Below are 72,089 nucleotides of genomic sequence, written 5' to 3' on the forward strand. Positions count from 1 at the left end.
ACCGCCCGCCCCGATACCGTTCCACCGGGCTCTGTTCCAGACTCCTCAGAAATCGCGTAGGCGAATTAAGAGCGGAGATCCTCTTCAGATGAAGCGCCCGTTCGGGATGCTCGAAAGAGCAAGGCACCTCGAAGCGACGCATCTCCCGAACAGATCAATCGTCAGTTCTCTGAAGCGATTCTGCAGGACCCTCTGCCGAGACACTATGACCCACTAGCTATTGGAGAGTACAACGGGTCGACCGATCCAAACGACCATTTGGATAAGTTTGACAACGCGGCCACGCTTCACCAATACACAAATGGAGTGAAGTGTCGGGTCTTCCTTACCACGCTCTCCGGCTCGGCACAATGATGGTTCAGGAGAATGCTTGACGGATCGATACAAAGCTTCAAAGATTTTCGAACGGCCTTTCTACATCATTTTGCAAGCAGCAGGCGCTACCAGAAGACGAGCGTCGGCTTGTTTTCTTTGAAGCAAGGGCCGAGAGAAACCTTTCGAGCGTACATACAATGTTTTAACCAGGTAGCAATGGACATACCCTCGGTCTCGTCCGAGACCATGATGAATGCCTTCACACGGGGGCTTGTCGAAGGGGATTTCTTCCGATCGCTCATCAGGAAGCTGCCCCGCGACTACGACCATATGCTCAGGAAGGCTAATGAGTATATAAACGTGGAGGAGACCTAGACAGCAAGAAGGAAGAAGGCACCAACCGAACCCTCAGTGCCAATCGAATGACGACCGTCGAGCGGCCACCAGTCGCCGAAAGGGCCAAGGTCCGAGGGTCGACTTCACCAGGAAACGAGGGTGCATGCCGTGCAGCATGTGGCTTCTAACCGGCCAAAGGCATCAAAAGGCAAGGTATGAACACTCATGTTTTGCTCTTTCCATCAGTCGGCGTCACACAATACACGCGACTGCCGTGGTCTGACGCTAATCACCAGACTGGCCCCAAGGGGCTTGTTGGTTGGTCCTAGGAAAATCGTACCGATTTCATTGTACAAAAATTTTGTACAAGTGTCCAACCTTTCCTAACAACCTATTGTATTCTTTAGAAATTAATTTCGGAATCACAAACGGAACTTAACATTATTGATTCCAAATTTAACTTATCTGTTCTTAATGGTTTAAACTTAGATCGCAAGTGGAACTTAACACTATTGATTTAAGTCCGACCTATGCTACAAAGTTGATTAAATATTTATTTCTAAAATCGACTCCCAGGTCAAACATAGTGAGACACTAGGCCTTCTTGGGTATGAGATCATCCACCATTGTTACAAAGTCTTTAATAGAAATTCAATATTTAATTTCCTAAAATAACATTAGGTTTAACCGAAAAGAACAATCGAATCACAAATTCGAAAAACAAAACAAAAGAAACACAACTTCAAAACAAATCCGAAACTCTAGAATCATATGTCTCTTGTGTTTGGAATTCATACAAAGAAAAACTAGTATGATGCGAAAAATAATTACTAGTTATACCTTTCTTTGTAAGCAAATAACCTCTTGATTTTCTACCGTATTACTCTTCTAATCTCGGACGTTGTGTGGGCAACGATCTTCCGAGACGAAAACCACCAAACTCCTTCTTCTCCAAGCTAGATTCGGCCACCACCAATTCTCCAAGAGATGTAGAGGTCTGGTCACCACCACCAAGCTCTAAGGGATGCTAGAAACAAAGGCTCATTTCTCTCTTTCTTCTCCTAGCTAGAATCGGCCACCAAGGACTCCTCTTGTGTTGATGTCGTCGGCCACAAAAGAGGAAGAGAAAAGGAGAAGAGCTAGAAGCAATAGGGTCGGCCACCACCAAGGAAGAGAGGGAGGGAAATAGAATAGAGTTGTTAGCCATGAAAGACCCCTACCATCTCTTTTATAATCCTTGGTCTTGGAAAATAAGGAAATTTAAATAAAAACTTCCTTAATTCCTTTTGCCATGAAAAGGAAAATTTAATTGATTAAAAATCAATTTCCTTTTCTTTATCTACATGGCCGGCCACCTACAAGCTCCAAACAAGGAAAGTTTTAATACAAGAATTAAAACTTCCTAATTTGTTTCCGGAAATTTTTAATAAAAATTTTTCTAATAATTTATCCCTTCATGGTTGGTTATAAAAGGAAATTTCTTTAAATTAAAATCTCTCTTTTAAAACACATGGATGATTTTCAAAAAGGAAAGTTATCTCTAAAATTAAAATCGTCTTTCAATCTACAAATAAGAAAAGATATATAATCTTTTCTTAATTTTTGTAGAAACTTATAAAAGGAAATATTTAATTTTAAAACTCTCTTTTTAAATCATGAACATGATTACAAAAAAAGAAAGTTTTATCAAAATTAAAATCTTCTTATCAATCTACAAATAAGGAAAGATATCGAATCTCTTCTTAATATTTTGTAGAAAGCTATAAAAGGAAAATTTTAAATTTTAAACTTTCTTTTAAAATCATGGAATCCACATAAGAAAAATTTTAAAATAAAAATCCTTTTAATATGATGTGGTCAGCCACACCAAGCTTGGGTTCAAGCTAGGGCCGACCACACCATCTTACTCATCCTAATTACTTTGGCCGACCCAAACTTGGGTTCTAAGCTTGCTTGACCGACCCCATTAGGATGGGTATAAGGTGGGTAAGAAGTGGGTACGTGGTGGGTATAATTCTCTATATACAAGAGGCTACGATAGGGACTGAGAGCAAGAATTGATTTTGGTCTCCCGATGAAATTAAGCTTCCCGTGTTCGCCCCGAACACTCAACTTAATTTTATCAATAATAATTCATTCCACTAAAGAATTATTATTGAACTACCGCACCAATCCCAAATTACATTTTGGGCTTCTTCTTATTATGAGTGTGTTAGTCTCCCTATATTTAAGATGTCGAATGCCACTAATTAAATGAGTCACTGACAACTCACTTAATATCTCAATCCAAGAGTAGTACCACTCAACCTTATCGTCATGTTGGACTAAGTCCACCTGCAAGTTTTAACATGACAATCCTTATGAGCTCCCCTTAGGGATATTATCAACCTAGATTACTAGGACACAGTTTCCTTCTATAATCTGTTAGGATCTTAGATGGCTAGAGGGGGGTGAATAGCCTCTTAAAAACTTAAACAAAAACTTTCTACAAAAACTTGTTAGCACAGTGGAATTAGAAAACTAAAACAAGAAGGAAACAAGCACACTAACACACTGATTTACGAGGTTCGGGGATAACTTGCCCCTACTCCTCGGCGTGTCCGTAAGGTGGACGACTCCTCGATCTTAGGTAGATCATACCCCGGATAAATTCCGGCTAAAGATCCTCCTTCTCGGTGGAGTAACCTCTCCACAAAGTCTCAAGGAATATATATGTTAAAGTACAAGACTTACAGATCTCGGTGGCACAGAAGAATGAAATGAAGCTTACAACCACGCGAGGATCAGTGGAAACAGAGAACTCACAGATCGCAGTTTTTCACCGAGAGCTCCAGAACACCACAACGATCAACAGAACTTTCTTACTTTCTTGTTGTTTCCTCTCGCTTTTTATTGCTTCTTAAGCCTCTGTCCCCGCTGTCACGGATCGTGGTCAATCTGCACAGAATCATCGCTGCAGCCAATCCCTCTTCCTCCTTACCTGGTTCTCTGAACTCACACCAATGAAATCACAGTCTTCACTGGTGTCTTCTGAGCTCGAACCAATCACCAGGAGTCAAGCGGATCGCAGCCAGATCACACCAGTAGCCGTTGTTGCTTCAAATACACCATGCGTCGCGAATCACAGCAGAAAGGTCATTTGTCGTATTCCTCTTATGGACTTAATTTGAAATTAAGCTCTGAATGATACCTGTGATCCTGCAAACTCAAAAGCTAACAGCACAGAGGGTTATATCACATATATCAGGTAAATCAAATGCAGTGGAGGAATCGCAGAAGCAATAACAAGTCTGATTGTGTGTGTGGATCGGTCTCCAGACCGATCCATGGACCGATCAGGACATATCCTGATCGGTCCACCGCTTGTCTGATCGGTCGTGGAGACCGATCAGGCTTCAGGTGGATCGGTCTCCACGACCGATCCATGCCTTCTCCTGATCGGTCCGCAGACTGATCAGATTACACTCAGTGTGCTACTGAGTGTTTCCTGATCGGTCCGCAGACCGATCAGATTACACTCAGTGTGCTCCTGAGTGTTTCCTGATCGGTCACCAAACCGATCCATGAAAACTCAGTTTCACAGTTTCACTGGATCGGTCTGCCGATCGATCCACTGTCTCATGTATCACTGGATCGGTCTGCCGACCGATCCAATGTACCATGGAATGCCCACTTAGGTCCCTCTCTGACCTAATTCGATCTAGAGAACGAGCTCCCGAGCCCTCTCTGACCTAGTTCAGAGAACGAGTTGCCGAGCCCTCTCCGACTCCATCTGGTCCAGAGAACGAGCTACCGAACCCTCTCTGACTTAGTCTGGAGAACGAGCTACCGAGCCCTCTCCGACTTCGTCCGGTCCAGAGAACGAGCTACCGAGCCCTCTCTGACCTAGTCCGGAGAACGAGCTACCGAGCCCTCTCCGACTTCGTCCGGTCTAGAGAACGAGCTACCGAGCCCTCTCTGACTTCGCGTGCCAAGTTTCCAACTTGGACTTTTCCCTTCCACTTGATCAACCTTGATCATTAATCAAAACGAGTTTAATTAACATCTGATACAAACTTAAATCCGTGTCAACATCAAAACAACAGCCAGGTCAGACTGTATCAACAATCTCCCCCTTTTTGTTGTTTGACAACACTATTTAAGTTTAGATCAGAAATGTTCTTATTTTCATAATTTTAGGGGAATCAAGATCCTCCCCCTAAGATGAATATACCAAGATGTAAGGCAGTCAATAACAGGAATCAAGATCCTCCCCGTTATCTTCTCCCCTAAAATCAAATCTTCATACATCTCTAAACTTAGATATCTTCTCCCCCTTTGTCAAACACCGAAAAGGTGCAAATGAGGTAACAAAACTCAAAAGACTCCCCCTTAACCCATACTGTCGTTTTCTTAATGCACCTAGAATTCCCTCTAAGTGTATTATGAGACGATAATAAAAATAAGAGGCAGTCAAGACAAAGCGTATGAACAGCATAGCAATAGTCAATAGAAAATGACACATAAAGAAAACAGGAAAGAGAGCAGCATAAATAGATGAGAAAAGCAAAAATCCAGGTCATACAAAAATATCCAACAGAATAGCATCCAAAATACAGACAGTCAATCAGAATGTATCAATCAATGTCCTCAACATGAGGAGCATCATCATCATCTGCGGGAGGCACGTAATCCTGCGGTGGCATGCTGGAGCTCGAAGGTGGATGGCCCGAGAAACGCTGCGGAGGTGGGTAGTTGGCCATCCAGCCCAGAAGCAGCTGCGTCAGTCCATGGAGCTCAGCAGCCAGTAGCTCATCGTGTCGATCAAAGCGACTCTCCAGCTCGGCGATCTGCCAGCGCAGATCAGGATCGGCCTCTCCATCGTCAGCAGGAGGAGGAGCAGCAACAAGAGCAACCTGTCGTGGAGGTCCCCGTGGCAACTCACCTAGAGCTCTCCCATCCTTCCACCGAACGCCCCCATTTTGTCTTATGATTCCAGACTTGGAAAATGCCCGCTTCCCAAGTCTGCAATCCTGTCTGACCATCTTGACTGTTCTACCCTTAGAGACATCAATCTGATGGGTCTCGAGCCAATCTGTAATTATATGCCCATAAGGCATATAAACAGTGGAGCTGCTAGGCTGAGAATATGAAATGATCGAAGAGTAGATGCTCGACATGATATCAAAATCGAGACGCCGACGTAAACCATAAAGCATAAGACAATGATATGATCGGATCTCATATAATGGTTTAGATGTGACAGGTAGAAGGCAGTTCGTGACAATCTTGAAAAGAATGTAGTCTTGAGGAGATAATCTCAAGGCTGCAAAAGTAGGGAAGTCAACATCTAGCTCATCTAGTCCATCAGGTCTAGGGTGTCCAAAGAAATACTCATAGATAGAGTCAGGTGATACATCAAGTGGAGGAGGTAATGACTCTGGTAAATCAGGATAAATAGGAAAAGGATCTCCTGAACACATACGACAACCTAGATACCCAAAAACTTCTCTGATGGAGAAATCGATAGTTCTTTTAGCGACTCGGGTTTTATAAACACCATCACTGTTCTGATGAAGATTGTTATAGAACTCAGAAACTAGGTCAAGGTTGATGTCCCTTTCTAAGTAGACTACCGAGTCAAGTTTATAATAGGCTAGGGTTTCGGACACAGAAGGACAAAATTCATCCATGTATTTTCGATCCACAGATCGACATGGAAGCAGCTTGAATGTCCTCTGTTGAAATGCTTGCTCAAACTGGCGGTTCGGGAATCTTGAAGAAGAGGAAGGTTGAGGTCGGGAAGGTGCCTGGGACTTGGATTTCTCAGGTGACTTAGATTTAGAGGTCCCTTCACTCCCTACTTTCTTTCTAAGGGTTAACAAAGTGGTAAAATGAGGCAATGAGTGAGCACCGGAGCCACCAGCACAAAAAAAACATATATGGTGAGAAAAGAAACTGAACTGCCAAAGTTCTAGAGAGGTAGAAAGTTACCTTGGTGCCATTGAACTTTTGGCTAGAGCTTCGGAGGGCTAGAGCTTCAGCTAGGGTTCGGCTAGAGATCCGCGTGCAACGAGAAGAGAAGGAGTGAGGTGAGGGAAGAAGTCGGCTAGGGTTCCACGTGAAAAAGGAAAAGAAGAGATCGGGATGTTTTTAATGGTTTACTGATGGGTAAACAGTGATGAAATGATCGGACGGCTGTCCGATCAGGAGAAATCCTGACCGATCAGGGAACGTCCTGATCGGTCAGGGATCGTCCTGATCGGTCGTGGGGACCGATCAGGGAGCTTCCTGATCGGTCCCTGGACCGATCAGATGTGGATCAGTAGGGTCGATGTGTGCCGGTGTCTCCTGATCGATCCCTGGATCGATCAGTGAACCTTCTGTGGTCAGGAATGTCCTGATCGGTCGTGGAGACCGATCAGGTATCGTCAAATCTCCTGATCGGTCGTGGAGACCGATCAGGCATCATCCTGATCGGTCCCTGGACCGATCAGTGTCTGATATAATTTTCAGTAACTGAAATTATGAGCCGTTATCTATCGAGAATTCTGAAAAGTTCAGAACTCAAGAATTCAGAATCTCCCAAATTCATAACCTAGAATCTAAGAATCAACACCCACAAGTATATTAAAAAAATGAGCTCTTATGGTCTGAGCTTGTTTAGAGCCCGAAAGTTTCAGACTTTAAATCCAAAAACTCAGACATTTGGAATCTTAGAATTCCAATCTCAGAAAACCTTATAAAACTATATAGTGAACCAAGGTATTAATTAAGACTTAGGATTGCTATGATCAGTTTCAAGTTTGTCAAAATATATCCAAGTTGCTATTATTTCCTTTAACAACCTATCGTATTATCAATCAAAGTCATAAAATGAATCAAACAACAATATCAATCAACACATCAACCATCAACCATAATTAGATAATTTCTAGGCAAAAGTCCAACCAAGATTCCTTGATTGGAATATATGAGTAAGATCTAGGAGCCAAATACACATGAATTATGTAATGGCCTTCCCCATACTCAATTTATGTCTCTTCAACCTAATTATTCAAGGGATGCATGATACATTTTGAATAATTTGATTGATCCTAGCATCTCACCCCATTTCTAGCAAACAAAAATATTTTGTTAAACCTTATAGTTTGTGTGAGATGTTCCCAAGCTGCCCAAATTAATTTCCCAATTTCTCTTGTCATTTTAATGGTCCTTATTGATCATGATGTGGTCAAAATGACTTATTGAGCCAAACACATTCCCAATTCCCTCCTTAAATGACTAAATTCATTTTCCGGAAGGGTTTTGTGAAAATGTCGGCTAAGTTTGACTTTGACTCAACATATGTGAGTGCAATGTCTCCCCTAGCTAAGTGATCTCTAATGAAGTGATGACGCACTTCAATGTGTTTGGTCCTTGAATGATGGACTGGATTTTTCGTTAGGTTTATTGTGCTAATGTTGTCACACAACACTTGCACTCCCTTATACGAAAGTCCATAATCTTCTAGAGTGTGAATCATCCACAACAATTGTGATACACTCTCTCCCATGGCAATGTATTCAGCCTCGGTCGTGGAGAGAGCAACACAATGTTGCTTCCGACTTGACCAACTAACTAATGATGAACCTAAAAATTGGCAACTCCCACTAGTGCTTTTCCGATCCAATTTGCATCCAGCATAATCGGAATCGGTATAGCCTATCAAGTCAAAAGACTCAGTACGAGGGTACCAAAGACCTACTCTAATTGTGCCTTTAAGGTATCTCAGAATTCTCTTAACTGCAATTAAATGAGATTCCTTGGCACAGACTTGATATCTAGCGCACATGCCCACAGCAAAGAGTATGTCCGGTCGACTAGCTGTGAGATATAGAAGACTACCGATCATTCTTCTATATTGCGTTAGATCAACTGATTTTCCACTCTCATCATTGTCCAGATGAGTGTTTGTCGCCATTGGAGTGGACACTTCCTTAGAGTCACTCATGCTGAATTTCTTGAGCATCTCTTGAGTGTATTTTGTCTGATGAACATAAATGCCATCTCGAGTTTGTTTGATTTCAAGTCCAAGGAAGAATGCCAATTCTCCTACTAGACTCATCTCAAACTCACTTTCCATGTGAGTGATAAATTCATTCAAATAGCCCTTATTGTTTGAGCCACAAATTATGTCATCGACATACACTTGGGCTACAAAAATGTTTTCACCATCTCTACGTAAAAATAGTGTTGGGTCTATTTGGACTCTCACAAAACCCTTTTCTAGTAAGTATGTTGACAACCTTTCGTACCAAGCTCGTGGTGCTTGTTTAAGCCCATAAAGTGCTTTCTTGAGCTTGTACACATGGTTTGAAACTTCGGTATTCACAAACCCTGGTGGTTGTTCAACATAGACCTCTTCTTTAATAAAGTCATTTAAGAAGGCAGATTTAACATCCATTTGATAGAGCTTGAAACCTCTATGTGCAGCAAAAGCTAGCATCAAACGAATAAACTCTAATCGGGCCACGGGAGCATAAGTCTCATCATAATCGAGACCTTCGACTTGACTATAGCCCTTGGCTACAAGTCTCGCCTTGTTCCTTACGACTTCTCCCTTTTGGTTTAACTTATTTTTGAAGACCCATTTAGTTCCAATAATGGTGGTCTTCTTAGGTCTAGGAACTAAGTCCCACACTTGGCTCCTTTCAAATTGACCTAACTCATCTTGCATAGCTATGATCCAATCAGGATCGTGCAATGCCTCATCAACTAATTTTGGTTCAGTCTCTGAAATCAATGCGACTTCATTAGACTCATTTTTAAAGAATGACCTAGTCCTAACTCCTTGTTGGATGTCTCTCACAATTTGGTCTTGGGGATGACTAGTGGCTATCCTAGATTGTCTTGGTGTTGATGGTGCCTCATGAATGGTCTCACCAGGCACAGGCAAGGACTCAATATCAGGCAAAGGATCAGATTGAGTTCTTTGTTGCCTTTGCTCATCGTCATCAGAGTCAACCTCGACTCTTTCTTCATTTTGATCATTCAAACTTAGATTTCTAAGTTCGAGTTGAATTTCTCCTACATCCCTTGATTGATCATTTAAGTTAGGGATTTCTTCAAAAGCTACATCAGAGGACTCTTCAATCAATTTAGTCCTATTGTTGTAGACTCGATAGACTTTGCTGGTGAACGAGTACCCGACCAGTATCCCTTCATCAGCTTTGGCCGAAAATTTTCCAAGATGATCCTTGGTGTTCAAAATAAACACCTTACAACCAAACACCCTAAGATGTTTAATTGTAGGGGGTTTACCAAACCAAAGTTCATGAGGAGTCTTTCCTAAAAACCTATGTATCAGGATTCGGTTTTGCACATAGCAAGCTGTATTTACAGCTTCAGCCCATAAGTAACTCGGTAGTGAGTACTCATTGAGCATACTTCAAGCAGCCTCTTGTAAGACTCGGTTCTTTCTCTCCACAACCCCATTTTGCTGTGGGGTCCTTGGAGTAGAGAACTCATGCCTATATCCCTTTTCTTGACAGAATTCTAAAAACCTATGATTTTGAAATTCCCCACCATGATCACTTCTAATGGTTTTAATTGTTGTTGATTTTTCATTTTCAGTTCTTCTACAAAAGGAAATAAAAATATCTATGGTTTGATCCTTAGTTTTCAAAAAGAAGGTCCATGTATACCTAGTAAAGTCATCAATAATCACTAAACAGTATCTACTTCCATTTAATGAAATAACACTACTGCAATCAAACAAATCCATATGTAATAAGTCTAAGGCAGTAGTTGTACTTACAGCGCTTTTACCTTTATGAGGCGCTTTAGTTTGCTTACCCTTCTGACATGCATCACACAATTTGGTCTTTTGGTACTTGATGCTTGGTAAGCCTCGCACTAAACCTTTGTTGACCAGCTTCCGGATATTCTTCATGTTCACATGAGCCAACCTCCTATGCCAAAGCCACGATTCTTCTTCTTTTGACATGAAACACTTAGCAAGAGCATTAGTAGCACTTTTTAAAAGAAACTTGATAAATGTTATCTACCCTTGTGCCAACTAGTACCGTGTCAAGTGTGTCAATGTTCTTGACTAGACATTGACTCGAATGAAACTCAATTGTGTAACCCGTATCACACAATTGACTGACACTTAGGAGATTAAAAGTCATCCCCTTGACTAGAAGGACATTCTTGATTTGGAGGCATTCGGATATATGAATGTCTCCAACTCCTATAACCTTAAGACTACCATTGTTACCAAATGACACATTACCTCTATTTTTGTTTTGAATGGTAGAAAATAGTGACTTGTCCCCGGTCATGTGCTTGGAGCATCCACTATCAACAAACCAAGTTGATAGACGCTCCCCCTTTACCAATGCCTACAAGACACGAAAGATAGATGTTTTAGGTACCCAAATCTTGGGACCTAATGCATCTACAATGAAAGACTTAGGCACCCATGCCTTTGTTACCTTCTTCCTAGTCTCATGAACCCTAGAAACATGCGATCTATGAAATTGAGTTCTTGACACTAAAGAAATAAAGCTAGACTCCTTAGGTTGGTATCCTAATCCAGCCTTGTTGTAGACCGCCCTTTGGGCATTTAGAATCATGTCTAGGGTCTTAGAGCTAGTTGAGAATTTCTCAAGCATTTTCTTGAGTTTCTCAACCTCACCCTTCAAGGCCTTGTTCTCATCCTCAAGGAGCTCTAGATGTAGGTCATCAACCTCATCTTCCCTAAGAGCTCTCAAGTTTTCTACTTCTTCTTTTAATGATTTATTTTCTGTTTTTGATTTTTTAAGCAAGGTAGACAAATGTGTAATAGTCTTATAACATTTTTCTAAGTGAGAAGAGGTTACCTCTTCATCATCCGAAGATGATGAAGCCGCGGCTGAAGTGCTTGAGTCATCACTCTCGGACTCGGACTCCTCCCTTGCCATGAGTGCCAATTGCCGAGTACTCTTCTCCTTCTTCTCTTCCTCCTCCGATGAGCTTGAGGAAGATTCATCCCATGTGGCTTTGAGGGCTTTCTTTTTCTTGGCCCTTTCCTCCTTCTTCTTGGCCCGTTCCTCCTTCTTGAGTTTTGGACACTCACTCCGGTAGTGGCCTTTCTTGCTACACTCATAGCAAGTAATGTTAGACTTATCAATATTTTGATCTACAGTTTTACCTTTGTATCTCCTGCTTCTTCTCATGATCCTCCTCACAAAATTTGCCATCTCGCTTGATGATGATCCACCTTTATCATCGGACTCGGAGGAAGATGAAGATAAAGGAATCTCTTTCTCCTTCTTCTTTTCTTTCTTTCTTCTCCCATCCTTGCTCTTTTCTCCTGCAACCAAAGCTATACCTTTCTCCTTTTGACCTTTGTTAGCAAGTTCATGAAGTTCCATTTCACAAAAGAATTCGTCTAATTTAACAATGGAAAGATCCTTGGAAACCTTGTAGGCATCTACCATAGATGACCACAAGGCATTCCTTGGAAAGGATTTAAGAGCGTACCTTACTAGATCACGATTCTCCACGCGTTCATCCACGGAATGGAGACCATTGATGATCTCTTTGAACCTCCCATGTAGTTCACTTACCGTTTCGTTCTCCTTCATGGTTAGATTTTGTAGCTGATTCAAGAATAGGTCCCTCTTGGCTATCCGAGAATCTCGAGTTCCTTCTTGGAGCTCGATAAGCTTGTTCCATAAATATTTTGCACTCGAGAATGGACCTACCTTGACGAGTTGGTCCTTGGCAATCCCACATTGTAAGGTGACTACTGCCTTGGCATCGGCTTGCCCTTTACGAGTTTGTTCAGTAGACTACCTTGATGAATCGAGTTCCTTACCTTCTTCGTCCTTCGGTGGTGTGAATCCTTCCTTGACCGAGAACCACATGGAGATATCAGTTTTGAGGTAGTACTCCATGCGGCTCTTCCAATACTGGAAATCTGCTCCATCGAAGAAGGGTGGTCTGTTGGTGCTGAATTCTTCCTTCATGGCCATCTTGTTGCTCCTTGGAATGTTAGTCCAGATGAAGAGCACCAGGCTCTGATACCACTTGTTAGGATCTTAGATGGCTAGAGGGGGGGGGTGAATAGCCTCTTAAAAACTTAAACAAAAACTTTCTACAAAAACTTGTTAGCACAGCGGAATTAGAAAACTAAAACAAGAAGGAAACAAGCACACTAACACACTGATTTACGAGGTTCGGGGATAACTTGCCCCTACTCCTCGGCGTGTCCGTAAGGTGGACGACTCCTTGATCTTCGGTAGATCGCACCCCGGATAAATTCCGGCTAAAGATCCTCCTTCTCGGTGGAGTAACCTCTCCACAAAGTCTCAAGGAATATATATGTTAAAGCACAAGACTTACAGATCTCGGTGGCACAGAAGAATGAAATGAAGCTTACAACCACGCGAGGATCAGTGGAAACAGAGAACTCACAGATCGCAGTTTTTCACCGAGAGCTCCAGAACACCACAACGATCAACAGAACTTTCTTACTTTCTTGTTGTTTCCTCTCGCTTTTTACTGCTTCTTAAGCCTCTGTCCCCGCTGTCACGGATCGTGGCCAATCTGCACAGAATCATCGCTGCAGCCAATCCCTCTTCCTCCTTACCTGGTTCTCTGAACTCACACCAATGAAATCACAGTCTTCACTGGTGTCTTCTGAGCTCGAACCAATCACCAGGAGTCAAGCGGATCGCAGCCAGATCACACCAGTAGCCGTTGTTGCTTCAAAGGCACCATACGCCGCGAATCACAGCAGAAAGGCCATTTGTCGTATTCCTCTTATGGACTTAATTTGAAATTAAGCTCGGAATGATACCTGTGATCCTGCAAACTCAAAAGCTAACAGCACAGAGGGTTATATCACATATATCAGGTAAATCAAATGCAGTGGAGGAATCGCAGAAACAATAACAAGTCTGATTGTGTGTGGATCGGTCTCCAGACCGATCCATGGACCGATCAGGGCATATCCTGATCGGTCCACCTCTTGTCTGATCGGTCGTGGAGACCGATCAGGCTTCAGGTGGATCGGTCTCCACGACCGATCCATGCCTTCTCCTCTTCGCAGTACCATCTCTGATCGGTCCGCAGACCGATCAGGAAACACTCAGGAGCACACTGAGTGTAATCTGATCGGTCCGCATCAGTTACTCGATGTGCTCTCGAGTTCCTGATCGGTCACCAGACCGATCCATGAAAACTCAGTTTCACAGTTTCACTGGATCGGTCTGCCGACCGATCCACTGTCTCATGTATCACTGGATCGGTCTGCCGACCGATCCAATGTACCATGGAATGTCCACTTAGGTCCCTCTCTGACCTAATTCGATCTAGAGAACGAGCTCCCGAGCCCTCTCTGACCTAGTCCGGAGAACGAGCTGCCGAGCCCTCTCCGACTCCATCTGGTCCAGAGAACGAGCTACCGAGCCCTCTCTGACCTAGTCCGGAGAACGAGCTACCGAGCCCTCTCCGACTCCATCTGGTCCAGAGAACGAGCTACCGAGCCCTCTCTGACCTAGTCCGGAGAACGAGCTACCGAGCCCTCTCCGACTTCGTCCGGTCCAGAGAACGAGCTACCGAGCCCTCTCTGACCTAGTCCGGAGAACGAGCTACCGAGCCCTCTCCGACTTCGTCCGGTCCAGAGAACAAGCTACCGAGCCCTCTCTGACCTAGTCCGGAGAACGAGCTACCGAGCCCTCTCCGACTTCGTCCGGTCCAGAGAACGAGCTACCGAGCCCTCTCTGACTTCGCGTGCCAAGTTTCCAACTTGGACTTTTCCCTTCCACTTGATCAACCTTGATCATTAATCAAAACGAGTTTAATTAACATCTGATACAAACTTAAATCCGTGTCAACATCAAAACAACAGCCAGGTCAGACTGTATCAACATAATCAACAACACACACTATAAGTAATATCATTTCCCAACTTATCGGGCCTATTGATTTATCGAGCTAAATCTCATCCTTTGATAAGTCAAAGAAATAAATACTAAATATATGTGCTTGTTATTATATTAGGATTAAGAGCATACACTTCCATAATAACTAAGGTCTTGTTCTTTTATTAAGTCAGTATAAAAAAACTGACCTTAAATGATCCTGCTTAATACACTCAGAGTGTATTAGTGTAATTTATCAGTCAAGATAAACTAATACCTAATTACACTATGACTATTCCAATGGGTTGTTCCTTTCCATCTCAGTCGTGAGCTACTATTTATAATTTATAAAGAACTGTTAACATGATCTTCTGTGTGTGTCATCACACACTATGCTATCTACAATATAAATTAATTGAACAACTACACTTAGTATAAATGTAGACATTTGACCAATGTGATTCTTAAATGTTTATACAAAAAGCTAGACTTTTAGTATATACTCTAACAGAACTATCATCACCGATCGCCCTCTCCCGATTGGCGGCACAGGCATCAATCTGCCGGACGACGAGAGGGTACAAGAAGGTCACCCGAGCGATAACACCATCATCAGCAGTCTGCCATTGACCATCCCCTAGCCTCCCGCGAACAAAACAGGTCGTCCGCTCGGGAAGAGGAAAATAGAAGCAATATCGCTCGCGGGGAAATAAGCATCATCACCGGCGGGCCGACCAACGGTGACTCCAACCGAGCCAGGAAGTCATACGCACGCCGGTTGGAGATACATGCAGTGGGATGCAGCCGAGAAAAGGCAAGTGGGGTTGAGATCAGCTTCGGGCCCTGAGACCTCGAGGGAGTGGAAGTCCCGCACCAGGACACCCTCATCATCCGAGCGGTAATCGCTAACTATACTATCCACCTAGTTTTTGTTGACGTAGAGATCTCGGTAAATATAATCTTCAAGAAGGCTTTCGATTAGCTCCAGATCGACCAATGTGAGTTATTACCAATGACGACCCCCACTATATGGGTTCACTGGCAACGATGTACAACCGATCGACCAAACTAAGTTGGCCATATCGCTCAGAGAGGAGCCACTCAGGAGGACCAAAACCATAAATTTCATCATGGTAGATGCCCCCTTAGCCTACAACGTCATCCTGGCCGACCGCCCCTCAATGAGTTCCGAGCAGTAGTTTCAACCTACTGCTAAAAGATCAAGTTCCTGGGAGAGGATCGGTGGGAGAAGTTAGAGGCGACTAGCTAGCCGCTCGGTGCTGCTACATTGAGATGGTCAAGACCGAGGCCAGATCCACTCAAAAGGCTCCCAGACTAGAGGTAAGCGTCATCGCTAAAAAACCGCCTACTCTAGTTTATGAGGAAAAGGAGGAAGTGCAAATCCATCTTCGCTGAGCAGAAGAAACAACTTTCATAGCGCCCGACCTGGAAGCTGAACAGAAGGCGGAGCTGATCGCCTGTCTCCAGCAAAACCACAACGTGTTCACGTGGTCAATGCACTAGCTCCCCGTGATTTCCCAGAGCGTCACGCGACACCAACTCCACGTCCGACCAGACGCTCGTCCGGTGAAACAAAGGAAGAGAGACTTTAGCGTCGAGCAAAATTTGATTATCCGGGCGGAAGTAGAGAAGCTGCTGGAGGCCGGCCAAGTGTGGGAAGTTTAATTCCCGAGTTGGCTCGTGAATGTCGTGCTGGTCTCGAAGCTGGGCAACAAGTGGCGAGTCTGCATCGACTTACGGGACCTCAACAAGGCATGCCCAAAGGACTTCTACCCGCTACCTCCGATTGATCAGATGGTAGACTCCACTATTGGGTGCAAGCTGATATGCATGCTGGACGCGTATCAAGGGTACCATCAAGTGCCGCTCGCCCGGGAAGATCAAGAAAAGGTCAACTTTATTACGGCTGATGGCACGTATTGTTATAATGTCATGCTGTTCGGATTGAAGAATGCAGGAACCACCTATCAGAGGCTGATGAACAAAGTATTTCAACGGCAGATCGGTCGTAACTTGAAAGTATACGTCGACGACATATTAATCAAATCCCTTTGAGCAGCTGACTTATGTGCAGATATCAAGGAGACCTGCCAAACACTTAGGGTGTACGGTATCAATCTGAATCTAAACAAGTGTCTATTCGGCGTGAAAAGTGGACAATTTCTAGGCTACATTGTCATCGAACGGGGCATCGAGGCCAACCCCAGCAAAGTGAAGGCACTATAGGACATGTCGCCTGCTAGAAATCTGAAGGAAGTCTAGTGTCTCACCAGTCGGATAACTGCACTGTCTCGGTTCATCTCTGTTGATACAGTCTGACCTGGCTGTTGTTTTGATGTTGACACTGATTTAAGTTTGTATCAGATAGTGATTAAACTAAGAATGACTACTGATCGAGGTTGATCAGTTGGGAGGGAAAGTCTTGGTGAGTAAAGCCAGGCAAGGGAAATCCAGATGGGTCAAGACATCTGGTGAAAAGTCCAAGCAGGGAGCTTGGCACGGGAAAAGTCCAAGTATGGTGACTTGGCACGGAATGGTTAGAGAGGGCTCAGAGCTCGTTCTGGACCGCATTAAGGGAGAGGGCTCGTAGCTCGCTCTCCTGACTAGGCCGAGAGGGCTCAGCTCGCCTGAGGGCCTCAGAGCTCGCTCGTTCTCCGGACTAGGTCGAAAGAGGACTTTCATGGCACATTGGATCGGTCGTTAGACCGATCCGCACACAAGAATGGATCGATCGGCAGACCGATCCAGTGAAACTAAGTTCCACGGATCGGTCGATCGACGATGAGCACATCGGTGAAATCGTCGGTCGCATCGATCGAAAACACCGAGCACATCGAGGTAACTGATCGGCCGAGAGACCGATCGGAGAAGAGCCCTGCGAAGAAGAAGAGGTGGATCGGTGCGTGGACCGATCCACTCAATCTGATCGGTCGACCGATCGAGAACACCCGAGCACATCGAGGTAATCTGATCGATCGGGGAGACCGATCGGAGAAGAGACCGCAAAGAAAGAAAGAGGTGGATCGGTCCGTGGACCGATCCACACTCAATCTGATCGGTCACTACGACCGATCAGAATGGCCTCAGATTGCCTGTCCAAGGCAGTGTGATCGGTCTGGTGACCGATCCACACACTCTGATTTGTTCGTTGTATCAACGATTCCTTCACTGCTTTTGATATATCTCATTCATTTATGTGATGTAATCCTCTGTGCTGTTAGCTTTTGAGTTTGCAGGTTAACAGGTATCATTCCAAGCCTAATTTCAAATTAAGTTCGTAAGAGGAATGCGACAAATGGTCTTTCTGTTGGTTTCAGCGGCGCATGGTGCATTTCAGGCATCAACGGATACTGCTGTGATCTGGCTGCGATCTGCTTGACTCCTGGGGATTGGTTCGAGCTCAGAAGACGCTAGTGTTGACTATGATATCATTGGTGTGAGTTCAGAGAATCAGAGAAGGAGGAAAAGGGATTGGCTGCAGCGCTGATTTGCGCAGTTTGGACCAGATTTGTGACAGCAGAGATCAGGTTTTGAGAAGCAGTAAAAACAGCGAGAGGAGAACAAGAACATAACACGAAAGAAAGCTTGAAAGAAAAGTGTGTGCTGTTGTGCGAAGTTCTTGAGCTCTCGGGTGAACTGCGATCTCGGTTTTCTGCTACTAATTCTCGCGTGGTTGTAAGCATTTCCATTCTCCTTTGCCACCGAGTTTCTGTAAGTCTCGTGCTTTAAATTAGATATTTCTTGAGACTTTGTGGGAAGGTTACTCCACCTAGAAGGAGGATCTTTAGCCGGAATTCTTCCGGGGTGCGATCTACCGAAGATCAAGGAGTCGTCCACCTTACGGACACGCCGAGGAGTAGGGGCAAGTTATCCCCGAACCTCGTAAATCTGTGTATCAGTGTTTGTGTGTTTGTTTTTGTTTTGTTTTAGTTTGTTTATTCCGCTGCGCTAACTAGTGTCTGTGTAGAACTCTTTGCTTAAGTTTTTAAAGAGGCTATTCACCCCCCTCTAGCCATCTAAGATCCCAACAAGTGGTATCAGAGCCTGGTGCTCTTCATTTCGGCTTAACAACCCAAAGAGCAAACAAGGATGGCTATGAAGGAAGGCTTCAGCACAAATCGACCACCCTACTTCGAAGGAGCAGATTTTCAATATTGGAAGGGCCGCATGGAGTATTACCTCAAGACCGACATTGCCATGTGGTTTTCCGTCAAGGAGGGTTTTACACCACCAAAAGATGAAGAAGGTAAGGAACTTGATTCGTCTAGGTGGTCTACCGAACAACTACGCAAAGCACAAGCCGATGCCAAGGCCATGGTCACCTTGCAATGTGGAATCGCCAAGGACCAACTCGTCAAGGTAGGTCCGTTCTCGAGTGCAAGAGACCTATGGAACAAACTCATCGAGCTCCAAGAGGGAACTCGAGATTCTCGGATTGCCAAGAGGGACCTATTCTTGAATCAACTCCAAAATCTAACTATGAAGGACAATGAAACGGTAAGTGAGCTTCACGGGAGATTCAAGGAGATCATCAACGGTCTACACTCGGTGGACGAACGAGTGGAGAATCGTGATCTCGTAAGGTATGCTCTAAAAGCTTTTCCTAGGAATGCCTTGTGGTCATCTATGGTAGATGCCTACAAGGTATCCAAGGATCTTTCCATTGTTAAATTAGATGAATTTTTCTGTGAGATGGAACTTCATGAGCTTGCTAACAAAGGTCAAAAAGAGAAGGGTATTGCTTTGTTTGCAGGACCAAAGAGCAAGGATGGAAGAAGGAAGAAGGAAAAGAAGAAAGAAAAGGAGATTTCCTCATCCACCTCTTCCTCAGAATCCGATGATGAAAGTGGATCATCATCAAGTGAGATGGCGAATTTCGTAAGAAGAATCATGAGAAGGAGCAGGAGATACAAAGGAAAAGGTAAACCTAGTGAACAAAATATTGACAAAACTAATGTTACGTGTTATGAGTGCAGCAAAAAGGGACACTATCGAAGTGAGTGTCCAAAACTTAAGAAGAAGGAGGAACGAGCCAAAAAGAAGGAGGAAAGAGCCAAGAAGAAGAAGGCTCTCAAGGCCACTTGGGATGAGTCCTCATCAAGCTCATCGGAGGAAGAAGAGAAGATGGAAAAGAGCACACGACAATTAGCACTTATGGCAAGGGAAGTTTCGGACTCCGGAAGTGAGGGAGATTCGAGCGACGCTTCAACCGCGGCTTCATCATCGTCGGATGATGAAGAGGTAACCTCTTCTCATATAGAAAAGTGTTATAAGACTATTACTCATTTATCTACATTGCTTAAAAAGTCAAAAATAGAAAATAAATTGTTAAAAGAAGAAGTAAAAACCTTAAGGACCCTTAGGGAAGATGAGGTCGATGACCTACATCTAGAAGTCCTTGAGGATGAGAACAAGGCGTTAAAGGGTGAGGTTGAGAAACTCAAGAAAATGCTTGAGAAATTCTCAACTAGCTCTAAGACTCTAGACATGATTCTAAATGCCCAAAGGGCAGTCTACAACAAGGCCGGGCTAGGGTATCAACCCAAGGAGTCAAGTTTCATTTCTCTAATGTCTAGAACTCAACATAGTAGATCACATGTTTCTAGGGCTCATGGAACTAGGAAAGGTATGACCAAGGCATGGATTCCTAGGTCTTTCGTTGTAGAAGCATTAGGTCCCAAGATTTGGGTACCTAAAACCTCTATCTTCCGTGTCTTGTAGGCATTGGTCGAGGGGGAGCATCTATCAACTTGGTTTGTTGATAGTGGATGCTCCAAGCACATGACCGGGAACAAATCACTGTTTACAACCATTCAAAACAAAAGTAGAGGTAATGTGTCTTTTGGTAATAATGGTAGTCTTAAGGTTGTAGGAGTTGGAGACATTCATATATCCGAATGTCTCCATATCAAGAATGTCCTTCTAGTCAAGGGGATGACTTTTAATCTCCTAAGTGTCAGTCAATTGTGTGATACGGGTTACACAATTGAATTTCATTCAAGTCAATGTTTGGTTAAACACATTGACACACTTGACACGGTACTAGTAGGCACAAGGGTTGATAATATTTATCAAGTATCGTTTAAAAGTGCTACTAATGCTTTGATTAAGTGTTTCATGTCAAAAGAAGAAGAGTCTTGGCTTTGGCATAGAAGGTTGGCACATGTAAACATGAAGAACATTCGGAAGTTGGCCAACAAAGGACTTGTACGAGGCTTACCAAGCATCAAGTACCAAAAGACCAAACTATGTGATGCATGTCAAAAGGGTAAGCAAACAAAAGGTGTTCATAAAGGTAAAAGCACTGTAAGTACATCTACTGCTTTAGATTTATTGCACATGGACCTATTTGATTGCAGTAGTGTAATATCATTGAATGGAAGTAGATATTGCTTGGTAATCATTGATGATTTTACCAGATACACATGGACCTTCTTTTTGAAACAAAAGGACCAAACTATAGATATTTTTATTTCCTTTTGTAGAAGAACTGAAAATGAAAAATCTACAACAATTAAAACCATTAGAAGTGATCATGGTGGGGAATTTCAAAATCATAGGTTTCTAGAGTTTTGTCAAGAAAAGGGATATAGGCATGAGTTCTCTACCCCAAGGACCCCACAGCAAAATGGGGTTGTGGAGAGAAAGAACCGAGTACTACAAGAGGCTGCATGAAGCATGCTCAATGAGTACTCACTACCGAGCTACTTATGGGCTGAAGCTGTGAATACAGCTTGCTATGTGCAAAATCGAGTTTTAATACATAGGTTTTTAGGAAAGACTCCCCATGAACTTTGGTTTGGGAAACCGCCTACAATTAAACATCTTAGGGTGTTTGGTTGTAAGGTGTTTATCTTGAACACCAAGGATCATCTTGGGAAGTTCACGGCTAAGACTGATCAAGAGATATTGGTCGGGTACTCTCTTACCAGCAAAGCCTATCGAGTCTACAACAATAGGACTAAATTGATTGAAGAGTCCTCTGATGTAGCTTTTGAAGAAATCCCTAACTTAAATGATCAACCAAGGGATATAGGAGAAATTCAATTTGAACTTAGAAATCTAAGTTTGAATGATCAAAATGAAGAACGAGTCGAAGTTGACTCTGATGTTGATGAGCAAAGGCAACAAAGAACTCAATCTGATCCTTTGCCTGATATTGAGTCCTTGCCTGTGCCGAGTGAGACCACTCATGAGGCACCGCCAACACCAAGACAGTCTAGGTTAGCCACTAGTCATCCCCAAGATCAAATTGTGGGAGACATCCAACAAGGGGTTAGGACTAGGTCATTCTTTAGAAATGAATCTAATGAAGTCGCATTGATTTCAGAGATTGAACCAAAAATAGTTGATGAGGCATTGCACGATCCTGATTGGATCTTAGCTATGCAAGATGAGTTAGGTCAATTTGAAAGGAGCCAAGTGTGGGACTTAGTTCCTAGACCTAAGAAGACCACCATTATTGGAACTAAATGGGTCTTCAAAAACAAGTTAAATCAAAAGGGAGAAGTTGTAAGAAACAAGGCAAGACTTGTAGCCAAGGGCTATAGTCAAGTCGAAGGTCTCGATTATGATGAGACTTATGCTCCCGTGGCCCGATTAGAGTCCATTCGTTTGATGCTAGCTTTTGCTGCTCATAGAGGTTTCAAACTCTATCAAATGGATGTTAAATCTGCCTTCTTAAATGGTTTTATTAAAGAAGAAGTCTATGTTGAACAACCACCGGGGTTTGTGAATACCGAAGCTCCAAACCACGTGTACAAGCTCAAGAAAGCACTTTATGGGCTTAAACAAGCACCACGAGCTTGGTACGAAAGGTTATCAACTTACCTATTAGAAAAGGGATTTGTAAGAGGCCAAATAGACCCAACACTATTTCTAGAAAGAGATGGTGAAAACATTTTTGTAGCCCAAGTATATGTCGATGACATAATTTGTGGCTCAAATAACAAGGGCTATTTGAATGAATTTATTTCTCACATGGAAAGTGAGTTTGAGATGAGTCTAGTAGGAGAGTTGACATTTTTCCTCGGACTTGAAATCAAACAAACTCGAGATGGAATTTATGTCCATCAGACAAAATACACTCACGAGATGCTTAGAAAATTCAATATGAGTGATGTTAGAGTGTATACTAAAAGCCTAGCTTTTGGTATAAACATTTATCTAGAAATAAGAATCACATTGGTCAAATATCTACATTTATGATAAATGTAGTTGTTCAATTAATTTATATTGTAGATAACATGGTGTGTGGTGTCACACACAGAGGATCATGTTATCAGTACCTTATAAATTATAAACAGTAGCTCACGACCATAATGGAAAGGAACAAACCATTGGAAGGTCGTAGTGTAATTAGGTATTAGTTTATCTTAACTATATAATTACACTAGTACACTTAGAGTGTATTGAGTAGGACCATTAGAGGTCGTTTCTTTTATACTGACTTTATAAAGAAACAAAGACCTCAGTTATTATGGAAGTGTGTGCTTTTAATCCTAAAATAATAACGAGCACATATATTTGATATTTATTTCTTTAATTTATCAATGGGTGAGATTTAGTTCGATGAATCAATAAGCCCGATAAGTTGGGAAATGATATCACTTATAGTGTGTGTTGTTGATTATAGAAGGAAACCGTGTCCTAGTGATCTAGGTTGAGAATGCCCCAAGAGGAGCTCATAAGGATTGTCATGTTAAACCCTGCGGTGGACTTAGTCCGACATGACGATGAAGTTGAGTGGTACTACTCTTGAGCTAGATATTAATTAAGTGAGTTGTCAAGAACTTACTTAATTAGTGGACATTTGTTATCTTAAACACAGGGAGACTAACACACTCATAATAAGAAGGAGCCAAAATGTAATTTGGGATTGGTGCGTAGTTCAATAATAGTTCTTTAGTGGAATGAATTATTATTGATGAAATTAAGTTGTGTGTTCGGGCGAACACGGATGCTTAATTTCATCGGAGACCAAAACCAATTCCTCCTCTCGGTCCCTATCGTAGCCTCTAGTATATAGAGATTTATACTCACCGCATACCCACCTTCTTACCCATCCAATGGGGCCAGCCAAGCTAGCTTGGAACCCAAGCTAGGGCCGGCCAAGACCAAGTGGATGAGTCAAGTAGGTGGCCGGCCAAAGCTTGGGTCCCAAGCTTAGGTGGTCGACCACTAGAATATTAAAAGGATTTTATTAAAATTATTTCTTATGTGGATATCATGATTTTAAAGAGAGTTTAAAATTAAAAATTTCCTTTTATAACTTTCTACAAAAGATTAAGAGAAGAGATTAATCTCTTTCCTTATTTGTAGATTAAAAGGATGGTTTTAATTTTGGTAAAACTTTCCTTATTTGTAAATCATCTACATGTTTAAAGAGAGTTTAAAATTTGAAATCTTTCCTTATTTGTTGATTAAAGGAGGATTTTAAATTTTAAGAAAACTTTCCTTTTGACCATGTTCATGATTTAAAAGAAAGTTTAAAAATTAATAATTCTCTTTTATTAGTTTCTACAAAAGATTGAGAAAAGATTTGATATCTTTCCTTATTTGTAGATTAAAAGAGATTTTAATTTTTAGAGATAACTTTCTTTTTATCCACATGTTTAAAAGAAAGATTTTAATTTATTAAATTTCCTTTTTATTAACCAATCATGAAGGGATAAAATTATTGGAGAAATTTTTATAAATTTCTAGAAATAAATTAGGAAGTTTTAATTTTTGTTTTAATTAAAACTTTCCTTGATTTGTGGATTGTAGGTGGCCGGCCAAATAAGTTGGAAAAAGGAAATTAATTTTTAATTTTTCTTTTTCATGGCAAAAGAATTAAGGAAAGTTTTATTAATTTTTCCTTATTTGCCAAGACCAAGGATTATAAAAGAGGGGGTAGAGAAGGCTTCAAGGGAACAACCTCTATTATTTCTCTCCCTCTTTTCCTTAGTGTTGTGGCCGGCCAACCTCTCTTCCTCTCTTCCTCTTGGTGGTGGCCGAACCTTCTCTATTTGCTTGGAGCTCTTGTGGTGGCCGGATACTACTTGGAGAAGAAGAAGAAGAAGGAGAGAAAGCTTGTATCCCTTGGAGCTTGGTTGGTGGAAAAAGATCTTCATCTTTTGGAAGCTTTGTGCTTGGCGAAACTTAGAGAAGGAGAAGAAGGTGCTTTGGTGGATTCTCATCTCGGAAGATCGTTGCCCACACAACGTCCGAGGTTAGAAGAGGAATACGGTAGAAGATCAAGAGGTCTTTCTAAAAGGTATAACTAGTATTTTTTCTTTCTGCATCATACTAGTTATTTTTGGAAATAATACCAAATACAAGAGGCTTACGATTCTAGTATTTCGAATATGTTTTTCGAAGTTGTGTTCTTTTGTTTTATTTTTTCCTTGTGATTTGATTGTTCTTTTCGGTTAACCTAAAGTTATTTTAGGAAATTAAATATTAGATTTCTATAAAAGGTTTTGTCTAGTCGGTGGTGGTTGCTCCCATATCCAAGAAGGTCATGTGCCTCGCCACGTCAGTACTGGGAACCAATTATGGAAATTAATATTTAATGGAATTAATAACTTAAGGTGATTTGGGTCGAACGTGTTAAGTTCCGCAGGAGATCCAAGTCAAAACCTAAAAGAACAAATAGATTAAGTTTTGGATCAAACGTGTTAAGTTCCGCAGGCGATCCAAAATTTAATTTAAAAGAACACATGGTAGCTAGGAAAAGGTTCAGACCTTTGTACAAAATTTTTTGTACAGTGGAACCTCTAGGCTTTCCGAGTAGCAACCAACAATTGGTATCAGAGCTAGGGTTTTGCCTCTGTGTATTTGGTATTAGTTTAATTATGCACATGTCATACATAATTTAGGCAGGATAATAGTAGGATGTGCTAACTTTGTGGATGCAGGATCCAACTATTATGGCTTTTAGTTATTATGTGTGTGATTGGACCCTTGGACATGTCAAGGGCATTTATATGTGTGTGCATGATTGTATTATAAAATACAGCAGGAGCTGTATTTAGTTTTATTAGAATTTTATTTTTGATCTAGATACATGTACATTCCTTTTATGGAATATAGGATCAAAATGTAAAATTCTATTTATGTCGCGGATCGAATCTTGCAAAGCGTGGAACCTTCTAAGGACCAGAGGCGCAGCGGAACTAGGAGCAAGATGGATGCGACAGCTAGACCCGGTGGCAGTGGCCAAATATGGCAGCAGCTTGGGATGACAACACACGGAGGACAACTAGAGATAAAAGCCATAATAGTTGAAAATTAGATTTTCTATTTATTGCTTTTATATTGTGCTGTGTGTGCATGTTAGTATACATAACTAGTAGGCTAGCATAGTTAAAATTCCTCGTTTATAAATAACTAAGTGGGAGAGGGATTTTTAAATAAATCCCATGGTCTCCATTACTGGTTTGTAAGTGATGCAAACAAGCTTGCGCGTTGGCTCTGAGTGCTTTCCTCCATAACGGATGAGCTTGTTTGTGGATCACTAGAACAGACTTCCATTTTTGGATGACTATAGGAAGTTAATTAAGAGCGTGTGATCTTCCCCAACGGAAGGGGCATAATCTTATTAATGGACTTAGTGTCAAGTAATGGTATACACTTAGACACATCTAATAGTATCCTCCCATCGGAGTCACTGCTATTATTTGTGTGACCAAATGAAACCAACTATTAATTTGTCATAAAACTAGGTTGACAAGATAATAAAATTAAAGGGTTAAAACCCCTCTTACAAATGATTGATTTTGTATACGTCCACACTAACGTGGCATACAAAATTAACGGTGTTTGAGATAATTTTATTTGTCATAAAGATACGTTGACAAGATAGTTAATGGGTAAAACCTTGCTTTTACAAATGTTGAATTTGTATACGTCCACACTAACGTGGCATGCAAAATTCACGGTGTTTGAGGTGTTGGTAAATTTAAATAATATTGTTTGAGGAATCAATGTTATTTTAAATTCAAAGAGTTTTGACCAAATATTTGATCAAAGACAGATCAACTATTAATTTTATTCGTCATAAAGTAAAGTTGACGAGATAATAAAATTAATGAATAAAATCTCCTCTTCGATTTTGTATACACAAAATTCATGGAGATTTTAAGGAGTTGATCTTGACCAAATATTTTTGTGATTCTTAGGATGTTTGTCAATCCCTAGTAGTCATACTATAGAAAAAGACTTAGTAGTCCCAATTGTAATGATTGGAAATAGGACTTGGACATTAAGGTAGACTGTCTTCTTAGAACTAAGAACAATTTAGGTGTATTTAATTCATTAGTTGAAACATATCTAGTGGTGTTATCTACCAGAACCTGGAGTGTAGATACAAGATGCCATTAATCATGTCTGCAATTCATTGCAGGGTTCCAGGAAACCCGACAACTAAATGAAAGGTAAATCACCGTCCACATGGGCACTACTGTAAAAGTGGTAACTGTTGCAGTGGGAGATGTTTATCATTTGATAAGAATAAAATATGGATTTTAAGTAATTTTCTTTACGTACCAAGTTTAGAAAGAACCTGATTTCAGTTTCTAAACTATTATAGATATTATGTCTATTTTGATAACAAAGTTGTTATCAAGAAAAATAGGAAAGTTATCTATTCTGGTATGTTGGTTGACAATTTATAATCCAATAAACTCCCACGATGCAACAAATGGAAATTAGTAACACATCTTCTAATTTTAAGAGAAAGCAACCTTCAGAAATGAACCAATTATATCTTTGGCATCTAAAGCTAGGTTATACTTGAGTAGGATTCATTGGTAGCTGATGAACTTTTGGGTTCATTGGTAGTGGAAATCTTTCCAACCTACGAGTCTTACTTGGAAGGAAAATAACCAAGAAGCTTTTAAGTCCAAGGGGCATGGAATCAAAGATATGTTGAAAACGGTTCATTCTGATTTGTGTGATCCTATGACTATCCAGACAAGAGGTAGTATTGAATATTTTGTCTATTTAATAGACAACTATTCAAGATACAAATAAATTTACTTAATGTACCGCAAGACTAAGTACTTTGATTAGTTCAAAGAGTACAAGGTTGATGCGGAGAAATGTTAAAGTAAAAAGTCACTATGGAAGATCGTAGTGGCAAGTACCTCTTGAGAGATTTTAGGAGTCACTTATCAGAAGTTGGATTTCAATCCCAACTAACTGCATCTGGTACACCCCAACAGAATGGTGTAGTAGAAAGAAGGTAAAGGACTCTTATGGAATAATTAGATAGATGATGAGTTATTCAGAAAATTACCAAATTTGTTTTAAGGATAAACTCTGAAACGAAAGTGAACATAGTACCTTCCAAGTTAGAACTCTCTACTCATATAGAATTGCTGAATAGGTGAAAACCTATTTTGAAGCATATTCGGATTCGGGTAATCCATCACATATGTTAAAGAGAGACAATGATAAGTTGGATAGGAGTTCACTTGTTTGTAAGTTATCCTAGATAAACAAAAGTAGGTTTATAGTCTTAAAAATCAGAAGGTCATTGTTAGCATCAATGACTGATTTTTAGAAAAGGACTATATAATGAACCACGTGCTCATAAGTAAATTTGTTCTTAAGGAAATAATAAAGGACATGTCTAACCTAGTACCAACTGTACAAGATGAGATACCACAAGAAAATCGCAACACGTATCACAAATGATACACAATTGCATAAAGTGTCTTGTCATAGTGGGAGGGTTGTTAGGCAACCTAAATAGGTTCATGTTTTGGGAGAGTTTTGGACTCGATCCCTGAAGGACATAAACCTGATCTCCGGACATATGACGAAGCACTCCAAGATAAATATGCAACATCTTGGCAAAGAGTAATGAATAATAGAATTAGAATATATGTATTCTAATAAAATCTGAAGCTTATAGAACCACCAAGTGGTGTAAAAGCCTTTGGGTGTAAAAGGTCTATAATAGGAAAAGAGGATGGCAGGAAGGTTGAAACCTTCAAAGCAAGGCTTGATGAAAAGGAAACTTTTTCACCGGTAGCCATGCTTAAGTCTATCCGATTCTTTTATCTATTTGGCAAGTGGATGTCAAGACAGATTCCTTAATGGAAGTCTTGAAGAAAGCATCCATATAAAGCAACCGAAGGGTTCATTGCAAAGGGCTAAGAGCATCTTGTGTAAAGCTCAATCGGTCGATGGACTGAGGCAAAGCTTCAAGGTCTTGGAACATCCGGTTTATCAAAGTAATTCAGACCTATGGATTTATTTAGTAACCGGATAAGTCTTGTGTATACAAAAGGTGTGATGGAAGCGTGGTGGTATTTCTTGTACTATACGTAGATAACATTTTTGGTAGTTGGAAACAATATCAAAATGTTGTCAGAAGTAAGGGTATGGTTGTCCAAACAATTAGATATAAAGGACTTGGGAGAATGTATATATTCTTGAGATCAAAGTAATAAGGGATCGCAAGAAAAGAATATTTTACTTATCCCAAGCTTCATACATCGAAAAAATCCTTGCTCGTTTTAAAGCATGCAAAACTCCAAGAAAGGTTTCTTACCTTTTCAGGATGGAGTAACTTTATCTAAAGATATGTCTCTGTAGACATTAAAGGAGATAAAGGAAATAAAAGCAGTTCTTTATGCTTCGGCTGTCGGAAAACTAATGAATGCTATGCACGAGATAAGAAATCTGTTTTGCCAAGGGCATACTTAGCAGATATCAAAGTAACTCTGGACAAGGACTGCAGTAAAGCATATATTGAAGTACCTTAGATGCACTAGAGATTATATGCTAGCTTACAAGGCAGTTAATTTGGTCCTTGTGGGTTGCATGGATTTTGACTTCCAATCGGATAGGGACAATAATAAGTCAACCTCGGGGTTTTGTGTTTACTTTAGGAGGTAAAGTCATAACTATGGAAGAGTGATAAGCATAGGTGTTTTTCTGGACTCCACCATAGAAGTTTAGTATATGGCAAGCCTCTGAGGTAGCCATAAAAGCTGAATGACTCAATAACCTCAAGATAGACTTAGATATGATTTCTGGTTTGTCCAAAGATTATTACAATTTATTGTAATAATATTGGTGCAGTAGCAAACTTGAAGAAACCATAAGTCTATAAAGGCAAGTAAACACAATAGAGCGCAAGTACCACCCAATACGAGAAATCGTATAAACGAGGAGAAGTTGTTGCTGCCTAGAATGCATCAGATGATGACCTATAGATCTTTTCACTAAGGTCCTTAAGGCGAGAGCTTTTTATGGACATGTTGAAGGGTTGGGAATCAGATGTATGGCAGCAGATATGGCAGCTTAGTCTTTTAGTATAAGTGGGAGATTGTTAGAGTGTATACTAAAAGCCTAGCTTTTGGTATAAACATTTATCTAGAAATAAGAATCACATTGGTCAAATATCTACATTTATGATAAATGTAGTTGTTCAATTAATTTATATTGTAGATAACATGGTGTGTGGTGTCACACACAGAGGATCATGTTATCGATTATATATTATAAACAGTAGCTCACGACCATAATGGAAAGGAACAAACCATTGGAAGGTCGTAGTGTAATTAGGTATTAGTTTATCTTAACTATATAATTACACTAGTACACTTAGAGTGTATTGAGTAGGACCATTAGAGGTCGTTTCTTTTATACTGACTTTATAAAGAAACAAAGACCTCAGTTATTATGGAAGTGTGTGCTCTTAATCCTAAAATAATAACGAGCACATATATTTGATATTTATTTCTTTAATTTATCAATGGGTGAGATTTAGTTCGATGAATCAATAAGCCCGATAAGTTGGGAAATGATATCACTTATAGTGTGTGTTGTTGATTATAGAAGGAAACTGTGTCCTAGTGATCTAGGTTGAGAATGTCCCCAAGAGGAGCTCATAAGGATTGTCATGTTAAACCCTCGCAGTGGACTTAGTCCGACATGATGATGAAGTTGAGTGGTACTACTCTTGGAGCTAGATATTAATTAAGTGAGTTGTCAGTAACTTACTTAATTAGTGGACATTTGTTATCTTAAACACAGGGAGACTAACACACTCATAATAAGAAGGAGCCCAAAATGTAATTTGGGATTGGTGCGGTAGTTCAATAATAGTTCTTTAGTGGAATGAATTATTATTGATGAAATTAAGTTGTGTGTTCGGGCGAACACGGATGCTTATTTTCATCGGGAGACCAAAACCAATTCCTCCTCTCGGTCCCTATCGTAGCCTCTAGTATATAGAGATTTATACCCACCGCATACCCACCTTCTTACCCATCCAATGGGGCCGGCCAAGCTAGCTTGGAACCCAAGCTAGGGTCGGCCAAGACCAAGTGGATGAGTCATGTAGGTGGCCGGCCAAAGCTTGGGTCCCAAGCTTAGGTGGTCGGCCACTAGAATATTAAAAGGATTTTTATTAAAATTATTTCTTATGTGGATATCATGATTTTAAAAGAGAGTTTAAAAATTAAAAATTTCCTTTTATAACTTTCTACAAAAGATTAAGAGAAGAGATTAATCTCTTTCCTTATTTGTAGATTAAAAGGATGGTTTTAATTTTTGGTAAAAACTTTCCTTATTTGTAAATCATCTACATGTTTAAAAGAGAGTTTAAAATTTGAAATCTTTCCTTATTTGTTGATTAAAGGAGGATTTTAAATTTTAAGAAAACTTTCCTTTTTAACCATGTTCATGATTTAAAAGAAAGTTTAAAAATTAATAATTCTCTTTTATTAGTTTCTACAAAAGATTGAGAAAAGATTTGATATCTTTCCTTATTTGTAGATTAAAAGAGATTTTAATTTTTAGAGATAACTTTCTTTTTATCCACATGTTTAAAAGAAAGATTTTAATTTATTAAATTTCCTTTTTATTAACCAATCATGAAGGGATAAAATTATTGGAGAAATTTTTATAAATTTCTAGAAACAAATTAGGAAGTTTTAATTTTTGTTTTAATTAAAACTTTCCTTGATTTGTGGATTGTAGGTGGCCGGCCAAATAAGTTGGAAAAAGGAAATTAATTTTTAATTTTTCTTTTTCATGGCAAAAGAATTAAGGAAGGTTTTATTAATTTTTCCTTATTTGCCAAGACCAAGGATTATAAAAGAGGGGGTAGAGAAGGCTTCAAGGGAACAACCTCTATTATTTCTCTCCCTCTTTTCCTTGGTGTTGTGGCCGGCCAACCTCTCTTCCTCTCTTCCTCTTGGTGGTGGCCGAACCTTCTCTATTTGCTTGGAGCTCTTGTGGTGGCCGGATACTACTTGGAGAAGAAGAAGAAGAAGGAGAGAAAGCTTGTATCCCTTGGAGCTTGGTTGGTGGAAAAAGATCTTCATCTTTTGGAAGCTTTGTGCTTGGCCGAAACTTGAAGAAAGGAGAAGAAGGTGCTTTGGTGGATTCTCATCTCGGAAGATCGTTGCCCACACAACGTCCGAGGTTAGAAGAGGAATACGGTAGAAGATCAAGAGGTCTTTCTAAAAGGTATAACTAGTATTTTTTCTTTCCGCATCATACTAGTTATTTTTGGAAATAATACCAAATACAAGAGGCTTACGATTCTAGTATTTCGAATATGTTTTTCGAAGTTGTGTTCTTTTGTTTTATTTTTCCTTGTGATTTGATTGTTCTTTTCGGTTAACCTAAAGTTATTTTAGGAAATTAAATATTAGATTTCTATAAAAGGTTTTGTCTAGTCGGTGGTGGTTGCTCCCATATCCAAGAAGGCCATGTGCCTCGCCACGTCAGTACTGGGAACCAATTATGGAAATTAATATTTAATGGAATTAATAACTTAAGGTGATTTGGGTCGAACGTGTTAAGTTCCGCAGGAGATCCAAGTCAAAACCTAAAAGAACAAATAGATTAAGTTTTGGATCAAACGTGTTAAGTTCCGCAGGCGATCCAAAATTTAATTTAAAAGACACATGGTAGCTAGGAAAAGGTTCAGACCTTTGTACAAAATTTTTGTACAGTGGAACCTCTAAGCTTTCCGAGTAGCAACCAACAAGTGACTCTAAGGAAGTGTCCACTCCAATGGCGACAAACACTCGCCTTGACAATGATGAGAGTGGAAAACCAATTGATCTAACGCAATATAGAAGCATGATTGGTAGTCTTCTATATCTCACAGCTAGTCGACCGGACATACTCTTTGCTGTGGGCATGTGCGCTAGATATCAAGTCTGTGCCAAGGAATCTCACTTAATTGCAGTTAAGAGAATTCTGAGATATCTCAAAGGCACAATGAGAGTAGGACTGTGGTACCCTCGTACGGAGTCTTTTGATTTGATAGGCTATACCGATTCCGATTATGCTGGATGCAAATTGGATCGGAAAAGTACTAGTGGGGGCTGCCAATTTTTAGGTTCATCTTTAGTTAGTTGGTCGAGTCGGAAGCAACATTGTGTTGCTCTCTCCACGACCGAGGCCGAATATATTGCCATGGGAGAGAGTGTATCATAGTTGTTGTGGATGATACACACCCTAGAGGATTATGGACTTTCTTATAAGGGTGTACAAGTGCTATGTGACAACATTAGCACGATCAACCTAACTAAAAATCCAGTCCATCATTCGAGGACCAAACACATTGAAGTGCGTCATCACTTCATAAGAGATCACGTAACTAGGGGAGACATTGCACTCACATATGTTGAGTCAAAGTAAAATATAGCTGATATTTTCACCAAACCCCTTCCAGAGAATGAATTTAGTCATTTAAGGAGGGAGTTGGGAATGTGTTTGGCTCCTTAGGTCCTTAGGACCTCATCATGATCAATAAGGAAAAATTAAAAATGACAAGAGAAATTGGGAATGATTTTGGGCAACTTGGGAACATCTCACACAAACTATAAGGTTTAACAAAATATTTTTATTTGCTAGAAATGGGGTGAGATGCTAGGAACAACCAAATTATTCAAAATGTATCATGCATCCCTTGAATAATTAGGTTGAAGAGACATTAATTGAGTATGGGGAACACCATTACATAATTCATGTGTAATTGGTTCCTTGATCTTACTCATATATTCCAATCAAGGAATCTTGGTTGGACTTTTGCCTAGAAATTATCCAATTATAGTTGATGGTTGATTTGTTGATTGATATTTTTGATTGATACTTAACATGCCTTGATTGAAAATTAGGACAAGTTGTTTATATTTTGACAAACTTGAAACTGATCATAGCAATCCTAGGTCTTAACTAATACCTTGGTTCACTATAGGTAATAGTTTTATAAGGTTCTCTAAGATTGGAACTCTAAGATTCCAAATGTCTGAGTTTTTGGGTTTTGAAGTCTGAAACTTTCGGGCTCTAAACAAGCTCAGACCATAAGAGTTCATTTTTTGAACACAATTGTGGGTGTTGATCCTTAGGTTCTAGGTTATGAATTTGGGAGGTTCTGAATTCTTGGTTGTTGAACTTCTCAGAATTCTCGATCAACAACGGCTCAAAAATTTCAGTTACTGAAATCAGAATTTCAGGATTATCAGACACTGATCGGTCCAGGGACCGATCAGGCCGATATCTGATCGGTCTCTACGACCGATCAGTAGAGTTCATTCGATATCTGATCGGTCTGCAGACCGATCAGGGGTTCTGAAACGTATCGCTAGCTACTGATCGACCTCTGATCGGTCCGGGGACCGATCAGGAGGTTCCCTGATCGGTCTCCATGACCGATTAGGAGGCTCTGGCACGCATCCACCTCTGATCGGTCCGAGGACCGATCAGGAGATACTGGGTCGGTCTGTCGACCGATCCAGAACGAATCCATAACTCTCTGTTCACTAACTGATCGGTCCAAGGATCGATCAGCTCTCTATGTTCGCAGGAAGGCTACCTGATCGGTCTCCACGACCGATCAGAGGGGTTCCTGATCGGTCCCCCGGACCGATCAGACCTCTTTGGGCGTTAAAATCGATATTGATCGGACAACCGTCCGATCAGATCCCACTGTGCTCTATCCCCTCATTAACACCTCCCGACCCACTCTCTTCCCGATCTTCTTCCTTTTCAAAACCCTAGCCGACGCCCCTCTTTTCCTCCCGTCTTCTCGACCCATCATCTTCTAAAAGCCGAAGGTTACAATGGCGCCCAGGTAACTCTTCTTCCTCCCGAGATTTGTTCATTCTTAGCGTTTTAGCTTCTTTTCACATTTTCTCTATGTGTGTTGTCTCGGTTCTCTCTGTGTGGCTCCCGTGGACTCCCATTTGCCCCGACCGTGTCCAAATCTTTATCTATTTAGGAAGAAAGCAGCCGGTGAGAGTTCTTCTAAGTCCCCAGCTGAGAAAACCAAGTCTCCTGCTCCCTCTCGACCCCAACCAGCTGGTTCTAGTAGATTCCCAAACCGCCATTTTGAGCAAGCATTTCAACAGAGGACATTCAAGCTGCTTCCATGTCGATCTGTGGATCGCAAGTATATGGATGAATTTTGTCCTTCTGTGTCCGAAACCCTAGCCTATTTTAAACTTGACTCGGTAGTCTACTTAGAGAGGGACATCAACCTTGACCTAGTTTCTGAGTTCTATAACAATCTTCATCAGAACAGTGATGGTGTTTATAAAACCCGAGTCGCTAAAAGATCTATCGATTTCTCCATCAGAGAATTTTTTGGGTATCTAGGCTGCCGGATGTGTACGGGGGATCTTTTCTCAATTTATCCTGATTTACCAGAATCATTACGTCCTCCACTTGATGTCTCACCTGACTCCATCTATGAGTACTTCTTCGGTCATCCTAGACCAGATGACCTAGATGAGTTGGATGTTGACTTTCCCACTTTTGCTGCCCTACGACTATCTGCTCTGACTATATTCTTTTTAAGATAGTCACAAACTGTATTCTTCCAATTACATCCAAACCTCTTGCTGAGATCCGACCCTATCATTGTTTGATGCTTTATGGGTTACGTCGGCGTCTCGACTTTGACATTATGTCCAGCATCTACTCTTCGATCATTTCATATTCTCGGCCCAGCGGCTCCACTGTTTATATGCCTTATGGGCATATAATTACTGATTGGCTCGAGACCCTTCAGGTTGATGTGTCTAAGGGTAGGGTAGTCAAAATGGTCAGGCAGGATTGCCGACTTGGGAAACGGGCATTTTCCAAGTCTGGCATCATTGGACAAAATGGGGGTGTTCAGTGGAAGGATGGGAGAGTTTTGGGTGAGTTACCACGGGGACCTCCACGACAGGTTGCTCCTGTTGCTGCTCCTCCTGCTGCTGCTGACGATGGAGAGGACGATCCTGATCTGCGCTGGCAGATCGCCGAGCTGGAGAGCCGTTTTGATCGGCATGATGAGATGATATCCGCTGAGCTGGATGGCTTGCGTATTCGGATAGACCAGCGCTATGATGACCTGCGCGGGCATATCGACCAGCGTTTCGATGATGTGCGCAGTCATCAGGTGGTGACACAGCAGTTGCTACTCGGATGGATGGCACGCTACCCGCCTCCGCAGTCTTACCCAGGCTATCCATCCTCCAGCGTGCCGCCTCAGGATTTCACCCCTCCTGCCGATGATGGTGATGTTCCTCAGTGTGAGGATGTTGATTGATACAGTTTGTTTGTTGACTGTCTGTATTTTGGATGTTATTTGTTAGTCTTTATGACTGACCTGGATGTTTGCACTTCTGATGCTACTCATGTATTTATGGTACTCAGTTTTATATTTACTTGCTCTTTATTATATTTCATTTTCTATCTGTTATTAATATGCTGTTCACTTACATGTCTTGTTTGTCTTTTATTTCCTTATTACTTTCTTATAATACACTTAGAGGGAATTCTCAGTGATTTAAGAACCAGACAGTAAGGGTTAAGGGGGAGTTCTTTAAGTTATCTTACCTTATTCGCACCTTTTCGGTGTTTGACAAAGGGGGAGAAGATAACTAAATTTAGATGAATGCAAATGTGAAGACCCTCACATAGTGTTGTATCCGTCTTAGGGGGAGGGTCTTGATTCCCCTAAAATTATGAAAATTTGAACAATTCTGATCTAAACTTAAATCGTGTTGTCAAACAACAAAAAGGGGGAGATTGTTGATACAGTCTGACCTGGCTGTTGTTTTGATGTTGACACTGATTTAAGTTTGTATCAGATAGTGTTTAAACTCAGAATGACTACTGATCGAGGTTGATCAGTTGGGAGGGAAAGTCCTGGTGAGTGAAGCCAGGCAAGGGGAATCCAGATGGGTCAAGACATCTGGTGAAAAGTCCAAGCAGGGAGCTTGGCACGGGAAAAGTCCAAGTATGGTGACTTGGCACGGAATGGTCAGAGAGGGCTCGGTAGCTCGTTCTCTGGACCGGACGAAGTCGGAGAGGGCTCGGTAGCTCGTTCTCCGGACTAGGTCAGAGAGGGCTCGGTAGCTCGTTCTCTGGACCGGACGAAGTCGGAGAGGGCTCGGTAGCTCGTTCTCCGGATTAAGTCAGAAAGAGGACTTTCAATGGCACATTGGATCGGTCGTTAGACCGATCCAGACACAAGAATCAGTGGATCGGTCGGCAGACCGATCCAGTGAAACTAAGTTCCACGGATCGGTCTGATGACCGATCAGATGACACTCAGTAGCACACTGAGTGAAATCTGATCGGTCTGCAGACCGATAACACTCAGTAGCACACTGAGTGCAATCTGATCGGTCAGAGAGACCGATCAGGAGAAGAGCCTGCAGAAGAAAGAAAGAGGTGGATCGGTCTGTGGACCGATCCACCCTCAATCTGATCGGTCTACCGACCGGTCAGAGAACACTCAGTAGCACACTGAGTGCAATCTGATCGGTCAGGGAGACCGATCAGGAGAAGAGACTGCAAAGAAAGAAAAGAGGTGGATCGGTCTGTGGACCGATCCACACTCAATCTGATCGGTCACTATGACCGATCAGAATGGCCTCAGACCGATCAGGCTATTGCCTGATCGGTCCAAGGCACTGTGATCGGTCTGGTGACCGATCCACACACTCTGATTTGTTCGTTGTATCAACGATTCCTTCACTGCTTTTGATATATCTCATTCATTTATGTGATGTAATCCTCTGTGCTGTTAGCTTTTGAGTTTACAGATTAACAGGTATCATTCCAAGCCTAATTTCAAATTAAGTTCGTAAGAGGAATGCGACAAATGGTCTTTCTGTTGGTTTCAGCGGCGCATGGTGCATTTCAGGCATCAACGGATACTGCTGTGATCTGGCTGCGATCTGCTTGACTCCTGGGGATTGGTTCGAGCTCAGAAGACGCTAGTGTTGACTGTGATATCATTGGTGTGAGTTCAGAGAATCAGAGAAGGAGGAAAAGGGATTGGCTGCAGCGCTGATTTACGCAGTTTGGACCAGATTTGTGACAGCAGAGATCAGGTTTTGAGAAGCAGTAAAAACAGCGAGAGGGGAACAAGAACACAACAACGAAAGAAAGCTTGAAAGAAAAGTGTGTGCTGTTGTGCGAAGTTCTTGAGCTCTCGGGTGAACTGCGATCTCGATTTTCTGCTACTAATTCTCGCGTGGTTGTAAGCATTTCCATTCTCCTTTGCCACCGAGTTTCTGTAAGTCTCGTGCTTTAAATTAGATATTTCTTGAGACTTTGTGGGAAGGTTACTCCACCTAGAAGGAGGATCTTTAGCCGGAATTCTTCCGGGGTGCGATCTACCGAAGATCAAGGAGTCGTCCACCTTACGGACACGCCGAGGAGTAGGGGCAAGTTATCCCCGAACCTCGTAAATCTGTGTATCAGTGTTTGTGTGTTTGTTTTTGTTTCGTTTTAGTTTGTTTATTCCGCTGCGCTAACTAGTGTCTGTGTAGAACTCTTTGCTTAAGTTTTTAAAGAGGCTATTCACTCCCCTCTAGCCATCTAAAATCCCAACAATCTCCAAGTCATCCGACCGGAGCTTGCCGTTCTTCAAGATACTACGTCGAACCACCAAATTTGAATGGGACGAGGAGTCCAACCGGGCGTTCGAAGAACTGAAGGAGCACCTCGATTCATTGCCTGTGTTGGCTAAGCTAACTGTCGGCGAGCCACTCAGAATTTATTTATCCTTGACTGAGCATGCGGTCGGCTCAGCACTAGTTAGGTTGAACGGCGAGGAGCAGCCGGTGCATGCACTTCTTGAGTCATATATTGAAAGACGCTGAATCCCACTACACAGATCTTGAGAAGTTGGCTTACGCATTGGTACTCACCGTTCGGAGGCTTTGCCCGTACTTTCTCGGCCACTCCATCATCGTAATGACCAATAGTCCCTTGGGGAGGGTGCTGCTGAATCCAGAAGCATCTAGTCGACTAATCAAATGGACTACGGAGCTCAGAGAGTTCAACATCTAATACCAGCCCCGAACGGCCATCAAGGCGCAGTCTTTGGCGGATTTTGTCACTGAGGTACACAATCCTGAGTCTGAAGTCATTTGGAAAATATATGTGGATGGTTCATCTACTCGGCAAGGGAGTGGGGTCGGTATATTGCTCATCTCCCCCAGGAAAAGTGGGCGATTAATTTGAGTGTCTCAATCGATCGGGCGATCAATTGAGACGGGTATTATCGCAAGTAGAAGCTCGCTGAATCGATCATCCGATCGATTCACCTAGACTTGGATCGATTAGTGGATCGATTCAAAGGCTTTTTCTGTGAGCAGAAGCTCATGGAATCGATCAGGTGATCGATTGAGTAAGTGTCAATCGATTGAGCCCCAACCCAATCGATTGAAAAGACTGATTTTGGCTGAAAAAGTTCAATTTCAGCACTTTAAGTCATTTTTAGCTTCTTTAACCACTCCTAACCCCTTGAAACACATTTGTATACATTTAGGGAGAGTTTTCATGATCAAAACAAGGATGGTTTGGTTAAGGAAGACTAAGTTGAAGTTTAGGTTGAGGTTTAGTTTCAATATTAGATTTTTGAACCTTAAAACTTTAATTTTTGGGTATCCTAAAGGTTTAGGGATTCCAAGTCATTATTGATGCAATCACATAAATTTGAAGCATGTTTTTAAGGGGAGCTACTCTTTAAAAACATGGAAATATTTTTCCGAAACCATTGAAGGTGGTAAATTTTTCGTTTGGAAAAATGCTCAAGGTTGAGTATTGGGGAACAATAGAAGATTGAATTTCTTCATTGTAGAAAAGGAGTATGCTCAAGCTTGAGCATTGAATATAATGAAGGGTATGAGACCTTCATTGTAAGTGTACAGTTGGTTAATGCTCAAGGGTTAGCATTGACGACAATGAAGGGTATGAGACCTTCATTGTGGTGTTATGAACAATGAATGAGGTTGTGAACAACGTTGAGTAACTCTTCAGGGGGAGAGTTTTTTATATGTACCAATAGGGGGAGAATGGAGTTTAAGTTAGGCCTTCATTATCCAATGGGGGAGTTTGCCCTCTTGGAAAGGGAGAGAATGAAGGGACCTTCATTTGCATGAAGAAAGAGTTGATTAGCCTAACTTAAAGGTATTTTCAAACATCAAAAAAGGAGAGATTGTTGATGCAATATCCCTAGGTCAAGGTTGATCTGGTTGACTAAGCTTGAGTTGGCTCAAGTTTGAGTCTTGATGTTTGGGTTTTGATGTTTGACAAAACATGGAGATTGCAGATGTAATCGTCCAATTGGAGAGATTGCTGGTACAATTCCCCTCTGGTCAAGAACTGACCAGTTAGATGTGAAGAAGAGTCAAGTAGATCAAAGGGTTGACCGGATACTTGACTAGAAAAGTCCTAACTGGAGGTTAGGTAGGTAAAAGTCATGGTGAGTGAAGTCAAACAGTTGGGAAATCTTGGTGAGTGAAGTTATTTGAAAGACCTAGTGAGTGAAGCTAAGCAGTTGGAAAATCCTGATAAGTGAAGCCAAGTGAAAGACCTAGTGAGTTAAGCTAGGCAGGTGAAAGTTCTAATGAGTGAAGTCGGGCAGTGACAAAATCCTAGTGAGTGAAGCCAGCTGAAAACCCTAGTGAGTGAAGCTAGGTGAAAGTCGTGGTGAGTGAAGCCAGGTAGATGAAAAGTCCTAGTGACTGAAGTTAGGTAGATGGAAAGACCTGGTGAGTGAAGCCAGACACATGGAGATTCAGGTAGGTCAAGGTTGACCGGATACCTAGTGTTGGGAAGTCCAAGTGGGTTAAAGGATTGACCGGACACTTGGTGAAGAAGTCCCAGCAGGTCAAGGTTGACCGGATGCTAGGCATGAGGAGTTCCAACAAGTCACGATTGGCCGGATGTTGAAATTGGGGATCCTAAACTTGATTTAAGCAAGTCAAAGGGAGGTCAATCGATCAACCAATTGATTGGACCATAGTCCAATCGATTAGTTGATTGATTGGTTGTGTGCGCGAATGAAAGTTGGCCTAATCGATCAGCCGATCGATTAAGAGCTTATATCGCGCAAACAGAATACTTCCCAATCGATCAACCGATCGATTGGGCACCGCCGATCGATCGATCGATTGGGGGTTATTTCTCGCGCGTGGATGCGAGAGAGGCTGAATCGATTAGCTGATCGATTCAAGACTCCCCAATCGATCAACCGATCGATTGGGATGTGACTATTGTGCAGGTAGCGAGCGATGGAAGGCTGGAATGACACGGATCTGACGTGGTAATCAATTGGGAGCATGCCCAATCGATTGGGAGCCCTAGAAGAGTGAAGTATATAGTCGTTGGCGAGCTTCTTCTCTGCAGTGCTTTTTCCCCGACACACATGATTCTCTTTGACGATCTTTTCGCCAGTTCTTGAAGCTCCTTGGGGATAAGTGCTGGTGCACTTCCAAGAGTCAAGAGGTGATCTACATCAACAAGAGCAAGCAAGAAAAGAGTTTTATTTATACACTTGTGTATTTTCTTCTTGTTTGAGTGCATCTTGTTGTGAGGAGATTGTACGAGGTTTTTCCACCTCCGGTAGTTACCGAAAAGGAGAGTTTTCTTAGTGGCTGTGTGTGTGAGGGTCGGATCCTTAGATTAGTCACCTTTTCTTGAGGTGGATACCAAGTAAATCCTAACGTTAGTGTTGTGAGTGTGCTTTGTGTGTATTTTCGCTACAGTTCATCATCACAAAGCAAGCAACCGAAGCGCGACGAGCTATTCACCCCTTCTAGCTACAATCGATCCTAACACAAGACACTTATACGAGCTTCTACACATCCAAACAGCTTTCCGACTGATCCGAGCTCCTGCTACGACTCTGCTGTGAAGCTGTTACGTCCGACGATTGTTCCGAGGACTTCAGATAGCGGCCGACAAACCAACATCGACACACAAACAAGTCATTTCGATCCTTACGTGCCAACAACAAATTTTATTATTGTAGTTAAATTCTGTAAATAGAAAATGTAGTCTGTTTCATTTTTCCGATCTTTCTCTGTACTCGTTTTTCTCTTCCGGAGGTACCGGAAGAGGTTATTAGTGGATTATCCATCGATAGGTCCGCGAGACCTAGGTCTTGGAGTAGGAGTCGCCGAAGGCTCCGAACCAAGTAAAATCGCCTGGGTTTTCTCGTGTTCTTTATTTTCATTTTCTTATTTCTTTTTCTACTACATATATTTTGATTTCAAAATCGAAAAAATGATTTTTTGAAAACCACATGATCTCCCCCTCTCTCTCCTCATGTGTGTATCGATCCAATAGATATTGTAATTAAACAATTAAAATGACTTATTCTTACTTTTGAAGAGTATATATAGAGAGTTTGGATTTGATAATGTCATGATGGAAGCTAAATAAATGACAGAAGAAATGGATATTAAACCTATGTTCAAAGAAAAATGCATTATCTGAAGAATGAAATAATTTGATGAAAGTAGTAGTGAAGATGTGATACAATCAGTTGAAGAATTTTTTTAGAATTAATTATTTTCTCTTCTTAATGGATCAAATTATTTTTTTCACTAAAAACTCGATTTGAGCAATTTTATGAGTATGAAAAAACATTCGATTTTTTGTTCAATCTAGAGAGTTTAAAGTTAATTTAATTTACTACTAATGAGAACCTTATGAAATCTTGTAAAAATTTTGAAGAAACTTTGAAATATAATGGAGGTGATCTGTATATAAAGTTATCAATTTTGAAATAATTTTTACTGCTGAAAGTAAAAAAGGAAATAATTGAACATCTTAATTATATAAGTTTAATTGATATTTTTTAGCTAAAATAATAGGACACGTTGTATTCAAAATATTATTGGTAATATTTAGCTTTTATTTGATTATCTTTTACAATATTAAATATTATTGAACTCTATATTTTACTTTTACATGTTGTAAGCTCACTAAAAAATAACCCTATATTGTACTTTTGTAGCTAAAATAAAAGTAAGATGTATTGTATTAAATAATTATTGATAATATATTTTTATTATATTTTAAAATATTCATATTATTAAACTTTTATTTTAGTATACATTGTGTAGGCTCGTTAAAAAATTTTGATTACACATTGATAGGAGGATCATATTTTTAAATGTATATGACTTTTTAAGATAAATAACAATAAAATGTTGTAAGGATGTCTTTTTTTTAACTTCAACTCATACTATCAAAATCTTAAGTACGACATTGTCTAACTCATTTCTAAATACTTCAGAGTCTAAATATTTCATTTTTATCATTTTAAAAAATCAATATCATTATTATTTAAGTTATGATATTGATTTTTTAAAGGCGAGTATCAGTGTTATTAGTGTTTAAGCTGTGATATTAATTTTTAAAAATTAATTCCATAATAATGTTAAATTTAAACTGTAGTGTTTCAACAATTAATATCGAACTAATTTTTTATTTTTTTTATTATTTTCATTAATAAAATCAGTCCTCTTTACTTATTTTAATTTTTTATAATTAGACGTGCCATTTGAAAAATTACCGAAAAATATGCCGAATTTCAGAAATTTCCTTGTTTCTTTTAAATTTTTAATTCCGTTTTCCCATCCGAATTCTGACGCGAAGGAATCAACGTGACGTCGCGGTGACACCGCCCTATCGAAGTCTGAACCGGTGCGGTCTGACTCCGCTCGTCCTTCCGGTCAGAATTTAATCGCAGAAAGCGTGGGTTGAAAGTCGGTTCGATCTGCGCGGGGCCGCTCGACTCCGCGGCGAATCGTTCGCCGTCGATGGGCCATCCTAAGGCCTCGCCTGGCCTCCGGAAGCGTCCAGCGGTAGCGGGCCCCGTGGCTGACAGCCCTTAGTCGGAGGCCGTAGGGCGGAGATTCCGCTCGTGATAGAAGCAAACAGAGAGCGGCAGCAGCGCTCTCCTCCTCCCTAAGCAGGCAGACACCCGCCGTCCTACATCAACCCGATTGACGGCCAGGATCATGTAATTGCCGCCGCATCGACGGGAATTGCTTGGCTTCGGTGTAATGAAAGGACGGATTTAAAAGGAGCTAGCGGCCGCGCCGCTCCAATTGGGCTTATTTAGCCCGTGACGTCCGCGAGATTCCTCTCTCTCTCCTCTCGATCTCGTCTTCTTATCTCTCGATCACACTTTCGCTCGCTCGCTCGCTTCCGTTTTCTTCGTGGCGACACGAAGCCGTCCACTTCGATCTGCACTCGGTTCGCTCCGTTCTCTTGTAAGTCCTCGTGAGCTAAGGCGACCTGATTGAATTTTTGCGCGATCGCACATAAATCTATGGAATGTGGATCTGGGACTGAACGTTTGATTTCTTAGCCTACGATTGAGTTTGATTTTCTCTTTTTGATTGATCTTACTCTTGATTTCTTGTTTTGCCACGCGGTAGAATTCGTCTGGATTATATTTGTGCATTTTGCTCTATTTGTTCTTGCGCTAATAGATCTTGTATACAGCAGTTTGTTGCTGTTTGATATTATGAGAATCGACCGGTATTTGGCACAGAGAACGTGATTTAGTCAGGTATTGAAAATCGATTTGATCGGATCCTGTGCTGTCGAATGGAATTTCTGTTGTAAGATGAATTTGGTGGAGAGTCGTTCCTGTTTAGATGCTTTCAGTGCGCAAGGGCACTCGTTGCCCTTTTGTATTTAATAAATTGCAATACACTCGAGAGTATAATTACTTTTTAAAACAATTTCACTGAGGCTGCACAAACTCGATGGTTTTTTATGGATAAAAAATGAACCCTTTTCTGGCTGATTATTTGCCGCAATGACACTTGCACTGAAATGTTCGCCCTTTTAAGCTTCTACATCAGTATTTGCATTCAGTTTGTACTTTTACCTCTACTGAAATGGCATGACACCTTCAATATTTAAATTGTTTTTTTTATAATTATTTTGTTTTTTGATTATTATTATTCTTATTCTTATTATTATTTTGCAATTCTATGAATTGATACTGCTGGAATATTAAAAATGGCAAACCATTTTAGTCTAATTAATAAAAAAATAATCTAATTGTGCATTATTAGATGAATTAATTTTATTTGATAACTTAGTTTAATTTCATTCCATCTTGGTAAAGGTCTATGCATATTTATAACTATATTCTTGTGCATTTTCAGCTGGTGGTTCATAGTTGGGTAGAAATTTCTCAAGCTTGACACCAATCTTTAGGTGCCATTCTGATGCATTTTCAGCTGATAAAGGTTTGAATGAGTAGAAAATTCTCAAGCGTGACACCACTCTATTAGGCACTATATTGGAGCATTTTCCACTGGCAGATAGTAAATACTTATATCCAATGATTATGTACGAGCAAGATTCTGAAATTCATCGCTGGGGTCTCGATTTTCTTAATTGTGACCTGTTTTCTGTTACTCCATACTGTGGAGTCAACACCCAACATGATCCTGATTTCTATGATAATAATTACGTTGGGCATACTGAGATTGGTACAGAATGTACGACTGTCGAGTATGATGAGATTATGGCACATGCTCTTCAGGAAGAACTTTCTCAACTTGCTGTTGCTGAAGCTTCAGGCTCTACTCATGCAGAAGATGAATGCTTGCAAGTATCAGGTCTTACACAAGATTGGTTTAGACCCTATACCAAAAATTACATTTCAGGTTAGAGGATGACTATATAGTTGGTGATGATATAAATATTAACACGAACTTCTCATGGTGATTTTTCATCTTTAATCAGGGAATGAGAGTAATCATGATGATGAGGAGGATATAGAACCCACCAGCTCATGTTCTAGTCCTGGGGAGAACTCTAATGAAGAGGAGCAATGGACATTAGAATTAACGGATGAATACTTGGAGATTGATGGTGAAGTTGGTAAAAGGTTGAATCAAATGATCTCAATTCCTGTAAGTTACATAATTTATTAGGTAAATTTGTAGAAGCATTAAACCTAGAATAACAATCACTAGTCTGCACCATATGATTGTTTGTTTTTATCCTTGCTGAATTCAAGGGTGTGATTTCACAAATGCAATTGCATAAATGAATTTTCAATTTGTAGTCTATTTAATAACAAGCAGAAGCTGCAGCATCAATTAACAACTAAGATGATGCTTGAACATAATTTCAGTGAAAATAAAGCTGGGCATGAGTTTTCAATTGAAAATTTTTAGATAGCATTTACTTAATATTTAGTTACAGTTGTTTAGCCATTATGGTATTTGAATTCTGGGTCAGTGCCCTATCCTTGGTTGATTGTGAATGAAGACACTAGTAAACCACTAGTGATTGCCCCTCATTGATTTTGTTCATTATTTGTTAAGATTTCATTTTTTTTTCATCAAAGAAATCAAACACTTATTAATGGAAAAAACTTGCCATTTTCCTCTTTTACTTGTTATGAGCCTTCATAGTTATTGAATCTTGGCCTTTTCAGCATGTTCCTAGAATTAATGGCGAAATTCCGTCAGTTGATGAAGCCACATCGGATCATCAAAGGCTTATAGACAGGTACTCCTAATTTGAAACAATACTTAGATGAAGCTCATTGCAATAGCTATCAAACTACACTCATCCATATACCTTATGATGAACAATATTCCATGCATGGTTCTTGGAACATGTAACTACTGGATTTCCGTACATACTTCCTGGAACATTATATAATTATGAACTTTTTCTCTTCTTCCTTGACATTATTGTTTTATTTTATTTTTCCAATTTCAGGTTACAAATGTATGATTTGGTTGAGCTGAAGGTCCAAGGAGATGGAAACTGTCAGGTTAATACTGGAATCATTGTTCTTCCAATAATTCATTGTAGGTGCAGTTGACTGGAACCATTTTTTGCATATATATATTAAAGAGTTAATCTGGCACACAAGTTAGTAACAGCAACAGTTTGCTTGTTTGCTGGCCATTAAATTGCATTGCAAGGAGAGTTTAATAAGGCTGATCATACGTTCTTTGTTATCATTCAGCATATACTTTTATGTTCTTGCAATCCTTTCATCTTACCATTTAGTAAAAAGGTGCCACCGCCTCTTTTTTAATGGAATTGACATGGGTTCAAATTTGCATCCTCTAGTTCCGAGCATTATCTGATCAATTCTATCGGTCACCAGAGCACCACAAATTTGTGAGGCAGCAAGTTATTAACCAGGTCAATTCTCTTATTTTTCAATAATAAATTTTGGTATTTTGATCTGCTACTCCATGTTTCACTGTCTCAATTTGTATGCTCTATTTTTTTCCAGCTTAAATCTCACCCCGAATACTACGAAGGATATGTACCGATGGAGTATTGTGACTATCTTAAAAAGCTGTCAAAGTAATCTATGTTGATTAGGCTTAGTCCTCATTCCAAAATGTTGCATAAGTGAACACATAAGTAGTTCATGTAGTTATTTCTCTTATCGTTTTCATTATTGTACCAGAAGCGGGGAGTGGGGTGATCATGTCACTTTACAAGCTGCTGCAGATTGGGTACTTTTTCACATTCTATTATCTTATTTGTTATTCCGTTTAACCATCTGTTTCTGGATTTGCTGTATCTGATTTTCTTCATCCTTGCAACAGTGAAATCCTGATGAATGTAAACTATTATTTTATTAGTGGGAAGGGAAACTCATGGCTTGGTTTTTCATTTAGTATAATGCGTATGGATCAACAACCTCTGCCATACTAGTTGTTTTTAAGGCTGTAGAACCTGTATAATGGATTTACTGATGCATGGTGAAACCGTTATTATTCAGATAAATCTTCTAGATAGTTTTTGCAGTGTGTAATATAAACCAAGTGATCTGAGTCTGTCATTAAGGAGAGCTTCTATTGCTGCAAAATTTATGTTTCTGTCTGTTTTTTTAGTGTATATTAAGCACAATTGGCAAAGTTATTTTTTCCATGCAATCTTTTAAACTGAAAAGCTTTTTGATTAATTGCTCTAGCTATGATAATAATGTTGTTATCCTTCCACCGCTCTCTTGAGAGTTTGTCTCAATCTAGATAGTTTAGTTGGTTAAGTCTGCTTTTCTCCATGCAAATTGGATGGCATAGAGTCAGACTATCTGTTGCTTTCATTCCTTTGTCTATAATACTTCTAATGAATGGTCTTCTTTTGTAGTATGGGGTCAAAATTTTTGTAATAACATCATTTAAGGACACTTGCTACATAGAGATTCTTCCAAACACTCAGAAGTCCAAAAGAGGTATGTGCCTATGTTTTTTGATGGAAAGCTTTAGTGAAATTTATCCCATTTTTAGCCAAAGAGACATTTCTATAAATTATTCAAATAAATAATCAGAATTGTTGAAATATATATTGATTAATGTGTAAATATATTCCTTTTAGCTTGTTCGAGTCAGTTCTGGGTTCTCTATTCAGCTAGTGAATGAGTGACTCAGAGCTTTTCCAACTCTATATATACATCTATGTCGATTAATTTTTATTGTTGTAATAGTTATGTAGTTGGGTCGCCTAATATGTATACTGGTGACCTAGAATTTTTATTGAATTTATAGCTATGGTTTCCACTTTATTTGTTTAGAGCAATGCAATTAACGGTTCCATCCAATGCAGTAATCTTCTTGAGCTTCTGGGCTGAGGTGCACTACAACTCGATATATCCCGAAGGGGGTAAGTGATTCGTCTTTGGTGGTATATTTCTCTTTAGCTATTGAAACTTGATCTAACTGTATCTTATCCCAACTGGAAATGAACAAACATCTTTTCTCATCCCTGTTTATCTCTCTTCAGATCTCCCTCCCTCGGATTCAGATATAAAAAAGAAAAAACGATGGTGGCAGTTCAGGAATAAGCATTAGATGAACATACCGTGGTCTTCTGTTCCTGGGAAATTGCAATTCAATGACGAAACTTATCGAATCGGATATGGATCGTTGCTTTCAATACTCGTATCAGATACTCTGTTGATGTTATCCTCTTCCAAATGATTCATGGTATATGAAAAATATGGCATTAGTCCACGAAAAGCTTATTGTTTCATCAGGATTTCAAGGGGATGCAGTTAGCTTATCATGCCTGCATGTTCAAGTTCCATTTGAAAAAAATGGAAATAGACATAAAATTATATCATTAATTTTAAAAACTTACTTATATATATGAGGTTGCTTGAAATGCTAAACCGAGTGGTACTTTTGAGTCGATTGACCCAGTTTGAGATCTCGAACTTATTAATTGGGCAATCCCACTATTTGTTTTAATCACTAAATTGGAAGCCAATAATAAAAAGCTTTCAATTGATTTCACTCACTTATATTATTGTATAGGTGGAGGTTGATCAATATTTAAAATTGTAAAATTTTTAAAATATGCATTTAACTTTCAGATTTAGTAAAGGAACGTATTTATTTTTTTCATTTTACTCACCTAGTTATTATGATGTTGGATTTTAAAAAATAACAACAATGTGATATTTATTTAAAAATACATTATCATAGTGATGCTAGTTTTAAGTTTATACAACACCAAAATATAGATTTTTGAAAATTAACATTACAATAATATTAATTTTTAAAATATAGTATCCAGTGGTTAGTGATTAGTAGGAGTAAAATAAGAAATAAGTGTATTATTTAACCTCGGGAGACTCAAGACCCATAGGATTTTGTTGAGTAGCATCTTAACGAGGTATGCCTATTATTAATTTTTGAATCAATTTATCTCGCATGATTCTAATAATAATCTAACATATTTTGTTTTTTTACAGGATTTTGATATCTTATAGGATTTTGATAGTTTGTAGGTCTTTGTGTATTGTTTTTGGATAGTTTATTGTGTTAATTTATATCCATTTGGATAATAAATTTGATTATTTGTGTATAAATTGTAATGAGTCTGTGAATGTATAGTTTAATGAAGTAGTTGTTTGTGTATGCACTGTAAATGTTTGCTTATAATGCAATCAAATGTAAACATAATTTGTTATAAGTTAAATGTTTGCTTATAATGCAATCAAATGTAAACATAATTTGTTATAAGTTGTAGCGATATGAAAAATATAAACAGGGTAATTATAAATTTAAAGTAGAATTTGTTAATAATTTTATAGTTTAGCGATAAAATTAAAGATTTCGTCGGTAATTATTAACATAATTTAATTTTTCATCTATAATTATCGTAATAATTACTAACATAATTTAATTTTTCATCTATAATTATCGTAATAGGAACAGTATAAATTTATGATAGTTACCTACAAAATTCACTATTTCGTCAGTGATTACTGATGAAATTTAGAATTTCGTCGGTAATTAGTATTACGGGAATAAGTTTTTATTCACTAATTACCTACAACATCATGACTTCCGTTAATATTTACCAACGGAATCCTAATATCGTAGCTAAATTTATAAACGGAAACGTTAACTTCCGTCGATAAATATCAACGGAACACTAGTTCCGTAGTTAAATTTATGGATGGGAATACTAATTTCGTAGCTAAATATACCGATGAAAATTATAATTCTATCGATATATTTAACTACGAAAACTTATTTTATCACTAGATAATGACAGAAAGTAAATTTCATTAGTAAACCATCTACAATCAAATCTATATCAATTATCATGTTTTCATCATAATTTTATTACTAAATCCATATATTGATCGAATAGCAATGAAAATTCCCGTCGTCAATACAATTTTTTTAGTGCGAAATCTAACAACCATTTTAAGATTTAAGCGAAGATCGACTGTAGCAATTTGGAAAAATAAACTCCTTTGATAAATATAAAAAAAATTATATATGTTTTTTTTTAAGAATTTCGTGATGGTAAGCGTACTCTCAATTGCCATTGATTTTAAGTTTTTTTTTTCTTTTTAGAATTTCACTAATTATTCGGATCTCGACTAAAAAAAAAATCATTCGATTAAGTTAACGAATCAAACTCAATTCTAATATAGAGCTCGAAGTATATATATATATATATAGCTTGAACTTAAGAGTTAAATTTCGAATCGAACTTAAGCGGAAGTTAAGCTTAAGGATAACCTCGCCTCATTTACCGTTGTAGTTATTAGATCAATCACTCGTTAACAGAATTTGAAAGAGCATTAGATGACCTTTAATTAATGCTCTTTATTATGACGTTACATAGTACACAGATGGCAGGCCCCTGATTTGCCGGCGCGAGCTCCGGCGACTGAAGCTGCCAAACATTTTGAGAAGATCGAAGTGACATTGTCTTCATCGAAATTGTCTCCTCCAATGTTCCTTGGGATAATAAAATAGTAAATAATAATATAAAATAAATATGTATTTATTAAAAATAAGTTTATACATTGATAAAAAAATAATTATTATCTTCACTATTGTATTCTATTTATTATCTTCACAATAAACACTTATCATTTAATCATCCCAACTCTATCCTCCAAATACAGGATCGAACTCATATGATCATGATCTATGCCCCATCAAGTTAGCTGGAAATTAAGAACCCTAAATAGTTTTATTTTTTTTCTCACCTGCCATGCACAACGAACAATCTTTTTGAGCTGGCTTCTAAATGCTTAAAATGAATACTATCCTCCATGTGCTAGTTTTATTGATAATTTTTAGAGTCAATTCCTGTCGATATAGACACTTAGATATTGAATATTATCAGGCTCGATTGGGTTTAAGTCAACTGACACTATAAACTAAACGGCTAGATTAGATTTAGTCTCACTACATGGAAGTAAACCATATCGAGTTGGATATTAAAAGATTCAACCAACAATATTAGGGTTTGCTTAAATTAAAGATTAATAACAAGTATATTAAGAGAGCAATACATGCCGTGCGGCTACTGGTTTATTCTAATTCAGTAATTAAAGATTCCACATGAGAGATTATATATAGTGATGAACAGAGAGAGAGAGCCATCCTCCATATCAACCCAAACCTACCCGAGATATGCTAGTAATCAGTCACATTTCTAGTTTAGACTTGTTGCAAACCTACACTAACCTCGAGATCAATCTTTTCTTTGGACATGCATGCATAGAATATATAAATTCCAACTCACGTTTATTATTATATATATAGAATAAGCATATAATAGAAGTGTGTGATCCTTATAAAAATAAGTCTAGACTTATGTCTTATCTATATTGATTACTAAATTCATGGTTAGGAATCCATGATAAAATAAAGTTTTTTCTTGTCTTTTTGCCAACAGTTTCATATTGAAATATATATAGTACATAAGTTTAGATATGTGTATGTATATATAATTTCTTGTTAAATTATTGATGTTAATTATCTGAAAAAACTGATCACTTTCTGAGTAACTAAAGAGGAATGGCAATTAATTCCCTTGTTATGATGTTGTTTAGGTGGGAAATATCAAGTTTGGTGCCTAAACTTATCTTGCTATTATTAATGATATCGACATTGATTCATATATTTAAACTCAGAGTAGTGTCAATATTAATTTTTAGGTGAATATATAGAGCAATGTTAACTTTGCAATACATCACCTCGTTGTATATATATATACACACACTACAAGTCCGTATGTATAACAACTATAAGTATACTATTTCGGTCAAATATAGTAGATGGTCAAGTCATCAGTTAATAAATGAGTTAACGTGCACACTCTCTGGAGATCGTCGATAAAGGAGATGAAGGGACCTGAAAGGCACTCCAAAGGAGGGTTAGAATAATGTCGGGATGGATCCAGCAAACCATTCCGACACTCAAGTTAGGATTTGTGTGAGATGGTATGATGAAGGAAGAAGATAGAGAAGAAGTATTGAACCTAGTAGAGTCCAAGAATGGAGAAGAAGTCCTTTGTAATTACCCTCGTAAGTGCTCATATAACTGTCACAAGAGCATCTCCATGTCAAATGCTGCAGAGGTCACATGCTCCTCCATCATCCTCGTATGTGCAGTGAGAGGACCGAATCCAACCGTCATTAATTGTCTTTCCATTCATTAAATATCACGTGTTTGAAGTAGGACATCTTAGGAGATCAGGTCTGACAACATTGTAATTGTCTCTCCATTCGCCCGATGATCCGTGTCATAGAATATTCGTGGTTGTTGTCCCCTTCTCCTAGGAGAAACGATCTTATCCAAGCTTCACAGAGAGGGGGCGGGGGGGTCTGATCCCAGGACGGACGAAGAACTAGTGTTAATGGCGAATAATTTTGAGAATAGACTATGTCAGCGAGTGAGGCTGAGATTGAGAGGATGTCGACGATTGAGGTAGAGACTGAGACATGAAGGATGTCAAAATCAGGAGATGAGCCAGGAGGGGACGTCGGTGACTGAGACCAAGACATAGGTGATGTCGAGATCCGAGACATGAAGGATGTCAATGACTTGGGCTGAAACATAGATGATGTCAAGATCTAAGACTAAGCTGGAGGAGATATCGACGACTAAGACTAAGACTAAGACATAGAAGATGTCGAGCCCACTAGCGTAGCCACGACTGGGCTTCACTGGGCTCCAGCCCAACACAGCGCAGTATCCTACCAATATTTAGGCTTATATATTGAGCTCAAATCCAGTAACCTAACAATTTTTAGGCTTCCAGCCCAGTGTAACGCAGCAGCCTGACAATTTTTAGGCTTATATATTGAGTTCAAATCTGGCATCCCTGTAATTTTTAAACTTATATATTGGGCTCAAATCCAGCAGCCCGGTAATTTTTAGACTTATATATTGAGCTCAAATTTAAAAAGGGCTTTCTTTTATTTGTCGTTCGACACATCGAAAGCATAGTCACAGAACAACAACGCCTAAGGTAGTTGAAGATCTTGGCTATGCCATTGCTTGGGACGCGTCATAAATGATGTCAGGATTTGAAACTGAGCCAAAGGGGATGTCAGTGACTGAGGCTGAGACATATGTGATGCTGAGGTCTGAGACATGTAGGATGTCGGTGACCTGGGCTGAAACATGGATAATGTTGAGAACTGAGATTGAGTCAGACGGAATATCAATGTCTGAGGCCGAGTCAGGATGTGATGCCATGATATGAGATTAAGATGTGGAGGATGTCGGTGACTGAAATAGATGCGATGATGGGATATGAGACCAAAGTGTGGAGAGTATTAGCATTTGAGGCCGAGCCAGATATGATGCCAGGATATGAGACTGAGATTGAGACAGAGTTGATGTCTGAGACTGAGTGTTAGGACTTATATTTGATCAGACTTGAACATTTGAGATGATCGTCTATTGAGAGAGTTTTATTATACCCTAATCTCTTTTAGGTATAGTTTTACCTCTTGTAAATTAAGTCTATCGTCTTATTTTAATTTTAGCTGACAACCCAATATGACTTTTGATGCTATGGAAATGCAATAGATGAAACTGCATGATTTTGCCACATCACATACATTTAAAGTGGACGTACACACCACCTGATCAAACCCTGAATTCATTGCCATGACTTGGCACATTTACTGTTCTTGGTGGATGAGAAATTAAAATATGCGTAGCTGGGGAATTAAGACAAGGAATCCAAAACCAAACTAGGGTTTCTCTATTCAGGATTGTAGGTCCTCCAAAAGTACAGGTGCTGGCTTGTTTCTTTATACAACCTCATGCCAAGTCTTTTAAATACCTGACATGCGCATCGAGAAACTGGGAATTCAAATAAATATATAAAAATTTAACTGAAGGAAAGAAACTTGACAGGCTATACTTTGGCTTGTTTAATCTTTCCCCCCTCTATATCATGCTTATCTCAGTGTTGGATCTGTCCACGCAGTGCACAGCATAATTCTTGTAATTAAGCTATAGGCTTCCTCTCAACAAATCTAGTGGAGAGAGAGAGAAAGAGAGAGAGAGAGAGGGGGAAGCTTACGATGGGGAGAGCTCCTTGCTGTGACAAGGCCAATGTGAAGAAGGGCCCTTGGTCTCCAGAGGAAGACAGGCAGCTGAAGGAGTACATAGAGAAGCATGGCATGGGAGGAAACTGGATTGCTCTCCCAAAAAAAGCTGGTAATTAGTTATTCACTATATATATATAATCATGTCCTTGTGATTAGTTTTTGCTCTAATTTAGTTTGTGTTTAATGATTCATCTTAATTTTCAGGGTTGAGGAGGTGTGGAAAGAGTTGCAGGCTGCGATGGCTCAACTACTTGAGGCCAAACATTAAGCATGGGGACTTCTCTGACGAGGAGGACAGAATCATTTGCAGCCTCTTCGCTAGTATCGGAAGCAGGTGAAATGATACAACCCACGATCGTTCGATCGATCGATCATTAATATAAAATTAACTCTGATTTGATTTCAATGCAAAAATGGCATGTATGCAGATGGTCCATCATTGCCTCTCAGCTCCCGGGAAGAACAGACAATGACATCAAGAACTACTGGAACACCAAGCTGAAGAAGAAGCTACTTGGCCTTCCACTACCACACAGAAACAATAAGCAATTTCATCACCAAATCAAGCATCAGCAGCAGCAGGCACATGTTTTCCCTGCTTCATGTATATCATCTGCAGTAATTGCAGAGCAGCTGGATCCGGGCATGTCATTGCCACTGTCGCCCTCCTCTCTTTATCTCTTCAACTCTGCATCTGCTGCCGTGGATTTCAACCCTAGTTGTGTCCCTCGAGGACCAGAACATGACTCCATCCTCAGTCGCAGTCTCATCGGTTTTGATCAGCAGAGCTGCTGCAGCTCATCTGACGGCAACAGCTATGGCTTGAGTGATTGCTTCAGCCAAGTACTCTTGGGGACTACTGCCGCTGAGAAGCTGATGCATGGCGTCCGATTCAACTTTGACTTTGAGGATGTGAAACCTCATTATGCATATGATTTGGACCGGAGCTTCAGCAACACGTACCATCAGTGAACCTACCTGAGTAGATGCATGAGATTGCATCATCCCTTCTTTTCTCATTTTTTTTTGCGTGATCAGTGGGGTGTGAGATTCTTGTGTGACTTTGACAGTGCAGGGCTGGGTGACTTCGAAATGTGGGATTGTTTTTTCTTTGGTTGGTCCTTTTATTTCTGACATGATGTTTGATCTGTGTGTGAGAGTTTGCTGCTTGATATATAAATATATATGTATATGTCATTCATAGCTTTAAATCTGATGTAGTATTGTTCTGTAATCAGAATGCTGAGTTGCATGTTTTAATAACTAAACACGAGATGCCAGTCATGCCACTTGGATGGATGTGGGGAAGCGTATAAACGGGCATGTCTTGTTCTTAATTTACTTCTGTGCTAGCTGTTTAATTAAGCTATTTGTTGATGTACCTTCCAATGTTAAAATATGAGTTTAAGTTTAAATACAGCATGTTAAGCTTTTTTTTTTTTGTTTATTCTTAATTAATTAGAGTTGATGCCTAATACATAGGGATGATAATATTTCCCTTGAGATATAGAGTCGATGCCTTGAGGGATTCATGATATTTACAATTTATATGGAGATCCCCAATTTATTCAGGGATGAAGACGGATTTTTTCAAGAATGGGACGGATCATGGGGATATTGCCCCCATCCCTGAACCCGTCCCGAAAATAATAATAATAATAATAATAATAATAATAATAATAATAATAATATTATTATTATTATTATTATTATTATTATTATTATAATATTTTTTTAAAAAAATATTAATATTAATTTTTTTTTAAAATATTAATAATAAAATTATTATTAATACTGATATTAATATTAATATTAATAATAAAAATAAAAATAATATAAAATTAATTTGGAGATGAAAACAGAGATGAAGATTTGATCCCTGTTCGGATTCGGAGATTCTCCGAATCTAAAAAAGGTAGAGATAGAGACGAGGATGGAGATGAGAATAAAATTCAGGGATAAGGATGAAGATGACATACTCGTTCTATCCCGTTCCATTACCATCCCTACTAATACACAGCTTGAACAGAACTATTTCCCTTCAGAAAGAGATTCGATGCCTTGAGGGATTCACTGATATTTACAAAATATTTGGCAGTTCACCTACTTCATACAGGGGCAAAGAAGGAAAATGAAACAGCTCCTCCTTAGAATAAAATCCATGTTTTTATTAATTATAATTCACCAATATTGAAAATCTAGAAAAACATCTATTATTCTAACAAATCAAGAACTACCAGGCCCAACATGGACCGGCTCCACCCATATACTTCAAATCAGTAGATATTCTAACCGTTGGAACACGTTAGCAAAAGATGATTATTGGCGTCGAATAGGATAGTGATTATTTTGTAGGTTGATGAGAATGTGGAATTGAGGAGAAGACAAGAAAAGAAATCACCACAAAAAGAGAAACTCGAGAAAAAAAAACTTTGTTAATACTAGAGAATAATTCTTCATACAGCTGATAGGTATTATACAGACTCTAGACTTTAAGACTCAAAAAGAAAAGAAATCATAAATTTTAGACTTCAATTCCAATCTGGTAAAGAAATGAAAGAAACCTTACCAAAAATCAAATTAGGAGAACTAGAAATCATAATTTTTTCAAAAGGATCTAAACAGTAGAATTTGGACCCTATAATTGGCAGTTATAGGTTTCTTAGTAATAAACGTGACTGTTGACAGACCCTGATTCTTTTGAGTTCCGAGTGGCAAGTGTCTAGTTAAAAATTATGTCCTCTAGAAGATTGGGTCCTCTCCTATGTAGATCTGTATCAATTACGCTTATTCTAGATGACCCTCATCAGAGGCGTAGCTAAGATATTAGTTAAGTGTAGGTAATAATATAATATATTTAATAAAGAAAAAAAATAAAATTTTATAATAATAAAATTATGCATGGTATAAAGTTAATTATCAATATAGACTAAACAATATGTATATTTAGTGTACGTATAGTGCTTCCTTGGGACGGTCTAATGGTTAACGCATGATGTACTGTCATAATGAGGTATGTGGTTCGAATCTTGGCATACTGAGGTAAATGTCTCCCTTATGTGTCAGCCATTATTCCAAAGGTTAGTAGCCACCCATGATTTACCTCTTTCGTGTTGGCTCTGGGATGGATTGGCGGAGACGTTGGAGGTGAGCGTAGTGGCCTTTTGCCATCATGAGTGTGCCCCACAGAAAAGACCCAGAGGAAGGAATAACTGATCATGTTTCATTATAGAATAGAACACGTCAACACGATGCACAAAAGTTGGCATAATAATTAAACCCTAAATGGCAAAATGAAAACTAACATGATGAGCTTGTCCAACTGGATAAGTCTCCCTAATATCAAAAGAAGTTGCCTATTTCCACCATCATCATAAAAAGATGTTTGGCTATGAGATGCACTAAAAAGTTCTTCATAGTTTTCAAACACTTGTCATCAAAATGGAAAACTAAACACTCAAGTTTATAAGTGATAATGTGACATGTTCAGTATGAGTAGAAGTGCATGATTTGTTGAAGAATAAATTAATTTCAAAGGAATTGTAAAAGTTTTACGTCAAGAAGATAATTATTTAGTTAACAAAGCATACAATATGAAATCAAACATCATAAAATAATTACCGTACAATTGTTCTTTTCGAGTCTTTCTATTTTGAAAATTTTGTACAATCACTTCATTATCAATTGTTAAAAATATATCTTTCTCTATATAGACAATAAGACTATCATTCATCCAATCGTCACTCATCCGATTGTACAATCTATATTTCACAATTCTCATGGTAGAAAACACTATCTCTATCATCGTAGTTGCAACCGGTAAAATTAATGCCAAAGTTAAAAGCTTAACAACTAATTGATCCAGTCCGAAAGTTGCAAAGACGGAAAGCTGGGATGTGTCGCTCACGCTGACCTCCTGTGGACTTCACGTGGACCTGCAACACATACTATGTCGGTGCCGAGCCAGAGAAGGGGTTCCCCAGCGTTGACCCTCCGACGCTCAAGTCAGTTACCGACGATGAGGAATGAAATGGAGTAACAAGAACTATAGCACAAATAGTGGATATCGCATGTATTACATACCTCCGTCGATGCTTGGACCCCTCTTTATATAGAGCTCCGATAGCACGTGTGCATGCTTTCCAAGGTGAGCATGCTTCTCAAAGCTTTCCCTAAAAAGATTTGTTAGTAAAGTGTCCCTGACACAGTACCTTAATGGGCCGAGCATATCTCTGAAGTGACATAGGAAGTTTCCGTCGTACGATCTTCTGGCAGCCCATGCCCGGTGTCGACGACACCAACTCCCAAAAGGATGTTGAGGGATATCAATGTACTGTACCACCAGGCTGAGCGGGTTAGCCGCTTGGCCATCTATTTATAGCTCTGGTGCCCCGTCCGGTCAGCCAGAACCTCGATACTCCTTGTCTGCTTGAATGAAGTTCCACTTTATACTGTTGAGACCTACTGTTAGGACGAGCGGGGTAGCCGCTCAGCCGAAGTTGAACTCTATCGATGTCAGGCCTTGCTGTATGGCCGAGCGAGATAGCCGCTCGTCTCAGCTTCTGCATGTCGTTCTCCCTTGAGTGTCGGTTGTTTGATTGCTCTCCGTGTTGAAAACGCTGGCAGGTCGAAGCCTTATCCTCGGTCGGGGCATACTTCACCCGACCGGCCGATGTTGTCCACTCGTTGACTGCCTTGACTTTGACCTCCTTTGACATCCACCGTGGCAACGGGGTGGGGCCCTTCATCATCACCGCATCACAAGCCTCCCCCTCAAGTCTAGTCGAAGGAGGCTGTAAGTCCGACTGACTGGACAATTGTCTGGGCAGATTTCCTCCCAATCGACGTTCGACACTGTGTGAATCTTTCCTCGGGTTGTCTTAGGTGAGCGCAAGTTATGCTGCCATCATCTAGATTTATGAAAAATCATGCAAATCTCTGTGTATTAAGGGATAGCCAAAGGTTAGTAGCCACCCATGATTTACCTCCTTCGTGTTGCTCTGGGATGGATTGGCGGGGATGTTGGAGGTGAGCGTAGTGGCCTTTTGCCATCACGAGTGTGCCCCACAGAAAAGACCCAGAGGAAGGAATAGCTGATCATGTTTCATTATAGAATAGAACACGTCAATAGATGCACAAAAATTGGCATAACAATTAAACCCTAAATGGCAAAATGAAAACTGACCTGATGAGCTTGTCCAACTGGATAAGTCTCCCTAATATCAAAAGAAGCTACCTATGCCTACCATCATCATAAAAAGATGTTTGGCTATGAGATGCACTAAAAAGTTCTTCATAGTTTTCAAACACTTGTCATCAAAATGAAAAGCTAAACACTCAAGTTTATAAGTGATAATGTGACATGTTCAGTATGAGTAGAAGTGCATGATTTTTTGAAGAATAAATTAATTTCAAAGGAATTGTAAAGGTTTTACGTCAAGAAGATAATTATTTAGTTAACAAAGCATACAATATGAAATCAAATATCATAAAATAATTATCGTACAATTGTTCTTTTCGAGTCTTTCTATTTTGAAATTTTTGTACAATCACTTCATTATCAATTGTTAAAAATATATCTTTCTCTATATAGACAATAAGATTATCATTCATCCAATCATCACTCATCCGATTGTACAATCTATCTTTCACAATTCTCATGGCAAAAAACACTATCTCTATCGTCGTAGTTACAACCGGTAAAATTAATGCCAAAGTTAAAAGCTTAACAACTAATTGATCATGTCCGAAAGTCACAAAGATGGAAAGCTGGGGATGTGGCGCTCACGCTGACCTCCTGTGGACTCCATGTAGACCTACAACACAGACTACGTCAATGCCGAGCCAGGGAAGGGGTTCCCCAGCGTTGGCCCTCCGACGCTCAAGTCAGTCACCGACGATGAGGAATGAAGCGGAGCAACAAGAACTGTATCACAAACAGTGGATATCGCATGTATTTCGTACCTCCGCCGATGCTTGGACCCCTCTTTATATAGAGCTTCGATAGCACATGTGCATGCTTCCCAAGGTGAGCATGCTTCTCAAAGCTTTCCTTGAAAAGATTTGTTAGTAAAGTGTCCCTGGCACAATACCTTAATGAGCTGAGCATATTTCTGAAGTGACAGTGGAAGTTTCCGTCGTACGATCTTCTAGCAACCCATGCCCGGTGTCGGCGACACCAACTCCCTGAAGGATGTTGAGGGATATCAACATACTGTATCACTAGGCTGAGCGGGTTGGCCGCTTGGCCATCTATTCGCCGCTCTAGTGCCCCGCTCGATCAACCAAAACCTCAATACTCCTTGCTTGCTTGAACGAAGTTCCACTTTGTACTATTGAGACTTGCTGTTAGGACGAGCGGGGAAGCCGCTCAGCCGAAGTTGAACTCTATCGATGTCATGTCTTGCTGTATGGCCGAGCGGGGTAGCTGCTCGGCTCGGCTTCTGCACGTCGTTCTCCCTTGAGTGTCGGTTGTTTGATTGCTCCCCATGTTGAAGACGTTGGTAGGTCGGAGCCTTATTCCCGGTCGAGGCATACTTCGCCCGACCGGCTGATGTCGTCCACTCGTTAACCGCCTTGACTTTGACCTCCTTTGACATCCGCCATGGCAACGGGGTGGGGCCCTTCATCATAATCGCATCACAAGTCTCCCCCTCAAGTCTAGTAGAAGGAGGCTGTAATTCCGACTGACTGGACAATTGTCTGGGTAGATTTCCTCCCAATCGACCTTCGACACTATGTGAATCTTTCCTCGGGCTGTCTTGGGCCAGCGCAAGTCATGCCGACGTCACCCAGATTTCTGGAAAATCATGCAAATCTCTATGCATTAAGGCTTAGCGCACTTCCATGCCGTCATTAAATGCCGACCCATGGCGATGCACCACGTGCCCTGCCCCTGCCGCCGCACACTTGACGTGACAGGGTATCGATGTGATGTTTGACGATTTAAATTCAACAGTTAGATCTCAGCCTAGGTTTCTGCGACCTAGATCAGACGGCTCCAGTCGGCCAACCCTCAGGCTTAAAGTCTTGTGCGTGTCATGGTCTTTGCGCATTTCACCTTTGTGCTCCTTGGTGCTGCCTGTTTCATGCTCCGACGACCTTCCCCTACTGCTCCGGCGACCTCTCCCTAGCAGCCTTTCTCCGTCGACCTTTTGCTTGTAAGCTTCCTCCTTGTCGCACTGACCTTCGAGTTTTTTTTATCTTCCAGCGTTGTTCTTCCCAGTTCTCGAGTTTTTCAGTGTCTGTGTTCCGACGATAGCCCCACCAGTAGGTTTTCTTCAAATCTCCACCTTTGTTTTGTAATGGCAAGTTCATTGCAGCCTTCCGTCGACATCCCAGGGCTATGGTACACTTCTACTAAGTCCCGTCTTGATGCCAGCGATGCTGAGAGTTTGAAGGTTGCCTCTGAGCTTCCTCCCGAGTATGAACTCGTCCTTCTTTCTCCTTCCGATCGATAAAATTTTCCGCCACCCGGTTGTATCACCTTCTATCGGGACCATTTTACCGTCGGTCTATGGTTTCCCATCCACCCATTCTTTTCTTCCGTGTGTAAATATTTCTGAGTCTCCCTCCACTAGCTAGTGTCGAACTCCTTTCGGCTGCTGTGCGGGGTGGTTGTCCTTTTTTGCCTGCACGACATTCCACTCACTCCCATCTCTTCCATTAGTTTTATTATCCCAAGTCTTCTGAGCCAAGGACTTTTCTTTTCCAAGCCCGAGTGGGCTTAGTTTTCTTTGATAAAATGTCAACTTCCAATAAGCACTAGAAGGAGTACTTCTTCTTTGTGCGCTTTCCCGAGCGGCCGAATTTCCCAACACACTCGCAGCTCGACGTAGCGCCTCAACCTCCACTGAATAAATATAAGAGCCGATCAGACTACCTGAACGTAGCTTCCATGTTGGCCAGTCAAAAGTATGACATCCATAAGTTACTGCTGGAGAGTGTTCTTTACATCTTCAGCTTGAGTCCGATCCGAACCGGGCTTTCGTCTAGCCTAGGTATGAAACTACTTCACCTTTTCCTTCAAGTCTAACTGATTGCTCTTCCTCTTTTGCAGCCGAAGTCATGTTGCGCGCGTGTCTGGCCGACAAGCCGAAGCTTGCAGACTCCGTTATCAACGCGACTTCTGCACAGTCAGCCTCGAGAGGCCAACGCCACATTACGACGATTTTGCATCTCCCGATAAAGGAGTGGCGTGAATCCAGCGCTGTGTCCCGAGCTCTGGAGCACCAGATCATCATACAAGGGCTGCTCACCAAGATATGGGAGGATGCCCGGGCCCATGGGGCGGTGATGCATCCAGGGGCACTCGCAGATAGCCACACCCAGATGTCCAATCGGGTAAGTTTTACCTCTACATTTGCATAATTTACTCCCGATCAGCGCTCATATTTGCTTGTTGTTTGCAGTACTGGGTGGAGAGCCTAGCAATGTGCCAAAGGCTTGTGTTTATGGAGGAGGAAGTAAAGCAACTGAAGGCGTCAGGCGGTCAATCCTCTGTCGCTCAAGAAAAAATAGACGCCGAGGTGTCCAAGCTGCGAGCCGCTCTGGAGAAGAACGACAAACTGCTTGAGGCAGAACGGGCCAAGAGCGCCGGGCAGACCACAATGTTGGAGTGGCTCAATAAACAAGTCACCACTTTTGATAATAAGATCGAGTCAGCGAACGCGTGGAAGAACCAAGCCATCGCAGACCTTGAGGAGAAGAATAAAGAGGCCCGGGCCCTCGTCCAAAAACTTAAGGAAGCTGAGGACTTCCTGGTCGCTGAGTGGCACACCTAGTCTACCAAAAAAAAGACCCTTCGTGGCCAACTTGCCTCCAAGGATACTTCGCTCGAATGATTTCAATGAGAAGGTCGCCAATCGGGCTCTACGCCTATTCAATCTGGCCATTGATGGGACGATCGACCAGCTTCACAAGGGAGGCCATCTGCCGACAACTCTGATAAGTAGTATCATTAGCCGGGATAAGCTCACTGCCGCGCTGCCTGATGATGTCTTGGACTATATTGAGTGAGGCTGAGCGTTCTTGTAAGATGTAAAATTTTTGAAGTTTACATGCATACTTGTCCGTTTGGACAAGCTTTACCTCCTTGCATTTTTTTTCAACTCCTTGTGTATTGCAAGAGCTCACGACCTCATCCATGATTAGTCTATTAGCCGACCGATCCCTCTCATATTCAGAGTTCATAATTCCGCGATCTCCCGCTCGACCCTGGGGGCATTTTGAAGAATAGTGCTGAACGATCAATATATTTTGAAGAAATTGAGTTTTTGAAGACTGCTCGACCCTGAACTGGGGGGGGGGGGATTGTTAGAATATATACTAAAAGTCTAGCTTTTGGTATAAAACATTTATCTAGAAATAAGAATCATATTGGTCAAATATCTACATTTGTGATAAATGTAGTTGTTCAATTAATTTATATTGTAGATAACATGGTGTGTGGTATCACACACATAAGATCATGTTATCAGTACCTTATAAATTATAAACAGTAGCTCACGACCAAGATGGAAAGGAACAAACCATTGGAAGGTCGTAGTGTAATTAGGTATTAGTTTATCTTAACTATATAATTACACTAGTACACTTAGAGTGTATTGAGTAGGACCATTTGAGGTCGTTCCTTTTATACTGACCTTATGAAGGAACAAAGACCTCAGTTATTATGGAAGTGTGTGCTCTTAATCCTAATATAATAACAAGCACATATATTTGATATTTATTTCTTTAATTTATCAATGGGTGAGATTTAGTTCGATAAATCAATAAGTCCGATAAGTTGGGAAATGATATCACTTATAGTGTGTGTTGTTGATTATAGAAGGAAACTGTGTCCTAGTAATCTAGGTTGAGAATGTCCCCAAGAGGAGCTCATAAGGATTGTCATGTTAAACCCTGCAGGTGGACTTAGTTCAACATGACAATGAAGTTGAGTGGTACTACTCTTGGAGCTAGATGTTAATTAAGTGAGTTGTCAGTAACTTACTTAATTAGTGGGCATTTGTTATCTTAAACACAGGGAGACTAACACACTCATAATAAGAAGGAGCCCAAAATGTAATTTGGGATTGGTGCGGTAGATCAATAATAGTTCTCTAGTGGAATGAATTATTATTGATAAAATTAAGTTGTGTGTTCGGGGCGAGCATAGGATGCTTAATTTTATCGGGAGACCAAAACCAATTCCTCCTCTCGGTCCCTATCGTAGCCTCTAGTATATAGAGATTTATACCCACCGCATATCCACCTTCTTACCCATCCAATGGGGCCGGCCAAGCTAGCTTGGAACCCAAGCTAGGGCCGGCCAAGACCAAGTGGATGAGCCATGTAGGTGGCCGGCCAAAGCTTGGGTCCCAAGCTTAGGTGGCCGACCACTAGAATATTAAAAAGGATTTTTATTAAAATTATTTCTTATGTGGATATCATGATTTTAAAAGAGAATTTAAAAATTAAAAATTTCCTTTTATAGCTTTCTACAAAAGCTTAAGAGAAGAGATTAATCTCTTTCCTTATTTGTAGTTTAAAAGGATGGTTTTAATTTTTGGTAAAAACTTTCCTTATTTGTAAATCATCTACATGTTTAAAAGAGAGTTTAAAATTTGAAATCTTTCCTTATTTGTTGATTAAAGGAGGATTTTAAATTTTAAGAAAACTTTCTTTTTTAACCATATTCATGATTTAAAAGAAAGTTTAAAAATTAATAATTATCTTTTATTAGTTTCTACAAAAGATTAAGAAAAGACTTGATATCTTTCCTTATTTGTAGATGAAAAGATATTTTAATTTTTAGAGATAACTTTCTTTTTATCCACATGTTTAAAAGAAAGATTTTAATTTATTAAATTTCCTTTTTATAAACCAATCATGAAGGAATTAAATTATTGGAGAAATTTTTATAAATTTTCGGAAACGAATTAGGAAGTTTTAATTCTTGTTTTAATTAAAACTTTCCTTGATTTGGGGCTTGAGGTGGCCGACCATTGTATTTGAAAAAGAAAATTATTTTTAATTAAATAATTTTTCTTTTCAATGAAAAAAGAATTAAGGAAATTTTTATTAAATTTTCCTTATTTGCCAAGACCAAGGATTAAAAAAGAGGGGGTAGAGGAGGCTTCAAGTGGAACGACTCTATTCTATTTTTCTTCCTCTTTTCCTTGGTGGTGTGGCCGGCCCTTCCTTCTTCTCTTCTTCTTCTCTTTGTGGCCGAACCTCTTCATGCTTATGGAGTTTTAATTGGTGGCCGGATCTAGCTTGAGGAAGAAGGAGAGAAAGCCTACATCCCTTGGAGCTTGGTTGGTGGAAAAGATCTTCATCTTTTGGAAGCTTTGTGCTTGGCCGAAATTTGAAGAAAGGAGAAGGTGCTTTGGTGGTTTCTCATCTCGGAAGATCGTTGCCCACACAACGTCCGAGGTTAGAAGAGGAATACGGTAGAAGATCAAGAGGTTTTTCTAAAAGGTATAACTTGTTGGTGCGGGTAGCACTAATGGTCTAACCTAAGTTTTGATGAATGACAAATAGGTTAAGTTAGTTTTGTTGTTGTCTGACACTTTGATCGAGTGTGCAGGGGAAGTCCAGACAAGTCGACGGGCTGACCGGATGTCTGGCACAAAGTCCAGCTAGGTCGACGGGCTGACCGGATAGCTGGCAAGAAGTCCAAGCGGGTCGACGGGCTGACCGGACGCTTGGCGAGAAGTCCAGCTAGGTCGACGGGCTGACTAGATAGCTGGCGAGAAGTCCAGACGGGTCGACGGGCTGACCGGACGTCTGGCAGGTAAGTGAGGTAAGTCACTGGAGGGGAGTGACTGTGAGGATGCGTTCCCGGGAAGGGAACATTAGGCGTTCCCGGGAAGGGAACATTAGGCGTCGATCCGGCTTAGATCCATTTCGGATATCTAAGACGAGATCGTGACTAGATTCCGGTCTCGGAAAGACGGAATCTAAGTCATATTTTTACTGTTAATTCTATTTCATAAATTGTGCTAACAATCTATGTTGCAGAATACATATGTGCCTCGGACTAACTCTGTTTTGCAGGAAAGGAAGTTTCTGGAAACAGGAGGTCCGGGTGCCCGGAGGTCTAGGCGCCCAGAAGGGATCCGGGCGCCCGGAGGTGAATTTTATCCAGGCCGAGTCGTCACCACGTGGAGTTCGCTGATTAGACCTGCCACGTCACACCAGGGCGCCCGGAAGGGATCCAGGCGCCCGGAGCAACATATAAAAGAAGCCCCAGGGATGGAGCTTCTTCAACAATCAATCTGAGAACTCTTCTACTGCTGGTCTTGCTGCTCTACGTTCCTGCGACGCCAACAAAGCTCCGACAAAGTGATCCTTCGGTTTTTAGTTAATTTCTTTGTCGATATTACTTTGTTTCACTTGCATTTCCTGTATTCATTTTGTAATTATATTCGAATTGCTAGTGATTGCCCAACGAAAGTGGTCAAGGACCACGGGCCTTCGAGTAGGAGTCGTCACAGGCTCCGAACGAAGTAAAAACAACTGTGTTCATTTACTTTTCCGCTGCGTAGTTTTACTCGACTTTTCGAATCGATATTCACCCCCCCCTCTATCGAACGATCACGGTCCTACAAGTGGTATCAGAGCAGGTACCGCTCTGATTTGGTGCAACCACCAATCAGACTGGGGGTGAAATTCTTTTTTCCTTTTTGTTTTCAGTTCGACGCTTAATTCTAAAACTGGTATATCATCACTTTAATATTTTTTTTAATTAATCCAAATTGGTGCAACACGAATTTAGATTTTTTTTCTCTACCATTTTTTCTCTCTTCCCGCACTACTAATCCAAGACCAAGTCTTGGGATTTTTTTTCTTCTCTTTTCGTCTGTGCGCAGGACTAAAATGTCTTAGACAGAAGGATTCAGCACAGTACGACCTCCACTCTTCAACGGGGAAGATTTTCCGTACTGGAAAAAGCGGATGGAGGTTTACCTCAAAACAGACTTCGACCAGTGGATGAGCATTACGAGACCCTACAAAATTCCAGTTGACAACTCCGGGAATCTACTGGATCCTGAAGACTGGACAGCAGACTTAAAGAAAAAGGCATCAACAGAAAATAAAGCGATCAACACTCTACAGTGCGGATTGACAAGAGAGGAACTAAACAGAGTCGGTCCACACAAAAACGCTAAAGAGCTATGGGACAAATTGATCGAACTGCACGAGGGAACGAGCGACGCCAAGGTAACAAAACGAGACCTGCTCTTAAATAAAATTTTTAATATAAAAATGCAGGAAGGTGAAACGGCGAATCAGCTCCACGCAAGAATCAAGGACATCCTTAACGGGCTTCATGCGATAGGCCACCAGATGGAAAATAGAGACTTAATAAGGTACGCATTAAATGCTTTTCCACGTAATAGTTTGTGGGCATCAATTGTAGATGCCTACAAAATTTCTAAAAATCTTTCTAAATTAAAATTAGATGAGCTTTTCTGTGAATTAGAATTACATGAACAAACTAATGCTGGAGCCGAAAAAGGTATAGCTTTATTTGCAGGTTCCTCTAAAGAAAAGAAGAGCAAGCCTGAGTATGAAGAAGATCCCGACCAAGACTCCGAAGATGAAGAACACCTGGTGAACCTGGTAAGAAAAATGTTCACCAGGAGAAAAAGGAGCTTCAGCACAAAGGACCTTCAGAAGATCAGTTCTCCCTCAGATCAAAAGAACGTGACTTGCTTCGGCTGCAACAAAAAGGGACATTACAAGAACGAATGCCCAAAACTGAAGTTCGATAAACCAAAGCCAACCAAAAAGAAGGCCCTCAAAGCAACGTGGGACGACTCCTCGGACGAATCAGAGGAAGAAGAGCAGAAACATCAGAGCCACCTCGCACTGATGGCCCGCGAAGCTGAAACAGAAGACGAGTCGGAAGATGAAGACGGGTCTGAACCCGAAACAAGCCACGAGTCCGTACTCGTTTCCGAAGGCCCGAATGAGGTATATTTTAATTTAAACAAAATTTTTTTTAGAATTATTTCCTGTTTAAATAGTAAATTAATTAAAATAGAAAATGAAAACAAATCACTTCTTGAGGAAAATCAAGACCTCAAGGAACAAATAAAAAATTCGAATCCAACTCAAGATCTAACACTTGAGGAGGAGAATTTATCATTAAAAAATGAAATAAACAATTTAAAGGAGATGTTAGAAAAATTCACAACAAGATCAAAAAATCTAGACTTAATCCTAAATAATCAAAAAGCATGCTATAATAAAACCGGACTAGGATATAAGTCGAATTCAAATAAAACCTTCAAATCATTAATAACCCAATACAAATCAACCAATTTAGCTTGGGTTCCGAAAGCGTGCTTAACCACGCAAATAGGACTAAATCAATACTATATACCTAAAGAAAAAATACATTATATAAAATCAAATAAACCAAACCAAAATCCAAAATACAAACCTAAATCAAATTCAAAATTTAAACACTTTAAAAATCAACAAAATTATCACCAAGTTAACCATAACTATAAAAAGAATCGACACAAACCTAAAACCAAAATTTAAATTAATGGCCAATAATTCAGGGGATAGCTGGCACCTTCAAAACTAACTTACCCGACAGGGTAACCCAAAACAAACTAACCCGGCAGGGTAATTAGGATTAGAAACCAAGTTTAACCTGAATCATGATACTGGTGAAATTTTTGGATGATAGTACGTTAGGAAAACTTGGGCATCGCATGTCTAGAAAGATATGGTTTCGATCTGGTGCATTTGGCCAAGTGGAACTGACCGAAGCTACCCTTAAATGGATCCTAATCAGTTAGACCAAGGTTTAGTACTAAGTTCCGTGGATAGGACTATTCGGAAAACCTCGAAAGGTTGGTTACTTCTAATGACGTCCGTGTGACTCACCAAACTTAGAAGTTTATCCGAAGAATGCCTGTTTGTAGAGACCAAAACTAAACCTGAATCTAACATAAGTTAAACCAAAACTCCATAATTAAAAATCCAATTTCATCTCGCAAAATCATAGGATTCCCTGATTGATAATATAGATCGGGTGAGATGAATAAGGCTTAAACTTTAATTTTAAACTTAAAAATTTCAAAATTTTAATTTCTTTTAACTTAAAATTAATTTCAAAACTTTAATTTTAAACTTTAATTTTAAACTTTAAAATTAATTTCAAAATTTTAATTTCTTTTAACTTAAAATTAATTTCAAAACTTTAATTTTAAACTTAAAAACTAATTTCAAAATTTTAATTTCTTTTAACTTAAAATTAATTTCAAAACTTTAATTTTAAACTTAAAAACTAATTTAAAAATTTTAATTTCTTTTAACTTAAAATTAATTTCAAACTTAAAAATTAATTTCAAAATTTTAATTTTTTTAACTTAAAATTAATTTCAAAACCTTAAAAATTAATTCCAAAATTTTAATTTTTTTAACTTAAAATTAATTTCAAACTTAAAAATTAATTTCAAAATTTTAATTTTTTTTAACTTAAAATTAATTTCAAACTTAAAAATTAATTTCAAAATTTTAATTTCTTTTAACTTAAAATTAATTTCAAAACTTTAATTTCAAACTTAAAAATTAATTTCAAAATTTTAATTTCTTTTAACTTAAAATTAATTTCAAAACTTTAATTTTAAACTTAAAAATTAATTTCAAAATTTTAATTTTTTTTAACTTAAAATTAATTTCAAAACCTTAATTTTAAACTTAAAAATTAATTTCAAATTTTTAATTTTTTAAATTAATTTCAAACTTAAAAATTAATTTCAAAATTTTAATTTTTTTTAACTTAAAATTAATTTCAAAACTCTAATTTTAAACTTAAAAATTAATTTCAAAATTTTAATTTTTTTTAACTTAAAAACTTTTAAATTTTAAAGCTTAACTTCAAACCTAAAAAAAAAAAAAAAACCAGGACTAGTTTTTAAAAAATATTTTGCAATAGTCATCTCAGTAGCTCTAGTTTTGACTGACTTCTGTAGCTACACTACCTGCAAAATATTTTGAATCTATCTAGTGACATTTTCAGACTTGCATTGATTATGTTTAATCTCAATAGACTAGAATTAAAAAAAAAATTCAAATAAAATGTTTTCAAATTATAAGTTAAACTTGTTTGTTTTCAAAACTTTCCTATTTTTAGTTTTTTCAAAAACAGTTTTGGCCTTATATTAGTTTTGAATCCTTAGAAAGCTTGTACCCATAGGACTAGTTTTTGAGCATCTCACCAACACCTTAGGTTTACCTTGCTTGTGTTTGACAAACATAGAAAGGGGTGAGATGCATAGGCCAACTGTCTGGACTTAAGATGCTTATTTCAGTGCATCAGCATAAGTCTGGACGTTAAATACAAATCAGACAGTAATCAGGTTAAGATCATCAGTCAAGTCAAACACTGACTGTTTATAATCACCTTAATCTGACTAACCAAGTGAAAGCTACTATCTTCTGATAGTTAGTTAGTACCTAACTGGTTAGACAACTGTTTAAATTTAAATATCAAGTTCAGGGGGAGAAATTAACTAAAATTCTGCGTGTTTGAAAAATGCTTTTTAAAACTAACTTATGTCTGAACATTAGTTTACAAAAAGTTAAATTTAACTAAATGTTTGAAAAACTTAGAAGTTTAATCCCACCTAATTTTTAAAACCTGATTTAAAAAGTTGACTATTGCAAATTTAAACTTATTCAGCTTTGTAACATATACTTTGAAAATTAGACTTTCCAAAGTTAAAACTTGATTAACTTTAAATTTATACTTTTCAAAATTCGACTTGTCTCCCCCAAGTCAACTTGATTTTTTTCTTGTATTTAAAAAATTATACTTTTATCTTTGAATTTTGAACCAAACTCAGATATTTTTTCAAGATTAGCTGTGCTTATTTTTTACAGTAACTCTACACTATGATTGCTTATCCTTGTTTTTTTTTAGGTGGTTAAGTTAGATAAACCAAAATTGAAAACACTAAAACTAACTTTAAAACCGATCTACCTGTTTTTTGCGTTCTTTCACTAACTTAACCAGGTTGTCATTCCATCAAAAAGGGCGAGATTGTTGGTGCGGGTAGCAATAATGGTCTAACCTAGGTTTTGATGAATGACAAATAGGTTAAGTTAGTTTTGTTGTTGTCTGACACTTTGATCGAGTGTGCAGGGGAAGTCCAGACAGGTCGACGGGCTGACCGGATGTCTGGCACGAAGTCCAGCTAGGTCGACGGGCTGACCGGATAGCTGGCAAGAAGTCCAAGCGGGTCGACGGGCTGGCCGGACGCTTGGCGAGAAGTCCAGCTAGGTCGACGGGCTGACTAGATAGCTGGCGAGAAGTCCAGATGGGTCGACGGGCTGACCGGACGTCTGGCAGGTAAGTGAGGTAAGTGAGGTAAGTCACT

General features: G+C 39.6%; 2 protein-coding genes across 4 annotated transcripts; both read left to right on the plus strand.

Moving 5' to 3' along the window:
* The first annotated feature begins 43,691 nt into the window (after positions 1-43,691).
* On the plus strand, positions 43,692-48,962 carry LOC121969590 (OVARIAN TUMOR DOMAIN-containing deubiquitinating enzyme 12-like). Of its 3 annotated transcripts, none has more exons than XM_042519768.1 (12): positions 43,692-44,083; positions 44,319-44,385; positions 44,993-45,499; positions 45,579-45,748; positions 46,279-46,352; positions 46,569-46,623; positions 46,929-47,003; positions 47,098-47,171; positions 47,278-47,326; positions 47,964-48,048; positions 48,420-48,476; positions 48,597-48,962. In XM_042519768.1, the coding sequence occupies exons 3-12, from the start codon at positions 45,172-45,174 to the stop codon at positions 48,662-48,664; spliced, it is 1,035 nt and encodes a 344-aa protein (XP_042375702.1). In that variant the 5' UTR covers positions 43,692-44,083; positions 44,319-44,385; positions 44,993-45,171; the 3' UTR covers positions 48,665-48,962. The 3 variants fall into 3 exon arrangements, with proteins under 3 accessions (XP_042375702.1, XP_042375703.1, XP_042375701.1); XM_042519769.1 differs by having other exon boundaries at positions 44,322-44,385; XM_042519767.1 differs by lacking the exon at positions 44,319-44,385.
* A 5,613-nt stretch (positions 48,963-54,575) lies between these two features.
* LOC121973151 (transcription factor RAX2-like) lies at positions 54,576-55,807 on the plus strand. Its single transcript, XM_042524735.1, has 3 exons — positions 54,576-54,808; positions 54,904-55,033; positions 55,128-55,807. The coding sequence occupies exons 1-3, from the start codon at positions 54,673-54,675 to the stop codon at positions 55,669-55,671; spliced, it is 810 nt and encodes a 269-aa protein (XP_042380669.1). The 5' UTR covers positions 54,576-54,672; the 3' UTR covers positions 55,672-55,807.
* Positions 55,808-72,089: the final 16,282 nt, after the last annotated feature.

This window comes from Zingiber officinale, chromosome 4A (assembly GCF_018446385.1).
Source record: "Zingiber officinale cultivar Zhangliang chromosome 4A, Zo_v1.1, whole genome shotgun sequence".
Taxonomy (NCBI): domain Eukaryota; kingdom Viridiplantae; phylum Streptophyta; class Magnoliopsida; order Zingiberales; family Zingiberaceae; genus Zingiber; species Zingiber officinale.

Bases quoted from the DNA above. Each gene is read 5' to 3' on its own strand.
- LOC121969590 (XM_042519768.1), top strand. From the start codon at position 45,172: ATGATTATGTACGAGCAAGATTCTGAAATTCATCGCTGGGGTCTCGAT. The intron at 47,172-47,277 runs GTAATCTATGTT...TTATTGTACCAG, and splicing joins TATCTTAAAAAGCTGTCAAA to AAGCGGGGAGTGGGGTGATC. The intron at 48,049-48,419 runs GTATGTGCCTAT...CATCCAATGCAG, and splicing joins CACTCAGAAGTCCAAAAGAG to TAATCTTCTTGAGCTTCTGG.
- LOC121973151 (XM_042524735.1), top strand. From the start codon at position 54,673: ATGGGGAGAGCTCCTTGCTGTGACAAGGCCAATGTGAAGAAGGGCCCT. The intron at 54,809-54,903 runs GTAATTAGTTAT...CTTAATTTTCAG, and splicing joins TGCTCTCCCAAAAAAAGCTG to GGTTGAGGAGGTGTGGAAAG. The intron at 55,034-55,127 runs GTGAAATGATAC...GCATGTATGCAG, and splicing joins TTCGCTAGTATCGGAAGCAG to ATGGTCCATCATTGCCTCTC.